This window comes from Dreissena polymorpha, chromosome 2 (assembly GCF_020536995.1).
Source record: "Dreissena polymorpha isolate Duluth1 chromosome 2, UMN_Dpol_1.0, whole genome shotgun sequence".
In the NCBI taxonomy this organism is placed as follows: domain Eukaryota; kingdom Metazoa; phylum Mollusca; class Bivalvia; order Myida; family Dreissenidae; genus Dreissena; species Dreissena polymorpha.
The window spans coordinates 642,872-714,960 of record NC_068356.1 but is presented as its reverse complement, the minus strand read 5'-3'; the positions used below and the strand labels follow the sequence as shown (position 1 = coordinate 714,960).

The window sequence follows — 72,089 nt, the reverse complement described above, 5'->3', positions numbered from 1 at the left end:
TCAACCATACCCGGGGTGTAGAGTTCCCCAGGTACCCGCTAAAAGAACCTTAAATGCACATGTACAAAACTAGGTGACTATTTAATGAAGAGAAACTTATTTAACATGTATTAATAACACCAAATAATAATTCATTAGTAACAGTCTTTCACATAGCGTCTGCACGCTTAAAATGAAATATAATGTTAAAACAGTCGTTCACTGCCTTTGCACGCATATTTGCTATTTAATATATAAGTAACATTTAGAAGATTATAAGAGAAATTGAATAGAACAAATAATAAGTCACCATCCTAAAATGAGCGGGTATTAATTAGTATTTAATAAAGAGATTTTTCAAGGCTATTTTATAATTAAGTTAAATAAAAATATGTCACACACCTAAGTGAAAATATGTATAAGAAAAATAGTAACTTCTGTTTTTACTAAGAAATTATATATATATATATATATATATATATATATATATATATATATATATATATATATATATATATATATATATAAAATAGCTTCCTGTGTGTTCCCTCAGCTCATGCACGGGCACCCACCGAGGGAGCTCACAAGAAACTTCAAAAAATAAATGCAAGTCTACAGCTGCACCGGGGGATAGAGCTGAGGCGCGTTTAAAGTTTTCGGTACCACCACCGACCCGCCTCAGCCCCACCTCCCAGATAAGCCTGAAGAAAGTGTGACAATAAATATAATATATCTGAAGAAAGTGTGACAATAAATATAATATATAAATAAATATATATATATATATATTCTTTTTTATTTGAAGAAAACACAATCTCTTTATTATAAGGAAAGTTAGTACAATGTTCCTATGACCTACATGAGTGAAAATGAGGCAATGGTATGTCGTTTATACATAGTGATGAAACATGAGTTATAATGAAATTCAATGAATGAAATGAGATGAGCCCAAGACCGGGTTACATAGTATATGAAAATATGATTGAAATGATTCATAGGAACATTGATGATAACAGTTATGATACATATATAAATACATCAAAACATAAAACACACATCACTGAAATGACACAACACACAAAACACTGTATCACTCTGATGTTCTCTCTCTGACCCAGGATGACAACCCGAGCACCGGCTCTCTTCGTCCTCGCTGCTGTCATCCTGAAATCAGAGAGAAAACACAAACAGCAGAGAGCTAATATATTACATTAAAAAGTAAGTTACAAAAGTTTATGAATCGAGTTCTTTGTGAAATATAATGTTTTCATTGTCAGTATGGCACATGCCTCACCAAAATAAATAGAATGAGTCGTTTGTTAAACGTTTAAAATCTAAAGCTATTCTGAATTTAATTCTATTTAAAAACTTAACAATCAAATCAAAGGGAGATAATTATATTTTTTCGTGTTTAACAGAATTTCTACATGTCCAAATAATATGTCGTGACTCTGACTAAAATACTAAATATACATATTTTAATTCGGTACTTCCAACATTTTTTACATCAAAAAATGGAACCATTTAGGATTAATATTAGTGTTTTCAATCGTAAGTATATCAATTAAATATGAAGCAGTTTTGTTCAAAGAAGAAGTAAAAAAACAATCTATAAATAAGTTTTTGACAGTTTCGTCGAAACTGCAAAAAGTACATATCTTTCTAGCTTGATTAAACTTTTTATCATATAAATATTTATTCACATATACAACAGAATGAGCTAATTTAAAGCAAGTATTTCTACATATAGGATCAACTGCCGTAGAAAGATATTTTTAAATGTATTTTTGAAATCAATTAATGGAAATTGTTTATTACAGTTTGGTATATACTCATTATTTGGATTAATTAAAAATGCATATATTTCTGTTACAGACCAATGTTTAAAATTTTCAGTTTGGACATCCTTTATAAAGTTATAAAATACTTTCAAACATTCAACATAAAAAGAAGGAACAAATTCACTATGGGGTTCACTGTAAATATGTAATGAAGGATTACATTTTCTAAGTTGCATACCAATCCAATATCTTGTAAAATATACCCAAGGAGATTTATAACCATTTAAAAAAATTAATAAGTGTGATAAATAAAATGCATTAATTCTTTGTTGAACATTAAGTACACGAAGGCCACCTAAAGTAAAGTCTAAAAATAATATTTTTCGAGCTATTGGTTCGTAAACACTGCCCCATATAAACTTTAAACAACTTTTTTGTATCATATTAATATAATGACTCGGAATTGTTTGACATTGAACAAAATACAGAATTTTTGATACAACATATGTATTTAAAACAGAACTTTTACCTTTAAAAGATTTACATTTATTAGACAACAAATTAAATTTATTTGAGAAGTTTCTATAATGTTCATTAAAAATATCATCATCAGTTAGACCACAGCCAAATTTATATCCAAGTAATTTAACATTTTTCACCCACGATATACCAAATTGATGGTCAGACCTGGTTTTCCATTTACCTAAAAACATTCCACAACTTTTATTATAATTTATTTTTGAACCTGAAACTGTTTGAAAATCAGTAACATGATTAAAGAAATGATACATAGATTTGTCATCAGTTAAAACAGAAGTATTATCGCCTGTATATAAGGGCATTTTAATATGAAATTTATTTCCTGGTGTCTGTTACCATTGATATTTTTATCTTCTTGGATGACTTTAGCAAATGGTTCAAGACAGAGTACATATAAAAGAGGTGATAATGAGCAGCCCTGGCGAAATGAACGAAATAATGAGAAAGGATCAGATGTATGACCATTTACTATTACAGACGATTTAATATCTTGATATAAAAGTTTAATCCATGTCATGAATGTATCTGAAAAGCCAAATGAAACAAGTGTATTATATAAGTAGGACCAGGAAACCCTATCGAACGCCTTTTCCTGATCTAGACAATAAAACAAGCATTAATACTCTTTTGTTCAACATGATCAATAATATTTCTAATTAAATGTACATTATCAAAAAAAGTGCGACCTGGAATGGAACATGTTTGGGAAATGCCAATGATTGAGTCTAAAACCTTACCTAATCTATTTGCTAATATTTTTAAAAAAATTCTATCAATATTTAAAAGAGAAAAAGGTCTATAATTTTTAACTGATGTTTTATTATTTGAATCTTTGCATAATAATGTAATATAAGATAATTTTTGTGATTCAGACAAAGGGCCTAAATCAAAACACGTATTGTATAATTGTGATAAAATATTGCCAAATAAATGATAGAATTTAATATAAATAAAGGAAGTTAAACCATCACTACCTGTACTTTTAGTGTGATCCATATCTTTTAAAGCTAATTTAACTTCGTCTAATGATAAGGGGCTATTTAACATATTTTTATCATCATTTGATACTTGAGGTGAATTATTTAAAAATTTATCATTTAAGGATGCATCTACTTGCTCTTCTGTACACAGTTCCTCATAAAATGTTTTAAAAGAATTTAAAATGTCTTCAGTTGATTTTTCATCAAATCCACCATCAATAATATGGTGTATAATTTTGTTATTACCATTTTCAAATTCCTTGTTCTGATAAAATGTACTAGAGTTTTCATTATTATTTAAAATATGTATTTTACTTCTTATATATGTCCCTTTATATAAATTGTCTTGATGTTTATTTAATTTATCTTTACTATATACATTTTCAGAAATATCAATAAAATGTTTATATTGTTAAACTAGCTTTTTGATTTCATCAAAAGATTTTTTATTTTTAGACTTACTATAATCAATACAGAAATCTTTAATAAGTGTTTTCAAATTATCCCACCACTCTAACGTTATAGATTCAGTTCTACTAACAATTTGAAAATAAAATTCAAAAGCAAAAACAAAATCTTTGTTTTCAAAAATGGAATTGTTAAATTTCCAATATGAATTTCCTATGTTAATATAATTTGTGTTATTGATATTATCAAAATTCAAAATTAAACTAAAAAAATCATGATCTGAATATGGGCATGGAATAATATCTACACTTTTACAGATTTCAATGAGTGATTTTGGAATATAAATTCTATCCAAACGACATGATATTGTTTCATTTGAGCATTTTCTACTCCCAAGTAGTAATTATTTTTTCAGGATTCGTGTATCTGTAAATATCTGTTACTTAAAATGTATTAATTATTTGCTTAAAAACTTTACAACCTTTTATTGCATCTGTTAATGTTCCTCCTATTTTATCTAAATTTTGGTTTAAAATGAAATTTAAATTTCCTAAGATAATTATTTGTTTTTGATGATACTAAATATTGTTTTATTGATTCGAAAAAAATCATCTCTGTCACCAGGTTTATTCGGTGAATAAATGTTACAAATTTTAAAATCATAATTCAAGTATTCTATATCTGAAGAAATAAAACGGCCATCAAAATCAATTTGAAATTTAGAACATTTAATATTCGTATCAGTAACGATTATACAACATCCGCATGAACGGTTATTAGAAAAATTCCAAACATAAAAGTATTCTGTTGATAGTAAATTTTCTATTTGTTTCGACATTTTGTAATTATCTACATGCGTTTCTTGTTTGCATAATATGTTTATTTTGTTAGTTGAAATAATTATAATCTTTAATAAAAGTTTGTTTTTGTTTGGAGCGAAATCCGTTTATATTTATTGTTTCTATTTTTAACTCCATGTTCTAGTTTATAACTCATATTGTGAGGTTAAAGAAAAGATGGCGGCGTCCATGATATAGTGTTAGACTAGAAAAACCGATAATATTTATAAATTAATTTAAAGCGGGTATATACGATTTTTTTTATATGTGTTTAATTGTAATATATTGATAAAATATGTTACAATAACACAAAATAGGCAAGAAAAATTATACATTAAAGCCGAATTTCATAAAATGCAGCAAAGACAAATTAGCGCCCCGAGCCGATAGTGACGTACATATTTTCCTACAATAACCGAAGCATTCGTCTTTGTATTATAAACCGTAAAACTACGAGGGGTTTTCCAGAAGTTCGTGGATTTTCGCTATAACTTATTAGTTTGCTGGTAAAAGTCAATGAAATGTACATATTATACAAACCAATCATCACGGACTTTATATATAAGCTAAAAATGCATGAATTCCATAAAGCGCGTTTGAAACGCGTTGCCATAGAGACCTCAGTAACGACATGCGGCGCACGCGTGTATTTTATTATAAGTATGAGCGTTACGCGAATTTAAATTTGGTTTAAATGTCGTTGATAAACAGAATTTACGGCAAATTTCACGTTACAGCGCCTAAGTCCTCCTTACAGCCCGGATTTGGCCCCTATGGACTTCCGCGTCTTCCCGGAAGTTAAATCACAGTTGCGCGGTATTCGCTTTGCAAGTAAACAGGAACTTACAGTTGCAGCAAAGCGAATCGTGTCGTCTTTTGACGCTGACTGCTATAGAGACACTTTTGACAAGTGGATTTCCCGACACATAAAGTGCATTCGCGTTGGAGGCGATTATGTGGAAAAGATTTGACAGTTGTTAACTTCATAACGTCATTGACGTTGGACAGAAACGTTACACGTGCGTCGGTGTGCGCATTGTGCACATGTTTAAATCTCTGATATATATTTATTGTTTTATGTATTTCCATGATATTTGGAGAGTAGATTTGGAAAGAAAGAAATATTCTTAACATGCTATTTGTTTGTCCATTTATGTTACCAAATGAAAGTTATAGCGAAAATCCACGAACTTCTGGAACACCCCTCGTAAGTTTAGACGCACATCGTACATGTATGGTATACATGCTGGCGAATTCGGCTGTACAGCCGTTTTCAATTTCAGAATTAAATATCTGGCTTATTTCGCATTTTTCGACACATGTTCTTCTTAACTTTTATTTTAATTTATATTGAAATATATATATAATAAGGTTTTTACACAGTTTATATAAATTCATAAATATTTGACAAAATCGTATATACCCGCTTTAAACCAGGTAGAGAGGAGACTAAGCTATCGGGTTTTTAACCCCGCTGTAAAGAATAAATAGAGAATACTAGGTTAGCGTTGAATACAGAGTTTATGTTGCGAGGCTTAGAACGCCGGGAGCGCGAGCCTTTGCGAGCGCTTTCGGTGTTCGAGCCGAGCAACATAAACTTCTCTGTATTCAACGCTAATCCTAGTATTCTATTTATCCCATTTGGTTTTTTTCAACGTGACATTTAACATAAATAGATTTAACAACCTTAACAATAATTTTAATTCAGTCTTAAAAGCGCTTAAAATCTAACGAATGTAACCATGCGTAGTGATATAAATGTATTTGTTCTGGTACGGAAAATAGTCGTTAAAAAATTCACACACAAACTGTGAAACAAGTAAAAATATCACCATATGCCTCGATTCAATTTTACGCAGTATCCGAATTGTAACACATTACGACCGCAAAAAGAAGATTTTACTTTACTATAATTCATTTTATTTTCGAAAGAAAATGATCAAAATCCAATATGGCGGCGATTGCTTCCTAACAAAATGATGTCGATGTCAACATACATGTACACCGTCGACGACCTTGACAATTTCGACGAGTAAACAGACAATTGCAGCGACTGACACTTTATTTGACCTAATATACAGGGCAATACGTTTTCCGACTTCGGAAGACGAATTTAAGTACGCGCAGAACGTGTATTTTATATAATGTTATGGGTATGCCGTGTGTGATCAGATGCATCAATGGCGTCCATGCTAAAATCATTTTCCCGAGAATAGGGAACGACAAAAGTACAAAAAAAGCAAAACACGTTTGAAATAGTATCTTACCTTTAATTATCCTTTAAAATCCATCTAATAATCCGTTTAACTCAATAATTGACGATTTTGCATCTAGGGTCTTTAATAATTATTTTAGCATAGTTAAACAAAGACCCTTATGCCATCCTTATGCCATCCTATCACTATATTCAAATGAGTTTACGAACTCAATAAACTTCTTCGTTACACGCTACGTCATGTACTCTACATTACTGCTGTTAAAATGAACCGGAGCAGTTTATCAAAAAATAGCCGTTGGTACACTCGGTTGCATTTGCAGATTTCTGCATACAAACATAATTATGTTTAAACTTGCACACTTTTTTATTTGTCTATGGTAAATGCGCTTATTTTACAAGAAAATAATTTAATATATAAATACACAAAGAATGAAAACATTCAATTACACAACAAATAAATGAGTGGATAATTACCGTGTACAAAATGGGACGTTCCGAATTCCAGTGTGGTGCTATTTTTACCATCTTATACTTTACACAGCTCTATGCCCAGCGTGAATTGAATCGGAAAGCAAATATTGCAGATTATTTATGAATTGTGCGATATTTGTATGGCTTGTTGTACATTCGTTAATCTCAAAAGTATATGCATGGGTTATAAACAATGCACATTACACGAAATAAGGAAAATGTGATAAATTGACAATTCAAATATGTCGATATACAGTACATGTACATGTGAAATAAGTTGCGTTTATAATAAATCGTCAATTTTTTTTTTTTTAGGGGGGGGGGAATGTTGCAATAAGTGTCATTTTCAGCTGATTCATCATTATACGGATGGCGAAAAATTATGTCATATGACTAGATTTAAAGGTTTAAGGTCGTATAATTTTTAAGCTAAAGTTTTCTCGACTTTATTTCTTATGAAAAATCATTCAGTGGTAAGTAAAAAATAGTCTGTGCACGCGACAGGTATATTTCACAGTGTTGAATACAGTCTAGTATATTTCATAAGGTGTTATACCGTCAATGTCGCGTTAAAAATGGGATAAACTACGTACCGCAATGTTATTGGATATAGGTATAAAAGGCGATATTTACAGCGAGGATTTTGAAGAAAGATTAAAGGTGTACTATTGAAGAAAAGAGCGTTTATAAAGGGTGTTATAAAATAGATAGATATTGAGCATATATAACAGTAAAAAGTGTATACACATAATGACATATGAACGTAATTTATACGTTTACACAAAATAAGAAATGCATTTATGTTGAATAAGATTTGTAAATGATGGTTTTTAAATGTACCTATATACATACTGCTATTTACACATATTTTATATATACATATGTTTTGTTTCATAACAAAAAGTATACTATATAATTTATAAATAATGTATAAACTTATGAGTAATGTTTAAACACAATCAGTTTTATAAGAGATATAAACTGCGTTTACACACACTAATATAGTTGTGTTACTTTTATGCTACACAAATAAAAAACCTGAGGAAATGATAACCTATAAATTGTGTTATATATATGAAAAAAAGAATTTGCAAACATGCTAATATACCTTTCACATAAAATATGTATGTGATCAGTATTTATCCTGTCACATGCCTTTAAATCAGGTAACCTAATATCCAAAAAGATATTAGGCTAGATGATCATGTGACCTCGAATATCCGTCAGTTGCTGTCCGCGCATGCGCACGCCTGTACAATTTTCTATTTATAAAATATACTTGTTTTCAATTAAAAAAATTACAACATACGTGTAAAGTACTGTTTGTTTAAAAATTATTATTTTAACAGCATAATTTCGTCTTTGTGTATTGAATTAATAACGATTGACTCGATTTCTGTGTTGTTTTGCATGACGTGACGTCACAATGTTTTTGCTGCGGCGTTTTTTCCCATATTAAATATTTAAACACAAAATACTGGAAAACTTTATATATAACTGCACCACCTTTTCTATGACGAACAGTATACACAATCATACCTTAAAAACGTGTTTCACGAACCATTTATGACACATCGGCGATGAGTAAATCCTTTTCAAAACAGACTGTCGAATCATTTCGTCTTAAGCTTATTTGTAATTAAGATGTGTTCGGTATTAATCATGCTTATAGCAATCTCACTATATCATTTGCATCTGTTTTCTTCTTTCTCGTGAGATTTGTGTAAGCTCTTATCGAATTATGTCACTCAGAAATGTATTCTCTCGCAGTCAGTGCGATATTTCCTGATATAAACATGATACACATTTTGCAATTATACAAAGTAAACATATTAATTGGTACATAAGAAGAATTGTGTAAGCTCTTATTGAACTATATAATTCAGAAATGTATTCTCTCGAACAATAACATGCACATCTGTCATCAAAATGTCTCTGGCCACAAACATAAATACACATTTTATCGTTATATACTTAATCTCGACTAAATTGTAATGCTCAGCTACCTTTCACTTCCGTCTGTTTGTATTCTTATAATGTACCCGTATGCAAGCTCATACGCACTTATTACACATCTAAAATCTTCGTAAGAAGTTATCATTCTGTTAAGCATATACAGCACATGTGAATCGTATCATATGACCGACCTTCTCGCATAATGCCCTACCTATTTATCTACCTACTCATAATGCTTTGTTTTGTTTTCTTTGCTTCCATTGTTTATTTTTTTGTTGTATTTCCTTGTAACTATCTACCCATAACCCTTTCTTTGTAACCTTTATTTGCATTGTTTACTTTTCTGTGTTATTTCATGATGAAGGATTTGTTGATGCCCATAGGACTGTAGCAATTTGTGACAAAGAGCACTCACAGCTTGTATTGTGTAGTGATGAATACTTATAATATTTTATCAAGATACACGTCAGTCGGATTGTTCTTTGCATCTTTAAATGTGCTAGTTCTTATGTCTATACATAATAATGAAATTGCTCTAGAGTCGTCTCTACGAAACATCAAAGGCCAATCTCAACTTTGCCGGTGTATCCGATGGCCATATACACGCGCCATAGTTGGTAAACGTTACATTTCTAATTAACTGTTCCTAATTAGTTCTATTTTTGTCTTAATTACAGTCGTTTTAGTTACATGGATTAATGCTATCATGTTTCTTTCTGGGGATATCGAATTGAACCCAGGCCCTGTATCGATTAACTCGCTTGATTCCAATATAACGGAGTACAATTCACTAAACTGCTTATTAGCAATGCCCAATAACCTTTCCTTCTTGCAATACAATGTTCATAGTATACGGAACAAAACAGAAATTCTTACAGCAGAACTCTCAAATTCGATATATAATCCTTTTATGAGACGTGGCTTAACAACTCTAATGAAACTGATGAACTCCTTATCCCTTCTTACCAATGTCCCGCACGGAAATATCGAATACATGATAGCCATGGTGGGGTTATGCTTTATGTTAAAGATTTTATCCATTATAAACGCAGAGTTGACCTCGAACCGATTACGTTAGAGTGCATTTGGATTGAGCTCCACTTGCTGAGTATTTTATTTGGAATATTTTATAGACCACCAAACGCAGATGCATCATATACACATTTGATTGACGACTCTTTTGGTTTGGCAATCAAAACTGGTATATCTGACATCATTATAACCGGTGACTTCAATATGAATAATAGTCAACCGATACTAGTAAGAAAGCTTGACTCCTAGTGCCTAGAATACAATCTTGTTCAAGTTATTAATAAACCTACGCATTTTACGGAAAGATCCTCGTCAATTATTGACCTATTGCTATTAACAAACCCCAACAGCTTGGTATTGTCAGGTGTTGGTGATCCCTTTCTTGATCAACAACAACGCTATCATTGTCCTGTATATGGTCTTTTTAAATATAAAAAGCCAAATGCGAACGTATACGAGCGTCATATATGGAGCTATGAGGATGGTAACTACGATTTGCTACGTGAAACGTTTTCTTCACTTAATTGGAATACAATTTCAAGTATGGATACTGATACATATTGTACTAATATCACCGACACTTTTATTCGTAATGCCAAACTTTGTATCCCAAACAGGGTAATAAATATCAAACCGCGTGATGGTCCATGGCTAAATACACATATACGTCGAATGATTAGAAAACGCAAACGGGCTTACCGTATTGCAAAAACTAAAAAAAAGTAATTATCATTGGTCCAAGTCTCGAACAATTAGAAACCAGACAATATCTTTTATTCGCCAAGCGAAAAATCAGTACTACGACAGTCTAAGCGATAAACTTAAAGAACATAATGACACACCTAAGAACTGGTTGAAAATACTTATGTCCTTTATCAATAAACCTAATAATAACATGAACTCTCATATTATAAATCCATTGGACAACTCCACTGTTACTGATTGTTTTGAAAAGGCGAACATTTTAAATACATTCTTTCAAAGTCAATCCATTATTAACATTGATAACGTAGGTACACCAGAGCTCACTTATGTACCAATTACTTACTCTTTAGAAACTTTTATTATTTCATAATTTGATGTCCATGACATCCTTAAGTCTCTTTCAGTTGACAAAGCATCAGGACCTGACGGCATAAGTAACCATATTTTAAAGGAATGTCGAGCTGAATTGTCCACTCCTTTTTGTGATTTTTTTAACTTCTCACTTAACAAATGTATAATGCCAAGCTGTTGGAAAGAAGCTAATGTCACTGCAGTACTTAAAAAAGGTGATCCTAAAGAAGTGAGTAACTACCGATTATTTTCTCTACTTAACACGATGGAAAAAGTCTTTGAAAAAATAATTTTTAAACATGTGTACAATCATCTTGTAAGTAACAAAATTCTTACCCCATTCCAGTCCGGATTTTTGCCGAAGGGCTCAACCACCAACCAACTCACTTATATATATGATACGTTTTGCAAAGCCCTTGACAATGGATTAGAGGTCAAAGCTGTCTTCTTCGACATAAGCAAAGCCTTTGATAAAGTATGGCACCAGGGTCTCTTACTTAAACTCCATGCCATTGGTATCCGCGGAAAGCATCTATCTTGGAATCAAAATAATCTTAATGGTAGACGCCAACGAGTATTCATTCCAGGTGCCGTCTCTATCTGGGCTTTACCAGAGGCCGGGGTTCCCCAGGGCTATATACTTGGGCCCCTCCTATTCTTAATCTTCATAAACGATATTGTAAATGATATACAAAGTAGTATTCGCCGACGACACATCCATGTACATTATTATAGAAAGCCCAACCATTCAAATGCAATATTACAAAATGATATCAATAAAATTTCTAATTGGGCTTTAAAATGGCATGTTCTATTTAACCCATATACATCAGAATCACTTACATTCTCCAGAAAGCAACAACCTAATCAATACAACTTCACAATGCTCGCTACACAAATACCTGATGTTAGTTCCCACAAGCATCTCGGAGTCTTCCTGTCGAAGGATTGTAAATGGCACATACATCTTAAATATATAACTGATAAAGCATGGGGTAGAATTAATATTATGCGCAAACCAAAATTTAAGCTTGACCGAAAATCTTTAGAAATCATTTATACGCCCTTTATTCGCCCACTTATCGAATATTCAGATGTTATCTGAGATAATTGCACACAAGAAGAAAAATATGAACTTGATAAAATTCAAAACGAAGCAGCGCGAGCGAATTGCCTGTGGAGCAACCAAATTAGTGTCCCTAAATGATTTGCAACAAGAAATTAACTGGGAACCGCTGCAAGATCGTCGCGATAAACATAAACTCATATTATTTTACATAATGCAAAACTCTCTAAGTCCTCAATACTTATCCGATCTGGTACCCCAACATGAAGGATCTATTGCGAGGTATAATCTTCGAAATGCAAATGATTTACGCACTACCGAATGTAGATCAACCCTTTACTATAATTTATTCGTTCCCGCAGTAATACGAAAATGGAACATATTACCAGACGACGTTAAAAATAGTGAATCGCTAAACATCTTTAAATCCAAGTTAAACAGAACCTTAGTTAAAACTCCGGCGTATTATTATGTAGGTAAACGCTATCTGCAACTAACTCACACGCGGTTAAGAACCAAATCAAGTGCGCTAAATTATCACCTTTTTGCGAAAAACATTATCTCGTCGCCTCTTTGCGCTTGTGGTGTCATTGAAACTACTAACCACTTTTTTTCTTATGTCCGAAATATAACCAAATTCGCACTGAACTTATTAACATCATAACTGGTATAACTAGTGATGTGGAACTCGATACACTTCTCTTTGGATGTTCGCACCTCGACGAAAAGGAAAATTCCAAAATATTTATATGTGTTCAACAATATTTTAAAGAATCCAGGCGCTTTTCATAATAATCCGATACTAACCCAGTCACAAATTGCTGCAACCTCATGTACAATCTCTTGCATAAAAAGTCCTTCATCCCCATATTTCTCTTTGAACACTTTTTATTTTTCAGATTTATCGCGTATAGCTCTTATTTCTGGCATATCCATTGCTAACTAGACTTATTATACACCAATGTATTGCGTAACTATTACTGCAAAGAGAAACTATATAAGATTTATTTCTTTCGTTTCAATCCTTTTCTTATACTGATTGCATTGTAAATTACTTGATGTAAGCTGTGTTTGCCAAAAGAAATAAATATGTTTAAACTAAAACTATATATTTTAGAAACATTTCAACGAATGTTGTAAATGTGACAGGATAAATAGAATAATAGATTGGTGACGTGAATCGGTTCCGTTATCGGCTCGACCGATAACTTCCTCCGACTTGCCAGATAACCATTCTCCATCCACGTCACCAACCTATTATTCTCTATATATGCAGACATTATATTTCAATAATGAAGATATAATGATAAATTTATGCACAAATATACTTTGTAAAAACAATAATGATTGAATAAAAAATATAGAAAATGTCAAAGCAATAAATGTGTAAGGGATTGAGCAATTTCATAGTCCATAATAGTTTCAAGTGGGGGTCATTTAACTAGATACTATCTATCGGGCTCAAATCAATTATCAATCTATCATCATCAGACGAATCATAATTTGTATCTGGGTCAAGTGCTGCAAATTTATTTCTAGGCATAGGGGTGAAGTCTTGTGACATTTTCATGCTAAGACTTCGTTTTGACACCCTTACCTCTGATTTCTGTGTGTCCATCTCCTCTGTACTCTTGCTATCTTTGGTCTTTTCCGCTTTTCCTTGATTCTTCTTTCTTATCTTTACTGTTTTGAACCCTTTCTCGTCTTCTTGTGACGGTGGCTCTTCCTCTGTCATCTCTGCGGCCTCAACTTCCGCTTGCTTCTGAGCAGGGGTAAAGGCTTGGGCAGAGGCTGTGGCCTTTCCTACATCTGTCTCTTTTTCTATGGTGTTTGTTGTTCCTGAAACACTTGTCTTAGAATTGTCTGTGTGTTTGTCTTTGAAAATGGCATTTACATTATGTGGACATATGGTTCTGACAGGTCCCACCTCCTGACAGTAAAGGCACAAGGGCTGTCTCTTCCTTTCATGGTAATGAGGGCCTGTGTACCACATCGAAATGCAAGAATATGAGGAATACACTTTTGTTGGTTTTTGTTGCACTCTACAGTGACAAATCTAACACCTGAATGTGTCTGAAAGTCTCCAACTTTAAGGGTATCATGCTCTATGGAAACCACTTTTCCAAAATCCTTAAAAATATGTCCAATGGTCCCATCAGTCACAAATGCTGGTAACCAGTGCACTTTGCACTGCACTAGTTGTTTGCCATATTTTATGAATCTATATTTCATTCCCTGATATGTAACTGATGCCTGCATTTGAATTTTTGACAAAAACGAAATACACTTATCTTTCGAGACGAATGTTACATCATATTGTGACGACCCAGGTGGTCCGGAGGCCAGCCACTCTACATCTTTGTCCAATATCCAGTTTTTCGCGAGGATGTTTACCACTCCCATCATACTGCAACCTCTTTGCCCTTGGACTTTCATCGTTCTCTCTACCGCTTCATCTATCAATGCATCTTCAGCTAGAGCTGGTAATTTCAGTACCGTTAACATACTTGTATCTGTCGCGAACACAAATTAGTCACGAGTTGATCGTGTATCTATGGACATAAGTCCATTATAGCATTAAATAATATATATATATATATATATATATATATATATATATATATATATATTAATTATATCATTAAAAAAACCTTGACAAATCAATCATTTGGGTTATAAATAATCAAAAAAAATAAATCTGTACTGTAACTGTGAAAAGAATTCTTGGTAAGGAAATATACAATATGAGATTTATAATTATATAAATTACTTCCCTTGAAAATAATTGTCTGTAACAAATCTCTTTTTTTAGTAGCAAATAATTAAAAGCCACTGACTGTAGATTCACCACTCAAAATGTGCAGCTCCATGAGATACAATTGCATGCCAAATATATAAAGTGGCTATGTTCAATATTGAATAATTTTCTCCCTTTTTAAAGCTTATTACTTCCCTAAAATCTGTATTTTTTACCGTAGACCGTTAAGAATGACCTTGACCTTTTACCACAATGTGTTTGTCAGAAACACAATGCCGCCTACTGCGCCGCTTTGATTTATTTAACAAAAATATATACGTGGGCTGGTCAGATAACTATGTCCATATAAAGCTTATTACTTCCCTTTACTTTGTTTTTTGCACCCTAGACCTTGAAGGATGATGTTCACCTTGAAATTTTACCACTTAAAATGTGCAGCTTCATGAGATACACATGCATGCCAAATATTAAGGTGCTATCTTCAATATTTAAAAGTTATGGCCATGTTAAGGTTTTGGCACGACGCCTACGGCGGACGCAAGACGGCGGACGGCGGACGACGAGCTGGCTATGACAATAGCTCGGGTTTTCTCCGAAAACAGCCTCGCTAATAAATAAGCATCCATTTAAGTTAATCTACATCACCGCAATTGTGTAATTTTTATTGCTTGTCATGTATCCGCAGGTCAATAGTTAATGGTTGTGGTGTAATCGTTTTCGTTCTTGGACACTGCACTCCCTTCAATGAGATTTGTTTACCTAAATATATCATATTTGAACTTACAATTCTTTTGGGAGTAATGTTCCAGACAACTGGATAAAACAGCAACAATATGCTAACCCATTATTTTTCGAGGAACCTAATTGAAAATTCCTGTGCTAGCCCCCAATCACAGTATGTTGGGGTATAATAATATCAAATTTTGTTTTTCTTCTCAAAAGATTGTCGTAGATTATAAGTTGAGGAATATATCATCCAAAACTACAACTTTTATAAAGCCATTTTTTTTATTGATAAACAAGGTTTTGTAACAATCTATACTATACATAGATAGCTTTAACACCATAATGTGGCTCACCTGAAACTTGATTGTTTACTAGTGGTGTTAACTAATTTTTCATGAAGATCTAGAAAAAAAGGCATTGTGAGTATGAACAAACTATTTGCGTCTATCCGATCTAGTTCAGCCATGTTACCGAGTTCCTACCTTTATTTTTTTGAACATTCTGATCAACTGCCATGACGATCAGGTAAAAATTGTAAGTGTAAACATAGATTTTAATGATTTTAGTTATTGATTGAAGCACATGACCCACTTTGGAACGTGACCTGTTAATCACTGAGACTAGACCTTGTGACCTTAATGTTAAATATGCTACTTTCAAGCTTGACTTTGAAATCATTTAAAATAATGTTCAAACCAATTTACAAGTGGATCAGAGAGGAAATGTGACCACTAAAGTATTAACAGACCTTTTCTTATATTTGACCTAGTGCCCTAATTTTTTATAGAATATGAAACCCAAAATGACATAGAGGTGAATAGTTTCATAAGAATCTGGCAAAGAGGTGAAACCCAAATTTAAACATTGTAAAATGAAATCTTATGTGTTCACAATAAACTTTGGATAAAATACAACAGACATAGAGTGATAACAAAAGCACACCTTGTCACATCATAACAAGTGAGCAAAATAACCAAAACTAGGACATCATATAATTGCTCAGTTACTTCCAATAGCAATAAAATGTTACTTTTGAAACAAATACAATATCTACCCCTTCTTACTACAGGCTGTTCTAAAACAAGATAGCCCTGTATCGCTCACCCAAAACTCCTTCTATAGTGTCAAAAACTTGTGTATGATTTAACTAAGTTGTAATCTAGCTTTAGCCTGCACATGACCAACTTGCAAATTCAGCTTTTGATTTGATTAAGATAGACATTGTAAGCATTTTTCATGAAAATCAGGAAGATAATGTGACCTGTAGAAAGGTAAAGGAAGTTTGCTATATTTTGACCTAATGACCTAGTTTTTGACAAACTACCAATTTTCAAACTGAAACTTTATATCATCGAAATAACATTCTGTCCAATTTCAATGAAGATCTGGAAGAAAATGTGACCTCTGGAGTGTTCACTAACCTTTTCTGTTATTTGGTTCATTGACCTAGTTTGGACCACGTATGACCTACTTTCAAACTTAACCTAGAATTGAACGAGATGAATATTTACCAACATAAGACAAACAAGGGCTGTTTGTAAAACATGCATGCCCCCCATATGGGCTGTCAGTTGTAGTGGTAGCCATCCGGTGAATACATTTTTTGTCACTGTGACCTTGACCTTTGACCTAGTGACCTGAAAATCAATAGGGATCATCTGCCAGTCATTATCAATTTACCTATGAAGTTTCATGACTTTAGGCCTAACTATTCTTGAGTTATCATCAGGAAACCTTTTAACTGTTATGAGTCACTGTGACCTTGACCTTTGACCGAGTGGCATGAAAATCAATAAGGGTTATATACCAGTCATGATCAATGTACCTATGAAGTGTAATGGTTCTAGGCGTAAGCATTTTCAAGTTACCATCCGGATACTATTTTACTGTTTTGAGTCACTTTGACCTTGACCATTGACCTAGTGACCTAAACATCAATAGGGGTAATCTGCAAGTCATGATCAATGTACCTATGAAGTTTCATGATCCTAGACGTAAGCATCCTTGAGTTATCATCCGGAAATCATTAAACTATTTTGACTCACTGTGATCTTGACCTTTGACCTAATGACCTGAACATCAATAGGGGTCATATGCCAGTCATGATTAATGTACCTATTTAGTTGCATGATCCTAGGCCTAAGCATTCTAGTCACTGTGACCTTACCCTTTTATCTTATGTTGCAAATGTTGACGGCTAACGGCGGCCATAAAGCGATCACAAAAGCTCACCTTGAGCACGTTGTGTGATTACACTCAATGCGTTCAAATTTTTCTCACAGGCTTTGCCATTGACCTTTATAGTATGAATGACTTTGTTATTATTTATTGCTATCATGTACCTGCAATATTGTGTGTATGATAACAATACACAAAGCATATGACATAAATAGACTAATTGAGCTTATAATACTCTGATTACTATAGCCAGGTCAATTAAGGACTTAAAAAACATTTGTGTTGTCCTGATTTCATGAAGACTTGAGATAGTTATGCACATAGAGTTTCAAGATATGGGATTATCCACAAATAAAAAGTATTTTGGTCTGTGTTGTGCAGGCTCTTTTTCCATGACTGTCAAATGAAATTTCCATGTGAAAAGGATGTCAATTTTCTCATTCAACCATTGTGTATAAAGAACGGTTCTGCATATAATTTGCCATTTTGATAGGAGATGACCAGGGTGACAGAGAAAAGGGATATGCATTTGAGATCTGGTCAGGACTCCATATAAATGTGTTTATATTAAAAAATGTTTAATTACCACATGACCACGGACTGTAGATCTCCGTGACATGACTAAGGTTCTAATTTAATCTAGTATGGACATTTGAACTATATCTTTTTAAAACAATTAAAAAATAATATTTGATGTACAAATTTAATCTACCAATGTGAACAGATACTACTTAACATATATTTGACTGTATTGAATGTAGGAACCAGTTAAAATGTCAATTAGAAAAAGAGGTTAGGATATGAAATATTCATTGCCTGAAGCAAGGACCCTGGCTCTATGTTAATATATCTTTAAACACATTAATTAAAGAAGTAAAACAATACATTGATACAACAGATGTAAAAGCATCCCCTCTGAACAATATGATACATAATTATGTATCATATCTTTTTATCTGGATCTGGATAGGTACACAGCAGGATGTTTAGGTGTGCTCGCTGCGGGAGAGATATAGGAGTTACTGATATTTTGGATTTAATTTAATTCACTGAAATTCATCACTGAAGTTACAGTATGATCTCATGTTATATAGATGTACATTATTGTATCAAGCAAAATATATTAAATAATTATCAGTATTAATTCACTGTCATGATTTTAGTATCATTAAAATGATTTCAGTAATGACTATCATTCATATGCATCAATTATGTAAATATCATTATAGGTTTACTACATGAAAACATTTTTGAAACAAGGGCTGTTTGTAAAACATGTATGCCCCTCATATTGGCTGTCAGTTGTAGTGGCAGCCATTGTGTGAATACGTTTTTTGGCATTGAGACCTTGACCTTTGACCTAGTGACCTGAAAATCAGAAGGGGTCATCTGCGAGTCATGATCAGTGTACCTATAAAGTTTCATGATCCTAGGCGTAAGTTTTCTTGTGTTATCATCCGGAAACCATTTTACTGTGTCAAGTCACCGTGATCTTGACCTTTGACCCAATTACCTGAAAATCAATATGGGTCATCTGCGAGTCATGATCAATGTACCTAAGAAGTTTCATGATCATAGGCGTGAGCTTTCTTGAGTTATCATCCGGAAACCATTTTTCAAAGTTGACTCTCTGTGACCTCTGACCTAGTGACCTGAAAATCATTAGGGGTCATCTGCGAGTCATGATCAATGTACCTATGAAATTTCATGATCCTAGGCATAAATGTTGTTGAGTTATCATCCGGAAACCATTTTACTATTTCGGGTCACCGTGACCTTGACCTTTGACCTACTGACCTCAAAGGGGTCATCTGCGAGTCATGATCAACGTATCTATGAAGTTTCATGATCCTAGGCATAAGCGTTCTTGATTTATCATCCAGAAACCATTTTACTATTTCGGGTCACCGTGACCTTGACCTCTGACCTAGTGAACTGAAAATCAATAGGGTTCATCTGCGAAACATGATCAATGAACCTATCAAGTTTCATGATCTTAGGCATAAGCGTTCTTGAGTTATCATCCGGAAACCGTTTTACTATTTCGGGTCACCGTGACCTTGACCTTTGACCTAGTGACCTCAAAATCAATAGTGGTCATCTGCGAGTCATGATCAATGTACTCATGAAGTTTCATGATCCTAGGCATAAGCGTTCTTGAGTTATCATCAGAACACCATTTTACTATTTCGGGTCACCGTAACCTTGCTCTTTGACCTAGTGAACTCAGAATCAATATGGGTCATCTGCGAGTCATGATCAATGTACCTATGAAGTTTCATGATCCTAGGCATTAGCATTCTTGAGTTATCATCCGGAAACCATCTGGTGGACGGACATACGGACATACGGACCGACATGTGCAAAACAATATACCCTCTCTTCTACGAAGGGGGGGGGGGGGCATAATAAAACATTATACTGGTTGATATACTGTAAATAATGTAACTACACAACCAAGTAGTGAGTCCATCAAACAGTTGCAGCCGAAACACCTGTTGTGCCAAGGCACCAGCCGAAGTCAAATGTCTTCTGACTTAGTGCATTTTACTATTTATATTTGAATGCATGTGTTTGTGTTTGAAAAAAATGTATAATCTTAAATGACATCTTCTGACCATACATGTCCTAGATCTCAAAATCCAGGCCTTGGTCTGACACATTGGTAACATTAACGTTAAACTGTTACCAGGCTTCTGAATTTAATTAGCCAGGTCACAGAAAAAGGGCAGTCTAATCAGTATCCAATTAAACTATTTGTCATTGTCAGAAAACCGCTCTTAAGCAAACAGCTTTCAAGCAACTGCAGGCTGAACTGGATTTAAACTGGCCACAATCGCCTTAATGTCTCTTTTACTGGTATACAGTTCATTTAACTTTAAAGGGATCTTTTCACGTTTTAGTAAATTGACAAAAAATGAAAAAAATTGTATCAGATTCGAAAATTTTCGTTTTAGTTATGTTATTTTTAGGAAACAGTATTACTGAACATTTACCATGGTCTAATATAGCCATTATATGCATCTTTTAACGATTTAAAAATTATAAAGCGTTGCAACGCAAAACGATTGAATAATTTGGAGAGTTATGTTGTTGTGTGAAACTACGAAGATTGCTTATATTAGGTATAAAATACGTCACCCATTTATACTTGGCAGAATAGTCGAGCAGGCTAATGCGTTTTTACTCCAGGACTAAGGGGGTCACTGGTTCGAGCCCTGCTGCGGACTCCTTTTTTTAAAGAATTTTATTCTGGATTTTTAACTGGAGCTTTTAAGATCCAATGTTTACATTTATCAATATTAAGCATTTAATGACTAACTTCAAAACATGTCAAAATCTGTGAAAAGGCCTCTTTAACATAATATCTACTCCTATAAATATGAGGTCGATATACATGGACTAAACGATAAATTACGTCTAATTATTTGGACTATAATGATATCAACTACTTAAATAGAAAGAAGAAAGAATTCATACAAACCAGTAGTTTGAGTAAAGAGTTTGTAATCAATGTTGTATTTCAGGACAGCGTGGTGATATGCAAATCCCATATGACATGTTGATATCGGATATCATAACCATTCAATAAGTCGCAAAAAGCTCGAACAAAATTTATACAGCAAAATGTGACTTAAATTGATAACTAAACATACCCGTATCATCAGTATGCCAGTTTTGCCTTGTCAAGCTGTCGAGATCCAGAAAGTGCTTCATTCACATTGAATATATCCTTCGAATTCCATTTAGTATTGCATTACTAAATAGCGCAACAAGCCGACTTAAGCTGTAAGAAAGTTTTGACACGAGTGTTATCAAGTCTCTCATGGGCGAAGCCATTATTGTAGAAAGTGATCCATTCACATCGAATATATATTTCTAATTTCATCGATTGTTGTCATTCGCGGAGATTTAGTGAATAAATAATTCATATATCATAAATGACAGCTTCTAAATAGCGAAACAAGCCAATTTATGCAGTAAGAAAGTTTTGACTCGAGACTCTCATGGGGGCGGCCATTGTTGAATGTTGAAACACGAACGACAAATCTGCTAGCAGAATGTTATCAATGAAAATCAACGAGGTCGAGGTATTTCGATTAGATTAGTTATCTCAATCGGACTTGCTCGATCTTTGACATAGGTCGCCATTGTGAAGAATTTTTTATGGTTATCTACCTTAGACGATGCTGTTCCAGCATCGTCAAAAAACACCTGAGGATCTTACCTCTCGCGCGTGGCTTTTGTTGTTCTCTGTTATCGAAGTGCCATCTGTTATCGAAGTATCCGCATTTCCAGTGTGGATAACGTACGTAAGGATTCCAAGACGTCAATGACGCAAAAGATGCATACAAAATAAACTATTTGTATTTAAGCGTTTTGTTTAAAATTGTTGCACACATTAATTTTTATGTTTACATTAAGCAAATGAATACTTAGCAAAAGATTGCTCAATGGCATTACAGCGTTGTGTGTCAAATGGTTTTACACTGATTGATTCTTTATCAAGAAAACAATAAGTTGAGATAAACGTATTCGTTGTTTGCGATCGTCGTAACAATAAAAGGAAAGAAACTTGAAACGGAATGTGGCAAACAATGCTCTAATTCATCAGATAAATTAGGAAAACATATTCAAGTGTTTTGCTTACATCGTTATTTACGAGCATACATTAAAGTGTGGATGAACCGCGCCTTGGGTAGCATCGTCGATATATAACGCTCAACATTTAACGTTACACACGAACACATCATTCTTCCAAGTGTAATATACAGGATGTTAAAAATCAATCGATCGGCGTCATGCGACAATAGATCTTATATAATATGCGACCAGCGTAACTCCAGAACAGCCTTAATTAGTAAATTACTTAATAAGCGTTACAAGTCCGTATATTTATTAAATATTCCGCACCATTCTTATCACGAACAAAACTATTTAATGACTGCTCTGCTCCCGACGTGTAATATCCGCCGGAGTTATTACAAGTCACACAAAGTTGTTTATCAGAAGGCTGCACTCATTGAATTTAAGACATTGTGTTCGTTTGCAGTACACCTAAAGCTTTGTAACCATGATTAATATTGAAGGATGAGTGCGTGCACATGTTAAACAAAATAATGAACACGCTGCAGGATGTGTTCCTGATAGATTGTTTGTTTAGAAAAAATGAGCTCCCGGTGGTTTGTAATTGTCTGGTGTCTCGCATGGTCGTTCGTGTGAGCGTACGCCGCCACAATGAACGTGTACTTCGTTTTTGCTGAGAATAGACTGATTCTTCTGCATTGGATTTAATCCCTGTAATAAGGTAAACTACGTGTTATGTGCATTTTATCTCAATTTCAATGTCATGCAGTTGAAAATTAAGATGAAACCTGCTAATGGACTGACCATTTAGTAAAATAAGTGTTATTTAGAAAATAATTGTTAAAATCAAAATTATATCATGATTTAATAGAAAGTATGTCATTTGAATTGGGTACGTGGTAACCATCGCAAAGAGGTGGCGTTTCGTTTGGATAACAACTAATAATTGCTGCTATGATTCGGCATTCTACGTAAAAGTAATTAAAACTACGGATAATTCGTCAAATGGGCCTGATGAAATTATGCGGATAGCGTAGCTCCAAAACATCTACGCATTATTGTCTGGAACTTCTCTGTCCATTAATCATACCACAATACCTTGCCTGACTCTAAAGCTGGTTTGGAGATACGCTGACCGCAAATTACGCATGACACGTTTTTATATTATAAACGCGAAAATACGATTATCCAAAATTTCGGCTACAAGTAGGATATGCCTATACGATAATACGCATGTACAGAAAATATTTGAAAACTTAAGTTTAAATCAGAATAGGTTTTGATTAGTTTTGCTTTATTGCACATTATACAATATGCATTAAACCACTAACACTGGAACAGTTCCATAGCTCTAATCACCATTAAGATCTCGGATGAAGATGATCATAAAATCATTCTTATACGTGCAAACTGTATTGCCAATCGTTCATACATCTGGATAGAAGCAAGGGCATTCCTACAATCCTTGTCATATGTAATTTTCGTGTATATTTTCGCATTTCCTGTAAGTAGTATTACACGCTGTCAACAAAACGCCACGTGACTACACGCATTCCACGATAGCCGGGCACAACACCAGGCGAGGTGTTTCCATTCCCGCAGCGGGAACGTCTTCAAACCAGGAAATGCCCCATTGAAACCCCATGAAATGACGTCACCAGATAACGTGTTGGCATTCGTTCCGATGAAACCTGTATAAAGTTTTGGCTATTTTACAAACGGAAAATTCCAAGCATGTGCCATAAACTGTATCGAATAAAGCAAAGAAAATTCTTTTAAGCAAACAGCATCATGCGGCGTCTCATTTGGGTCTAAGCTGTGTGCGGCCTTTTTTTATAGACGCTAGGCATAAATGAGTTAACTTGCTCGTTGTAAACTTCAATGAAGTAAACAGTATTTGATAAATGAAAGCCTTTTACGATTGTAAATTTATTTGACATTCTTATGTTATATTCATCTGTTTATTGAAGTTTAGGAGTATACGATGTTTACATTTAAATCGTATATAATTGCCTTAACCCGAATAATGTACTTTCCCATGTGTTAGTAAAATTCAGTGAAGCTGTGTAATACTGCAGTTTATCATTGAAGATGGTACATATCTATTACAACTATTTATGTGTTTTGCAGTATCAGTGGTCGTCCACAGGCCCATGTCATTGCGGAACGTGTGGTTGGGACTGAGCTTTACGACTCTGGATACATTAATATATATAACATGATAAGTAGTGTATTACACGCAATCGCACTATGTGCTCATCCACAATAGATGCGTATAGAAATACTTTCATATCAGGAATAAACATGTATATCAACATATACAGCGAAAACAAACGGTTTACTTGAAATCAACTCAAATCGTTGCTGCATTGTCCTTTTTCTACAATATTGGGATTGAATGACTTCGTCATGTAAGACTCGTACACAGAATAAACTGTCAGCGGCAATGTTATCACACAACGCCTTTTTTGCAGGAAAATCCATTATTTCATCTATCTTGCTAACAAAGGCACGTGTTTAAGTGATCCTGTGGGTATAATACAATTATTTATTTTTTAACATACATCATGTATTTTTAAATGTCTAATGGTGTACGTTATACATACACAATCATGTATACAACTGTTAACACAAAATACATCGTTGTTTTAGATGTAATTAAATATATATGCGTTATACATAATTGCGTTTTCACCAGATGTTTGTTATCATGCAACATTTTGCAAAAAGAAATCGCCCGCAGTATTTAAAGTAAACATTAGCGTCATGTTGGATTATGTATAATAAAGCCGACGTTAATCAATAACAGGAACGCGACATGTGTATCGGATTTGTGGAAATGGTGAAAAGATATACCAATTTTAGTTAAATACTCTTTATTGCGATGCTATGTAACCGAACTGTTTTATTATTCGGGTCTATCCGTATCTCAAGTTACTGTCTACGTGAGTCTTGTGGTGTGCTGCTAGAAACGTTAGAATTGGGTCTTACAAATAATACACAAAAAAACACATATTGTATGTACTTTTACAAAGCTTGTGGATCTTTGTGGAGAACAAGGAGTCAGTGGGTCGCGTCGTGCAAAAACGGATCTAATGCCATATGAAGCCATCGTACCTCCAGACCAGCTTGCGAATGAAGCGCAGTTTGGTAAACGTCACATATAAAGTCACCCAAGGCTTTGTGTTGTCAATAGTGGGCATGGTTAATTTGATCAGACAGCGCTTAATCTGCACGCTGGTCTGGAGCTACGCTGGTCACATATGATATAAGACCCATTTTCGCATGACACGGCTTATATAGTCCTTTCATAGAAACATACATAGACTTATTGCGTATATGATTGCACATGAAACCGTACGTCGGTTATAAAATTCAAGTTTGAAATAGGACCGCTAAACTTGCAAGAGTTCGCTCTCATTAAATCACTTTTAACATTTAAAAAATGAATCAGTTAATATATTACATATAACATCTTAAAGTATTTCTTTTTATACTTAACAAAGCAAAAAACAACACGATTATTTTAGTTGTTGGGTATTTATATATGGAAGACTATGAAAACCCCTAAATTAGTGCATTAAGGCATCTTTTCGTACATAGCCCACTAACATGATTAAGCTCTCACGCATGACACGGCCAGTGCTCATTGATTACACTTCAACGCCTGTCAAAGCCTTACCGTCAAAACATCAACGAGTCTTAAGTATGCATTTGTGTTCTGTTAACTTTTGCAAACTTCAAATAACCTTAATGCACTGAACTTTTACGGTGATTGCATGGAAAACGCTATGGGCTGTGGACGGTTCAAAATGATATATTTTGATAAATTTGATGACCGTAATTTGTAGTCATTTATTAAGTTGCAAAGTTTTCGTCTATTTCAAAATATTTTAATTTTAAACAGTTTTTTAGTCGTATTTCCGTTAAACGCATATCGTCTATTTCATTGGTAAAAAGTTTTTTATGCAAATCGCCTATCGGTTAGGTCTCTTAAGTGCAAATGCACTGCGCGACATGGAAATTTCTCTCGATATTAACGTTGAAATATAAGCTATATGACAAACAGGGCAAGTGATTAAGAAACTGTTTGTTAAAGTTTTCTATGGTGTATGTTTCGCAATACCAGTTTGTAATTTTATCAGTTTGTAATTTGAGTTTAATGTTCTTAATTCGTTAGCGTGTCAGTATTTGGGTTAGTTTTTCGTTTTACATAAGGCCGTTCACTACAGTAATACTATTGTGATTAAACATTTACATAAAAACGCAAATGATATGATTTCATAAAGCTGATCAATTTCATAGAAAAACTTAACTACAATGTATATACATCTCGGCGTTGATGTGACGAACTTGTTTTATTAATAGCAACATGGTACAATGTCTGGTTGTCCGTTGGGGGGAGGGGTGGGGGCACAAACGCTTACTATTTTATAGCACCACAAGTCCCCATACCTGACTGTCTTAAGCCATAGTAGTTTGCTATTTTAACGAAATATAATCTGATAATGAGCTAGTCTTTGGGTTTACTCGTTGGCCAGAACACAGGGTTTGTAGGTTCGAACCCCTCCTAAACCATGACCTAAGTGGTCTTGCGATAGTCAATAATACATCAAACCGAGGAGTAATGCACTAGGAGCCCCGCATCTGGTGCTGAAGATAACTAGCAAAGGGTCGTTTCTTCTCTGCGTCTCTTTATCTTGCACTACCAACGTAAGCCAACTTAAGTCTTCTGGGGTGATGGTCATATGTTGGAATACCGATGCACTCGATACAAATCGTACACACTCGTATGCAAGGTAACAGAGATGTGGAATCTGCCGGTTTTTTATAATTTCCCATGAATAAGTCGTGAAAACAAGATCAGGGATAAGTAAGTCGTTGGTACGAGTTAGATCGTCGTGGAACGACTTAGCATATCGTAATAACGACATAACTTACTCGAAGGAAGTATGTTAAGTGTGGCAACGACGTAGCTAATTACTTTGTAATTATCTCGTTAATTTGAACGAGAAAACTTTATCAGGATAACGACATTACCAACCAATTAGAAGGCAAAACAAATTGAAAAACTTTAACACATTAAGAATCGCGACTCTCTCTCTCTCTCTCTCTCTTATTAATGTCGTCCGATATTATATAAGTCTCCCTTGTATCAGCCATTTTTTAGTTTTTCGGATAAGCAACTAAGGTAAATTGTGGTGTTTAGAAAATCGGTGTGGAGGGTACTAGGATTCAATAAATCAAACTCAACCAGCACCCGCGTCGAGAAAGTGTTCGCGGCGCGGAAGAGTAAACTTGCACCATGAAAATAGTCCACTGCGTGTAACGTTCACATCACAGGTGCTAGTAAGCCAAGAGATGCAATCGCAAAGACGCAGCGTTGCCTATAAATCAAATCATTATAATGTGCTATCATATCCGATCGCAAAAATCGCAAATGGCGATTGATTCTTTAAGCTGGCGATTAAAAGTCGAAGTGAAAAAAAGGAAAAGGGCAATCTAGAAATTCAAGGTGTCTCTATAAATGTATCAGTATGCCCTAATTTAAAAGAGCACTCGGTACCTACTTCTACGCATAATCGCCATAAACGCACAATGGGATAATGGATAATTCACTAATAAGAGATAGCATGATCTGCGTTTCAAATATTCAAGCCACATTTCAAAGTCATGTGTGCTAACAAAGATGCCTCACAATAAATTTTCAAGTAATTTTCTAGTTGCCAAACTGTGACGTACTTCATACACTAGGTTACGAGAATGCTGATGAGGGCGGAGTTAACTGGCGACTATTATTTTTGCTTTACGTTGTTCTATAAAGTTAGCGTTAACCGCCGATAGATTAACAATGTCCTTGATGACTGAGTCATGATTGTTGATGGTGCTTTCAATTTGTATGTAGGCACATTTTCATTCTGGATGACACTTACATCGTGCCTGATGATGAATGTCTATTTACATTCGACACTATAATTAATGGGTGCATATGCAACATTCTTTTTCGTAAATTTCAAACTGTATGTGTAAGGCGGTTTATGCAGGGAGACTGATGCAATAGGCGCAGTGAATAATTGAATCATACGTTGATGCGCGATGGCAAGATGTAAGTTTCAAAATCATCATAAAAGTAAGACATAGTGCTTTATTCTCGCTTTCAATATTTTATGGTTAATTTCTTATGGAAAATATTAAGGTGAGGTCAGTGGGGGCAATCAAAATTTTATTATGTAATATAGTCTTAAACTGTACTTTGCCATTGTGACTTAGTCTCATAACTCCAACATTGTGCAAAGCTGTTTTAACGGATGATTTAACTGATGTCAAGAGTTAAGTAGAGACTATATAATTTTATGGTATTTGGAAGAGAGGTAACTCTGTAGTTCATGTTGCAGTTTTCTGTAATTTAAATTCGGGGGTTATCTCCCTTTCATTTTACTATAATTATATGATGAGTCTTGTGTTGATATAATACTCTAGTCTCCTATAACTCGCTACTTTCGAGTGGCATCATTTTATTATTATGCTCACGATTTATTGTATGTTGTGATTATATATACATATATGCTGATAAGACTTTTATAAACTAATAAACTACAAGTATGAATGATAAATTGACAGTCGTTTCAACATGCTACGGACGACTTCGGAAATTTACGGCGTAAAACGGAAATTTATTTAATGGCAGAAGTTGCGTCCCTTAAGATGGATTTAAAGGGTCCTAACTTAAAAGGTAGATTATGTATGTAATTTGGGAAATATTTCAGCACTATCGTCTGGCTATGTTTTATTACTTACTATGTTCTGCGTATAATTTACTTTAAGATTTATCCATTTATTATTTATTTCCATCTATATGTATCTACCATCTACATATCTTGTGACAATTTGTTTTCCGGTAGAATGCGGAGGGATATTTTTTTGCGTTTTCCATCAGTCAGCCGTTCGTCCCTCCGTCCGTGTTTGTCGGGTGCTGTTTCTCGCTAACTTGCATTAGATAGTTTGAAACCTGTGTTCGCATGTGAGACTGCCGAGAGAACGCGCGGCGAGCCGGCCGGCCGAACGAATCACCTTCAATTTGGCGAGCTCCCTTGTACGTTCACTGGTCGCCGCTCGGCTTCGGTTGAAGCTGGCAGTACACGTAAAGTCTTTGTGAATTGAAGGCTCGGAAGCCATGTCTGACTGAGCATCTCGGGACCGACTTGTTCTAGCCCCGCTCACACCGCCGATGGCGGGCCTGTGGTTTATCCCCGCTGGTCGGGTGTGTATGCGACCAGGACCACTTTACCAAGCGGTTCATTGGCTGATCGCCCCCGCTGGGGGGGCCCTGGTCTGGCTGGCGCTGTACATACGCCCGATTTCACTTCTCTCGAACACCGGCCATCGACGATCAGCTACTGCCCGAGACTTAGCACGTCAGGAGAAAAAAAGGAACCGCTCCTAATAAAGCAAGTCCCGGCTTCGGGCGCCGTTTACTTGCGCTGTGCAAAAATCAGCCAAGCGCTCAGGCCTTCGAGCAAACCCCTACATGACCTGTTTACATAAAAATTATGTATTTATGTATTTCTAAATTGTTTGAAAATTATGTTCTATGACATTTTACTAGTAGAAGAGTATTGTGTCTCTATGGGAAATTGTAAATCTAGGTAGTTTTCCAAAATCTCACCACTGTGGACAACTCAAAGTAAATTGCATGTGTGCTTGCATGTTTCGTTGCCGTTTGATTGACCTACGTTAAAAAGTTCAACTTCATGTCCTGTGACTGTAATTTATTAAATACATTTCAACAGATAACAACTGAAGTGTCTTCGGCGCTTTGGAAAAACGTTGAACAACGTGTATTTCGATTTGTTTATTCTGTCGTTACCACATGTAAGTTATCTCGTTCCGTCGAGTTACTTTCCTATGAGTAATCGTTGTTTATGTCGTTCCCATGGGCTACGTGTTTTGTTCCCACGACTTAATTTCTCGTTCCCACGACTAAATTCATTATAAGTTATCAGAACAAGTTTCTAAATCGTTGGAGCAAGGTAAACACAAATTGCAAATGTCAGATCCGTGTAGCAGTACGACTTCAATGTTGCCTTAGCGAACGAGTTATAAAACCTTAAGCAGTTTCTGTCATTTTGCTCCCATTGCAATCTTATTTAAAGCAATTACATTCTGACGCTAATATACCGTCATGTATTAGCGAATGTAAGGATTTAAGTTTAAAGATAGTGTAAGCCTTATGTGCCTTATTGTGTTATATACCTTACTCACCGCTGACTCAATTGTGTCTTGTTCTGAGAAAACTGGGCTTAATGCATGTGCGTAAAGTGTCGTCCCAGATTAGCCTGTGCAGTCCGCACAGGCTTATCAGGGACGACACTTTCCGCTTTTATGGTATGTTTAGTTTCAAGAAAGTTTCTCCTTACCAAAATCAAGTTTAGGCGGAAAGTGTCGTCCTTGATTAGCCTGTGCGGACTGCACAGGCTAATCTGGGACGACACTTTACGCACATGCATTATGCCCAGTTTTCTCAGAACAAGACACATTATTGATGATCTGGCGTAGAGAACTATGAAAATGTGTCTTCAGGCTGCAACTGTAATATCGACAATATGCTACTCTATTTGGGAAACTTTATTTATTAAAAGTCGAAAATTAATGTTGTTCAATACTGCGTACAAAGACGAGGGTTTCTTGACCCAAAGCGTTTTCTAATAAAAAGTAATATATCGGCCAATGTGTGCTTAGTATTAAACGCCGACATTATATTAGAAACATACCCGGTAGTTTTATTATTATTATTAAGGCCTTAGCAAACATACATGTAACTCTACGGTTTCATAAGAACCACGACAGTTCACAAGGTTTCTGAGGGGTTCTTTAATGTTGAGTTACAACTCCAATTCAAACCGTGAGTATGATTTATAGGTATTTGAAATGAATAACATAATATACAAAAAGGTATACTAACACAAAATATAAATTACATACACGCTGAAATAACAGAATACATATTAATCACATTACAATTATGACATTCTAGTGGCAAACTTTATATTTAACCTTACAAAGCATCTTAAATTAATACAAACATATAAACCAAGATAAGACATGACAAAACATATACAATGACATAGCATGCAAATTGATCACATACAATACATACACATTACCGATTTAGGAAATCGAGCTCCTCTTTCCGTTCTCACTCACAAACGCATCTTCATGTTCGGCTGCTGTAAATTAATTACATGCAAATATTATTAAGTGCCATTTAGTTCAACTTGTATTAAATGAAGATAAGAAGTATGAACCATTGAGCCGCTATTTCTGCAGTCGCGAAAACATGAAATTTATCTTGGAAACGCGTTACATCATTCCAGAAATACAAAGAAATACAAAACAATACGAATGCAGTACACTACAAACATCAATGATCGACAAAGCAACATACACCATACCTTAAAACCATCGCATATAATTGCAAGCATATGTCATGGAACAAAGACTGAACAAAGACTGAAGACGTTTTTTAACTTTCAAATTTTTCTTCCAACTGACCACCTGACCAATTCATGTGACACAACGAACGTAATATAAACCACACGAGAAAGGGTACACCTCATCGTTAAACAAGAGCTGTGTTTGTGAAACACAATGCCTCCTACTTCGCCGCTTTGAAGCCATGTTTTTGACATTTCACCTCGAAGGATGACATTGACCTTGACCTTTCACCACTCAAAATGTGCAGCTCCATGAGATACACATGCGTGCCAAAAATCAAGTTGCTATCTTCAATATTGCAAAAGTTATGACCAAGGTTAAAGTTTAAAGACAGATACACAGACACACACACACATGCAATGACAGACAGACAGACAGACAGACAGACAGACAGACAGACAGACAGACAGACAGACAGACAGACAGACAGACAGACAGACAGACAGACAGACAGACAGACAGACAGACAGACTGACAGACTGACAGACAGACTGACAGACAGACAGACAGACTGACAGACAGACAGACAGACAGACAGACAGACAGACAGACAGACAGACAGACAGACAGACAGACAGACAGACAGACAGACAGACAGACAGACAGACAGACAGACAGACAGACAGACCAACAACAATATACCCCCGATCATTCGATCCGGGGGCATAAAAACGTAAAATATTGACGGGGCTATACATACACATGTACGTAGGATATGCGATCTCAGAGATTTGTTCACAACATGAAAATGAACGAATTAGGGTTTGTAACATCAAAATGTAAAATGAAAACGTGTAGGAATGTAAAATATGATAGAGGTATTTCATCAAATGTAGCGCACAGTCGGATATAAGTCGTGAATTTTCTTAATGACTAAGAAATCGTTGCATGGAGCAAAAGTTACATCACTATGAATCTTGAACATTTAAGTACGTTATATTCGGCGAGTATTTCATCATAAGGTCCGTTTCAGTAAATAAAATGTTATGGACCGTCAGATTGCTTCACATGTTATTAAATGTAGATCTAACGAAGATATGCAGAAAACGATCGAAGTCATGAATAGCTGAAATACCGATTTCATAAGCTATTCGCTATCTAAGACGCTTTCTGGATTGGACATTGTATACTGAGACCGAAACCGACCTGCAACCCTCTTCTAAGACAATATTTGGCTCAGTTGCCTGGGACTCTAGCAGACCGGCAGATGGAGTTTGGTTGACGTAGCAGACCGGCAGATGGAGTTTGGTTGACGTACTGTGCATGTACATCAATTCGACGCATCGCGGGGTTGTGTGCGCAATGGCGATTCAAGAGCGTCAGGTAATATAATTATGTTATATTTCAGCAAATATTCAGTTCCTTTTTTTGTTTAACGTTATCGGGTTAAATAACTACATGATCGGAAATGAAACTTAATTGCTGTGTCACAAAATGAGCCTTCAAGATTTAACGGGATACCCATGCTTACTAATAACTATGTACAAATAAACTCGTCTCGACTCGGAAGCGTAGCAGCTGCACAGATTTTGGCATGTATTAAAGTTTGTTATTAAAAGCTTTAAATTGATAAATATAAATATTGGAATGAAAAACGCCCAGTAAAACAATTATTTAATAAAATAAAAGAAAGAAACAAGTAATCCTTAACTGGGCTCGAACCATTGACCCTTGAAGTAAATCTTTAGCACTGAAATCACTCGACCATCTGTGCTCACACAGGGTGAAGTGTATTTAATATTTTATATTAGCAAACCTCGAAATGTCCCAACATATAATGATAACAACAGAACTCTCAAAATTTTGTAATCGTTTCGCGTTTGTAACACTTTGTATTTTTCAGGTTTTTAACTGGTCAAAAGATGCATATAATGGATATTTTAGAGAATGGTAAATGTTCAGTAGTACTGTTTCCTCGAAAATATCAAAACAACAACGAAATTGTGCAAATCTCAAACTTTTTGTTTTAAATTGTCTATTTACCAAAACGTGAAAACATAATATCGTAGATAATTGTATGGAATCACCCCTAACAAATGTTGACCATTGTGACTAGGTTTGTTATAATCGCCCGCAGCTCTATTATGTTTTCAGGAGCCGCCTGGAGTGCGTATGGAGCTCTATCCAGCCCTCAGCTGTTTTGTCCGTACCGCACGGTGAACTAACCAGTCACAGGAAGCAGTGCATGCAGCTTTAGGGTGCCAGTACCATTCGTTCTGGAGACTTTTTCATATTGGAACCGGATGTGACGTCACTAAAAGATGGTTCCGCATTTGTAGTCACCCAATATCTGGTACCATAACTGATGTTTCAATTATTAATGAAATTGAAGAATCATATACAGTATTTTTTTTTATGAAAAAAATGTTTTAGTAATTTGCATAAACATTGCATACCCAAGTAAATCCAATTCGACGTTTATATTCACAGTCGATTGGGCTTACAATAGTGTAAAATGCCATGATTTATCTTACTATTTTTTCTAATGAACAAATAAACATTTATTTTATAGAGGCATGTATAATAACTTGGATATGTGTATTAATGAAATTATAAGATAAGTTTTAGCATTTTATTAGTCGATAAACATTTGCTTTTAAAATTCACCACATGCTTATTTTGTTAAATATGTTTTCTTTGTCTTCGTTTCTTCAGAGTAGCGATGAGTATTACTGAGGCGGAACCTCTACAATATCAACAACATCATCAACGTCATCATCAGACATGCCATCAACAGAAACACCATATGTCGCATTAACAACAACGATAGACGCAAACGCTGCTGACAATATCAAAGATTGTTCCATGGGGTAGTACGAATAGTAATGGCAAGTAGTACTAACGCATTTCACACTAATGTCTACGTTTATGGGATCATGTGGGCGAAAACCTTGTAGGATTATCAGCTTTGTTTAATTCAAGCACATTTCAACTCTTTAAAAAATAGATTATTTCAATTTATTGAGATAACAAATCACAACAGCACTGGCGACGATGAGAAAATTCGTAGCGTATAAAGTCGATACATAATGCGATAATAAATACGACATAAACGATTATCACTTTCTTACTGTTTGTCTGGAAACTGAGTGGCATTTACACATTTGACAAAAGTACGTAAGGATATATACGTAGCTCAATGAGTTTTTGTCTTATAGTGTTCGGCTGATGCTGCCTTCAGCATACTATGCCATCCCTATAGGTTGTTTGTTGTTATAGTTATACTGTGTGTGTTGAAATGGTTCCTTTCTTCCTTCTCGAATGCAACCCAATGTTCGGTGACATAGCGCGGTTACATAGTCCTTGTCGAATGTTGGAACTGGAGGAGTTTTTTTTCTGCATCGTTTCCGTATCTTCTGCATCACCCTGTCGGATACTACTTCAAATTGATTTCCTTCATGCGTATGACTCACTTTGCTTCTTACCGACTTATACATTCACTCGTCTTACCCCTCTTCACAACTACTCGAGCTTCGTATTGGATTTCTGAATGTGGGACACCAAACGGCGAAAATATTAGTTTGGGCATGGACGACGCCTTCTTGATCGTAACGTGATTACCCCTTCTGTTAAATGCACGTAGATTAATCGCTGTATAATACACTAGTGGTATAGAAATAATACGTGCATCGTTACAGTGCGATATCACTTCGAAGAGAGACAATCATATGGCTATGGGCGCATATGCGAATGCAAAATATATAAGTTGTCTCTCTTTCCTTTGATGATATTGGCGTTACCCAAAATAAAACACGCACGCGTGCTTTGGTAAGATAGATTTAAACCTTTAAAGCGAGATTATACGATTTTGTCAAATATTTATGAATTTATATAAAATGTGAAAAAAACTGTTTATATTTATTTCATTATAAATAAAAATAAAAGTTTAGAAGAACATGTGTCGAAAAATGCGATATATATATTATATATTTAATTCTGAAATTGAAAACGGCTGTACAGCCGAATTCGCCAGCATGTATACCATACATGTACGATGTGAATCTAAACTTAGTTTAACGGTTTATTTGAATTCCTGCAAGGATATCTATGCATACGACACAAGAACACTAACTCCGATCCTGATACAAAGACGAATGCTTCGGTTTTTGTAGGAAAATATGTACGTCACAATCGGCTCGGGGCGCTAATTTGTCTTTGCTGCATTTTTTGAAATTCGGCTTTAATGTATAATTTTTCCTGTCTATTTTGTGTTATTGTAACATATTTTATCAATAAATTACACTTTAACACAAATAAAAATCGTTCAATCTCGGTTTAATTTTTGTCTGATAGATTTTATACATATTTAGAAAACATACGTTCTTGGCGTCAATTACTGAAGTCATTTAAATCTTAGAGTTCCACTTAGTTTACGTCTCGTTTCATTCACTGCATTATATTGGGAATCAAAAACCATCATAATACCCATTTAATCTGTTGTTTTTATTTGTATGGCAGTAATGAGCGTCTGCTTATTCGGAAATAAAGTTTTATGAATAGATGAATGCATTTAAATTCATGACAGGTATCGTTTACTGAATGTTAATAGCTTTCTATGGTAGCAAGGCATCCCATACCGGTTTCGAAATATCCGGTGTGTCCTCTAACTGTACCTGTTAACCACGTATTTGTTTAGTATTTCCGTCTCCTTCGTTTTAATTTATGTAAATCTATATTAGTGTATGCATTTATTATCACAAACTGAAGGCAATATCATATGACCATGCGTCAAAAATTACGCAAACAAACGAAATAAAACATTATATTTAGTTTTATGTCAGGACGGGGAACCGTTTAAATCAGACTCCTCCTGCACGCCATCTTCCGAGCGGAAGGACCTTATTAATATCGATATACACACACAGACAGTAATAGACTATGCGCGTAAAAAGGGGAAAAAACAAGTTGTCGGATATATCTATTTCTACCATGGAAAGAGACGCGCCATATGAGGTCTTCAACGTTGGAGGAGTAAGGTTTAAAACATCAAAGTAAGGATCTTTCTTATTCCTAATTTGTGACAATAGTTACAAAGGATCCTTAGCGAAATCTGAACCTAGATTATTAGATAATGATATTTATGTTTGTATTTTCAACGTTAATGTCAGTATTACATGTCCACATTAGAATACACAGTTAAAGCACCTGTTCATTTCTTCCGGACTCGAACACATTCGATATGCAACATTTTGGCAATTCAGACTGTCATCCCTTATAAGTGTGACGAACTCTTCGAGTTTGTTTAAAACTTTTATCCTACATTGCCTTGGCAGCTAAGTCAGTTGGTTGAATGCTGAGCTGTGAGTCTAGTGTTCTCGACTTTCATCCTCAGCCTGGACACATAACGCGGTGGGCGTGGTCTAAAATAACTATAATCCTATATACGAGTCAAGTAGGGTAATTTCAGGAAGTGAAATAAACAACATACTGCTTTTCCGCTTATTTCGGCCCTGCTTACTAATAACAAATGTGAGTTTAAGTTAAGTAGCTGCCGTTTTTAATTAAAAATTAAGACATTCATACGAACAAACGAACGAACTCACGTATGACCGAATGAACGAATGATAAAAAATCAAAGAAATCAGTCTTTTTCAGAGAGACAATCTTGAAGGGTGAAGTAGGGATTTTGTGTAACGAAGAGTTCCTATCTAACCATAGAGACTTCAAGAACAATGAATATTTTTTTGACCGGGATCCCGACATGTTCCATGTGAGTTTTCATTTATAGACATATAGTTCTCGCTCTGTGTACGAGTATGGGCGTGGTCTTTTGTTGTGTTCTTCCTTTATTAAGTCATATACTACTTTTTAAATAATGATTTAAGCTTTTGTTAAAGACTTTATTATTATGATATGGTTATTTTCGTGTTGGTTTAATTTATTATTTTCTTAATCAGGCCATATATAACTTATCAAACACCAGCATATTAGCTATTTATTATGAATTAAAAAAATCAAATATTCTTGCTTTGTTAAAGCTTTAATATAAATATACCCGATATTGTATTTGAATAAGTACAGTTTTAAAATATTATAATAACAGCAATATTATTTGTGTGTCCTAACAGCTTTAATATATTTGTATCTTATTTTTATGTTAAGAGTTTTTGTATTCATGTGTATACTAACAGCTTTATCATTTATGTATACTAAACGCTTTTTGATAGTGGTATACTTCCAGCTATATTATATTTGTATATTAACAGCTTCATTGCTGACACATTACGCGTTCTACTAGTATACTGGTAGAACCGACACACGAACGCTTTAACTTTTTGTGTGTATGGTAACCGCTCTCACTAAGGTGTTTTCCGATTAATACGCCACGCGGACACTAAAATAGTATGTAAGTATCCAATCCACGTTACACGATTAAACAAGTTTTCATTGGCAATCGGCACAGGCACCTATGACATGTGTTAAAGATCGGTTAATAATGTCTCATAATGTTATTATGTTATTAATCTCATTAGCGGATAGGGTAGCCCCTTGTAATAGTTCATGTTTGCACACTGTTCTGAAGCTACACTGACAATGGATGACGCTTCTCATATACATGTATTAGATATTAAATACTCGTGTCGTTGTGTACTCGTATACGTTATAGATTAATTATTCTATCAATTGTGTATTTTCACAGATTTTATAATGTTTATCTTTTGTATCGTGTTTTATACATGGTTCTGTATTGCATATGGGATCGATCTCTAGCATTGGATAACCGACTATACAAGGTAACGCGAATTATATCGCGATAATATTTCAGGCGTTTATAGGTAGATCCATTATTATTAATCAGGTCATATATTTTTTCCTTCATCTGGACATATGTGTGTTTCTTTAGAAACGGTCATATTAGCATGGTGTCACTTTTCAATTACTTTCCCGAAATGTTTCAGATCATATTTAACCATCGCTACCTATTCGAGTCCATAATTATATTGTTCGATTTGTTTTGTTTGTAAACACATACATGTATAAAGCGTTCAGGTTTGAAGGTTATTTAATGCGCTTACATACGATATCTTCCATCGCAATAACCATTTCAAATCAAGTATTCATGGTTTCAGTTTCATATTATTTTCCGATCTTTGTAACAACATTTGTTTCTATTTATATATGACAGCTCATACTAAGCATCGTCCAAACATTCTATGTATAGATAATTGATACAGCATATGTTGAGGGACTTAAAATTGTTCCTTGTGATTCATTATTATTACCTGATGCCTTATATAAATGATAAGTTATTTTTGCTATTACCTCGTCGAAAAAGTAATGTTGCAATGTAACTGTAACCGGTGAATATTTTGAACTATTGACCGGTCAATAGTTTGAACTGTTGCCCGCTCAACCTTGATCAGGTAATAAAACAGTTATTTCATAGATGCTTGGTGAACAGTCAAAACTGTTGTCCCTCGGTATCAGGGCTATATACAATATTGTCCACATATTCAATATGTGGACCCAAGTTGTATGTCATAATTAAAATGATAACATGCGTTTCCGAACATATAGGCATGTGTTTCCGATCATAGTCAATATTGTCCACGTATTGCACGTGTTGACACGCGTGTCAAGCCATGTTTATCTAAGCCCAGGTATTTACTTTGTTGACTTGTGTTCCATGGTTTGTCTTGGGTTTCAGGCCATTTTAAACTACATGCGGACGGGCGAACTTCACCTGCCGTCCTACATCTGCGGACCGGCCGCCAAACTCGAGCTGGACTTTTGGGGCGTTCCGGAGCAGATTATTCAGCCCTGCTGCTGGATAAACTATAACGAAGGAAATTCTACAAAGGTTAAGTTTTTTTTGTAAGCCTCTGTCCACTAATGATTTCGCGAGTGCACGTACTTGTCTGGAGCAACACTGGTCGCATATGGCATAAGACCAATTTTCGTATGTATTTGTTTCATCTATTCTCTATTCTCAAGGCTTGGCTTGTATCGTTTTATAGTTAATGAACTACGCAGCCAGCCTAAGTATTCATGAAGCGGGTTTGTTTTCGTTAATTGCCAATGAGCCTTTTTCTATACTATTAAATTGAATCCACTTAGGGGTCTGCAGCGTCCAATCTTATACCAGTCAAGGCACTGTTGTATTTTTTTTACAAATTTAGTTTGCGTATTAAAGGACTTATCACACATATCATAAATGTCGTATCGAATAACGCGGGTATTGTGTGCAATAAACAACATTAATAAACTTTGGCATGCTTGTTCTTGGAAATGATTTAATGATTTTCAAACAACTAAAAGCGTCCAATTCCTTCTAAAACACGAGCTGTTGAAATTGCTGTGTTCATATAACGACTTATAAGCTGTTGATCATTTTTAAATCTTGAAGACACTTTGAAATCATCGTCATCGCAAAATACAGTATTAATGAAACTCCAGAACTATATCAGGAGACAATTTTTGCTCAGATCCATTAATTAAATATCTAACAATCGAATATCAATTCCCATGTAAAGGGGTTAGGTTGGTACGTTATAAGTGTGCATGTACACATCAATATGATCTGACACTGAAAGAGATTAAACTTAATTGCATCCTTAGTGATGCAATATTAAAAATAATCGGAGGAATAATTCCTGATATCATTTCTCACTAAGGACTACATTTTTAAAATCATTTTTTCACATGCATTCAAGTAAATCATCACACAAAAGTAAAGTATGTTTTTTTATGCGCCAAAAAAGCTCTACCTCTACCGTATGCTTGATTTAATAACAAAAACAAATATATAAAGTTAACGTAGTGCTTTTTTATTTTCTGCGTGATATTATTTCAGGATGCGTTAAAACGACTGGACAGTAAACACGAGTTGGCAGTTGGCCTTTTGAAGGCAAATCATACTGCTAATTATAATGTTGAAAATATATATAGTTAACCTAGTGCTTTTTTTATTTTCTGCGTGATATTATTTCAGGATGCATTAAAACGACTGGACAGTAAACACGAGGTGGCAGTTGGCCTTTTGAAGGCAAATCAAACTGCTAATTATAATGTTGAAAACGAAGTCAGATGTCTGCCATCTGCATCAGAGAACTGGCGGGAGAAAGGATGGCGCTTTTTGAACCGGACTAACTCTTCCAAGGCAGCGCGGGTAACTAATAAATCTATAAACTATATAATGTATATAACCATGATTGGATGTATATCATAGATTATTTCATTATTGTTAGCCGAATATCCATGCCACTCGACGTAAGGTTTTTTTATTCGCGCATTATTATTTTCGTATTTCTGGGTAAGATTTAAGCTTCATTGCAAGCGCCAATGCAATCAACTTGTCTAGGTGAATAAATAAAGATCGAATGTTGTTTCCAAATATCAGAGGGGGTAATCACGTGATAGTCAAGATGGCGACGTCCCTGCCGAGACAGTTATATTTCGCCGTTTTATACCCTGTTTTACTTCTGTTTATTTTTTTTTTAAATGGCGCTCACTTTCCAGCCATATCAGTTAAAGGGCGATTACCGTTTATTTCGCATTTTAAATTCGCTTTATTTCTCGACTTTACTGCCCGCACATTTTCTTAGCGGAGCCCTAATAAGGTCATCCCGCTAAGAAATTTCGCACCGCGTAAAGTTGAGATATAGAGCGAATATTATTATGAAATAAAAGCCAGTTACATAAACACAAATAATAAAGGGTATTAAACGACAAAAAATACCTGACTCGGCATTGACGTCGCCATCTTGTTTGTCACATGATTAACACCTCTGAATATATGAATTATTTTAATTGCAAGTATCAACATTGGCTTATTCTGTAAGGTTTGTATTGCACATAAAATATCCAGGTATTTTTGTAAGAAACAACATCTTCAGTGTGAGTAAAAATTATTATATCTATACAATACCAATGGTTTATTTTAGTTGTTTGGATACACAGCAACGTTAATGGCGGTATTGTCCATATTTTCATTCATGGCGGATACAACGAAAGAGTTTGACTACTTTGAGAAGTCAACACATCCGAGTGAAGTTACGAACAACCAATCAAACGCAAACGTCTATGTCAATGAGTCTAACATAACGACATTGGCTACTCAAACTGCAGCTTCGGAACCACATATGATTCGAATGAAACACCCGGTGTTGATAATTATTGACATGATCTGCGTGGTTTACTTTATTCTCGAGTATCTAGCCAGACTAGCTTTTTCACCGGATAAACTTCAGTACGCAAGATCCCCACTGGCTGTGATTGATCTACTTGCAATCGTTACTGACATTATAGATACCGTATTGCGCCATTTACAGCCAGAGCTTCAGGAGAGCGTTTATGCTTTGCGTTTTATCGGAATTTTGCGCCTCTTTCGCATACTGACGATCTTCCGAGTAGTTCGTCACTCGGAGGGACTCTGGATTTTGATCTACATCTTCAAAGCTAGCTTCAAACAGCTGACGTTTCTTGTTTGGTTTATGATCATTGGCATCTTGATCTTCTCCAGTCTTGTTTACTTTGTTGACGACCGTGACAAATTCACGAGCATTCCGGGCGGCTTTTGGTGGGCGGTGATCACCATGACGACCGTTGGCTACGGCGACTATTACCCGGTGACTGTTCTTGGGAAGATAGTGGGTTCGCTTTGCGCAATGGCTGGCGTGTTGATGATCGGTTTGTCCGTGCCAAGTCTTGCAAACCACTTTCAGGCGTACTATCGGCACACACAGTTGGTCATGCATATGGATAAGCTGAAGCTGGTTTCTCAGACGGCTCACATGAAGGTTCCATGTATGAAAACATCGATCAGCCTTATCAAAATGAAAAAAGAGGCGGCTAGATATAGGAAAAAGATTATTCAGCCTTACCCAAATAGAAGACGAGTGAGCTCAATGTAGGGGAAATATTTTATTGTAAATATTGCCCAAATGGAACAACATATTGGATTGCACATATACAAAGGTCAACAAAGGTCCAAACCTTGCTGACAAATGTACGCCGAAAAATGTTTACGTGTTGAATCTAAAAATCTGCATATCAGATTTGTTATGTTATAATAGTGTACATGTATTTTGTACATGACATGAATGAGTTCATTTCGACTATGCAGCATAAAAGCATCTGCGATTGTAAAAAAGTAATTGCGCTGATTTTCTTGTTCCACTTATGTTCAAGTTGTACTCAAGTTTTTGTTATACATTAACCTGTTGTCACGTTTAAAATATGAATATCTCGCAAATACTCGCTTTAAAATGACTTTTTCACCGTTTGACAATTGTAATTTTTATAGATTGACAAAAAAATGTATGTATGATATTAAACAGAAAACCACTCCTGACTTAGAGCAATATAACAAAACTGTGTCTGTTTATTGATTATCACCAATCGCAAACAGAATAGTATCGCTCTACATCGATAGTTTAGAAAAAAATGTGTATTACAGGCAAATAGTTTGAACAAGTTGCTAACTTTTAAAGCCAGTGTGGTGTAGTGACAGATCATTTTATTTTGCTTCTCTAAAGCTCCATTTCAAATCCTAGGGCGTGAACACATGTTATTTTATATTTTTATTATTATTATTATTGTTATTTAAAACTATTTTAAATAATAAAATGTTTGTTAGTTATTTAATTAAATAACAATTTCAAAGAAAATCTGTGAACAAGTTAATGTAAAGTTGGCGATTACCAAATGAATGCCAATTCGAAACAAATATTGTCGTTTGGCATTCAGCCACAAACAACACAGTAAAATTATCGTGCTGTGTAATATGGACCAAAGCCCTGTACGGCCTCTGCCAGGAGTGCTTATTAACATGTCGATCACGTGGGTTTCAAACATTTGTATGATCGACTGTTTAAAAAAAGGAACATAATCGAAATCTTGTTCAATAATCGGAACATGAATCATACATATAGAATATAAAAACGGGTACAGTGATGAACACATTAGAACAGTGCTGATCTAAACAGTCTATTCAATGAAAAAAAAATATCTATAAGGCTAAGGTAAGATCTCTCAGTTGACTTGCGTCTTAATACACTTAAACACTGGCGGGATAAAATGAAAAATGTTTGTACTGTCTTTGAATTCCACGGAATATTTTACTCTTTTTTTATATTATATTTACGTAATTCACGTGGAACGTTTTGTTCGATTTCCATATAGAAGCCTGTATTTATATTTTTCCTCATCGAATTTAAGAATTCACATAAGCGAAGTGTTTCTGAACTGGTTATTGAAATCAGTCAATATTTATATGTTTTGATCTATATACACTTTAAACAATATTCTTTTTTGTTAAAATGCAGCCAATAAATATTGCAAACTTCACACGTAACCACTTTATTCTGCGGCATGAACGAAAATGAGCTGATGTCTCTGTTATTGCGTTTTTGACTTTTCAATACTTAAATCATAATTTCGACTATAGTAAAACCATACCCTCTTTTGTCTCAGAATATTCAAACTTGAAATTTGAACAAACCTCTACACTATGTAAGCGCAGATTGCCATCCTAGGTTTAACATTCCCTAAGATAGATTTCACATAAACAATGGCGGATTAACACAAAACAATATCTTTTTACATGGGTTGTTGCATATAAAACAGATCGATATCTATTTGGATGCCACAATGTGGAGTTTATTCCTAATTACCACATGGTAGGTGATTACAAACATTTTGATACGGATTTATATATTGTTTTTATCTCAATGTATGCGTGGTTTATCTGTTTGATTTAATGATGGATTGCTCGCGTTACGTGTTTGGTCTAATTAATTGATTATCAACATACTTCAAGTCATTAAAAGTAAGACATTTTGAAACGGGAAGAGGACAACGACAACGAGCGAGACATGGTATTAGGGGAGATAAGCCTGGGTTATGATTAGGTTAGGGTAGGGGGGTTAGGGTTAAGGCTAGGGTTAAGGCTAACCCAAACCCGACCCCTCCACCCCCCCCCATGCGCATTACAATACCATGCATCGCTCGTTGTCGTAGTCCTCTTCCCTTTTGAAACACAATAAGTCTGGCTATTTATTTCGACGAGATTATTATCACACTCGTCAATTTTTCGTATATATTATGCGCCGTGCTCTTTCATTTAGTTTAAACCTATTTAATTCAGCTCGAATTCGTATTTGATACACTCTCGAGTCCATTTCCTGAGACTAGAACCAGTACTTTAGGTGTCAATGTGGGAGATCTAGAGAAGGCTGTTTAAAGTTTCGTTAAGAACGCTCTCACAGTGGGGAACGAACCGATAGGCAGACACCAAATCCCCTACGCCACGGTAACCTGCTGTTCTTTTTGCATAAATACAGTATGACACGGGTCCATTTTGTATCAATAATATGAACTTATGAAACCAAATATAAGTGTGTTGTATTGACAGAGAGTGTGGTTTTCGCTGTTTTAATATCTCAAGTTTTCACATAATATATCATTAATTAAGAATATAAATGACCATGAATTAATTTGTCTAAGTGCGTTTTTCCAGTAACATACTTATACGAGACGCGCTCTAAAAAAACGGTTTTAATGCATTTGTGTCAAGTGTCATTTTAAATTAGCCTGTGCAGTCCGCAAGTGCTAATCAGGGACAATACTTTCCGCTGTAATGATTATTCTTAAAGATTTCTCTTCTTAACGAAAATGCAATCTTGGCGGGAAGTGAAGTCACAGATTAACCTGTGCGGGCTGCGTAGGCTAATATGGGACTTCGCTGTACGCGCATGCATTAAGCCCGGTTTTTCAAAAGCGCGACTAAAGTGTAATCAACACACTTATGAAACATAATCTTTCCTACAGCAAAGTTTCTTATTCCTATAACGAAAATGATATAAAAGTATCATCCGCAAACCAATTCAGTTGAGATGTCAACAATATCTTAAATGGAAGTATGATTATTGTAAAGAATTAAACATTTGAAATAATAAACTTAGTGCAAATATTCATGCAAAAATATAAACCGGAACGTGTCTGTGCATTTAAAGAATCATTTATATTAATACTTGAAGATATTTTAATTATTAAGCAAATAACTACTACAAGCAATATTCAAACTTCGACATTCTTAATTTCACAAGGCTTAATACAAACACGTATACATAAAATGAAGCTTCGTTGTTAACGTGACATTTGCGTCATCACATTCTTAAACTGACATTTGCGCCGTTGTTAAAGAGACATTTGGATCATTATGCAAAAGGTTTCAAGCATGTATATTCGATTTCAATGTTAGAACTGTATTCCTTTATCTTCAACCAATCTCATATAAACTGTACTATATATAAAATGTTGCTCACTTCATAACTAACAGCCATGTTTTAACAGATGCCGAGACGTTTATCCGTATTTGTATTTACACATATCGTATAAACACGATAGAACAGAACAGAAAACATGAATGACAGTGTTTAAAGAACAAGCAAAACTTAAGTGTTATGGTACCGCTCCTTCTTACCTTGTTTGCTAGTTTTCGAGTATTTTATTCATCAACCATCTATATGTTGTGATTTTTTTTAAACATTTTATACACTTGGAGACTTTGCTAACGTATAACGTACTCAAATCAACAAAGCTCCCTTATAAAAGAAAGGATTTTGTTGAAATTTGGACTCCGACTAACTCAACACATATATAATACTTCATGTAAATTTACTAGTAATTGAAATTGATCAACATTAAAATATCAAACAGAACAAATTAAAAAAATCACTGAAAAAGTAAAATTCTCAAAATCGTACATCTTTAAATAATAATGTGAAAAGTAAAACGCATTTACTTACAAGTCTTAATGACCAACCGGCTTGCTACATTTCGCTAAAAAATATTCATATTAGCCAAATTGGTTATATAATTATGTTTTCCTGGTGTAAAAACCCACCTTGAATGATGAAATTTAACATAAATTTGAGATATATAGCATTGTACTACACTTGATGACTTTTCGAACGCAGCATTGTTCAAACTTAAATATCTAAATTATGAGTAGTTTGATTTAAAATGGTATATAGATCATTTGACTACAGTATGTGTAAGCAAACGATTATTATTCATCCGTGACGATCGGATGCTTCAGCAACTGGGGAAGGTAGTCTGCATTATGCCGACTGCGCTGTTGCGCTCCTGAAATAGTATACAGGACGTATTGGTTGTTAAATTAATTTTATGTTTTCCTGGTGTATCATCCCGCCTAAAATAAAGAAATTAAAATAAAATAAGAATCATATCGCGTTTCACCATTTTCATGTGCAAAAAGATTAAACCACGCCCACGCCACGTACAAAAGCGCTCAATTGCCATGAATGTATGATTTTATCGTAATCTTGCACAAAATATATTTAAATGATCACATGTGCAATTTTAAATCAAAATCTTAACTCATTACTGATATATTCATGTTTGAAAAGTGTTGCGTTAGAAAAGTCTCCAAATGTATACTCGCATCAAAATAAATCAAAGCGCTTAAGGGACTGAAGATGTTCGCTATTGCATAATCTTAGACGCAACTCAGTGACCAAAATTATGTTATAGCTTTTTATATCGCAAGTTTGAAATGAACACAACCCGTTCAAATGTATAAAGAGTGTGTCTTAAAGCACAGGTCGAGATGTGGGTGCACTATTTATCCTCATAGTTATGTAATAGAGATAACTTAGACAAAATAACAACAATATATCTCTCTTTTTTCGCAATTGGTTTCTGAACTGGCCACCATCTTTAGAATTTTGGATGCCTTGCTAAAGAATAAAAAAAGCCTAGAATCATGTACATGTTGTGTTCTGTGTATCAAATACTTTTTTATTTTCTTTAAATGATTGAACAACAACTTGCCAATATGGCAGACTTTTAATACATTATGAATTGTTGTTAGCCGGAATTGAATCATTTCCTAGACCGCATTGATCCACAGTCGCCAATTTGTATTCTATGTTTAATTGGATTGAGTTGTTTTAAGCTTTGAAAAAGCTAGTTGCCCTGCTTTTTAGCCCAAATGTAACCAACTTTTGAAATTGAGTTTCCTGGGCTTAAATCTGTTGGTCCCAGGCTATCAGGCAACCACTAAACATGTCATGGTGTAAGATCTGACAGTGTATTGAACTTATTCAATTTGCAAGTCTGAAGACATTTAAAGGACCTGTTCACGTTTTGGTACATTGACAAAATTAAACGATTTAATAATTTTGAGAGTTCTGTTGTTGTCGTTATATTTTTTCATACTACGAGGATTGCTTATATAAAGTATAAATATATTTCTCATTGTATGAGCACGGATAACGCATTGGTTGTTTATTTGATTTAAAAGAGATGTTGTTTATTTGCCTTGTCAGCGAGGTCACTTTGAAGTTATTATCACTTTTTTTCAAATCATTAATAGAAAAGATACTTTAAGCTTCATCCCAGTACCAGCGACTAGCTTTTAAACGAAACACACCATAAAATCAGAAAGTGTCGTCCTTGATTAGCGTGTGCGCACTGCACAGGCTAATCAGTGTGCACAGAACACCACTTATTTGACTTCATTAAGCCCTTTTTTTCCTGAACGTAGCCAATATGTACAGATTTCAAACAAACTGGCCAATGTCGTCGCACAAGCTGTTAAACACTATTGATGACATACTGTCTACAGTGTACCAGTGGTGAAGTATAAACAGGCTAATCAGTGTGCAAAGGCATATGCGGTGGTTATCGTTCTTAGCGTAGTTAAGAGCACACCGACTTGCAAAACTTGCTCTTAACCTTACTTGTTCGCAAGCGAACAACTAAAAATGCGTGTTTCGCTCGAACGCAGATTCTGCTAACAACCAAAGAAAGCCGTATGTTTTTCCAATCGTTAACTTCAAGTTGTTTAAAATAATCAATGTGCACAGGCAGATGCGGTGGTTATCGTTCTTGGCGTAGTTAAGAGCAGACCGACTTGCAAAACTTGCTCTTAACCTTACTTGTTTGCAAGCGAAGAACTAAAAATGCGTGTTTCGCTCGAACGCAGATTCTGCTAACAACCGAAGAAAGCCGTATTTTTTCCAATCGTTAACTTCAAGTTGTTTTAACTAATCACTGTGCACAGGCAGATGCGGTGGTTATCGTTCTTAGCGTAGTTAAGAGCAGACCGACTTGCAAAACTTGCTCTTAACCTTACTTGTTCGCAAGCGAACAACTAAAAATGCGTGTTTCGCTCGAACGCAAATTCTGCTAACAACCGAAGAAAGCCGTATTTTTTCCAATCGTTAACTTCAAGTTGTTACAACATCATGTAAATACCGGTGCGTTTATTTTGCGAGTTTTATTATTCTAATCCAGTAGATAAATATGTCAGGCGCAAACTCATTAAATTTTAAACTTGCATGTAACGGGCTTCCACGGATCCTTTTATTTACCAATAAATACTACAGACTGCATTGAAAGTGTAGAAAAAAACAACTTATTTACCGATAATACTGTTGTCAAAACGATTTAATTAAAGTATGTTCACGCTTAAGGTGGGTCGATACATCAGAACACGTGCACAGGACGAGCTTAAACAGAGTTGTTGTTCCTTGCGTTACTTACGTATTGCGTAACAATCAAAACTGTAGTAGGATTGTAGTCAATTCTGTGGTAATATGTACGTACTTTAATGTCATGTAAATATAGCCTTTATATGTAGATATAGTATTCTCTTACATTTGTAATTTAACGAAATGATTATTTTAAAGCCTGTGTGTGGTGCGTATGGTGACAACACTTACAATGCTTTACGACCCTTTTTTCTCAGGTAAATTGATGAAGTAAGCGATATTGCGTCAAGAACTACTCGATCTGACAATAATTGTATTTGCATACTTTTTTATGTGACCCAGTCTATACTGGGTGACATATTGTTTTTGCCCTTTCTGTTTGTTGGTTTGTTGTTTTGTTTGCGTCAAACTTCAACATTGGCCATAACTTTTGCAATATTGAAGATGGCAACTTGATATTTGACATGCACGTGTATCTCATAGAGCTGCACATTTTGAGTGGTTAATGGTCAAGGTCAAGGTCATCCTTCAAGGTCAAAGGTCAAATATGTGGGGGACATAGTGTTTCACAAACACATCTTGTTTATTTAAGGTTTAATGCATTTTGTTTGTAAGCGAGGCTTTGGCCGAAAGTCAAAGAAAACACAGCCAAAAAACAAAAGGTTATCTTAACATTGAAAAGAAACAAATATTCGTTAGCATTAAGGCAATTGTTATAGCGTGCAGAGTTTTTTATAATACAAATAAAACCTAAAGAATACAAACGCCAAACTATACACCAAACAAAGACAAATGATCAACATTCTTATTTGTGCTGATACCCCGTCCTATTGCGAACGCTCCTGTTCAAAAAGTTTAAATAACAACCTAAATGTTCATTATCAGTATTCATACTTTAGCAATACCTCCATCCGAAAAGGTGCTGAACATTATTCAGTGTCTGACGACATCTGAATGTCAACAAATAGCCCCGGAGAGAGCAGCAACACGGGTATTCCTGGGCCCGTATTCACCAACCGATTCGTAGACTTAAGAATAAAGAATAGACTTAGATCCAAGAAAAATGTGTTCAGTGTTTGAGCATATACAGGCCTCCACTGGTGATTATGTCATTAACAAAATGTTCTGTATAAAGAATAATATAGATAGAGATTTCAACTGCAGAGTTCGACTCAAAATTCAAGAAATTCTTGAATATTCTAATTTAAAGAATTTACTTTATTCTTAGACTTAAGTCTAAGAATTGTTTGGTGAATACGGGCCCAGGTTTGTATTGTTCCACAGTGTAAACTGTATAACACTGCCTCGATTTGAAATATTTGCAATATGTTTAGGTCTCGTTACTCGTTGACATCTCGTTATTCTGACATTCGGAAATAAACAAAAAAACATCAAAGCATTATGACTGTACGTGCGAACAATGCCCTAGTGAAAAGTTATCTATGAGTTTAAACATAAGCCTTAATACCACTCGAAGCATTAATACGTTACAAATGAAATCCTCTATTTGTAGCAATGAACATCAAGCGACTAGAGCATTTTGAGTTCTAACATAACCGTCGGATTTCACTGCGACATTGAGCGGATGCGAAGCAAAAATGAGGGGATCTAGACCAACCCCGAGTCAGTCACTCTACCAGGGACACATGTTGACCGGAATTAAAAGGTAACACGTGGTCATCATGTCTTGGCTTTAATTATATAGCTAAGTGCAAATGTTACACTTCGGTAAGGAGGGACTTCCTTTACACTAAAAATACCATAAAAGCGGAAAGTGTCGCCCTAATTAGCCTGTACAAACTGAACAGGCTAATCTGGGATGACACTTTTCGCACAAGCATTAAGCCCATTTTTCACAGAACGCGGCTCATGTTATCCCAGCATGTATGATTTGTTTGGATTGTGTAGTATTTGAACAAATGAGCATCGCTCTGTGAAAAGGCGGTTTACTGAATGAGCGTAAAGTGTCGTCCGATTTAGTGTGTGCAGTCCGCACATGCTAATCAGGGATGACACTTTCCGCTTTTATGGTATTTTCTGTTTAAAGGAAGTATTTTCTTAACAAAAATCCAGTATCGGCGGATAGTGTGGTCACTGATTAGCCTGGTGCGGACTAGACAGGCTAATCTTTGAGGACACTTTACGCACACGCAATTTACCCCATTTCCACAGAGTACGGTCCAAATACTTTTCTGTAGGCCAGTGACAGTGACAGGCTCAAATATGTGACACAATGAGACGCGTTCTGACGAAACTGGCATTAGCATAATGTATGTGCGTAAAGTGTCGTCCAAGATTAGCCTGTGCAGACACTTAACGCTTTTATGATATTTTATGTTTAAAGAAAGTCTCTTCTTAGCAAAAATCTAGTTTAGGCGGAAAGTGTCGTCCCTGATTAGCCTGTGCGGACTGCGCAGGCTAATCTGGGACGACACTTTACGCACATGCATTAACCCCAGTTTTCTCAGAACAAGGCTCAAATGATTCATGAAACTTCTCGAGTTTCATTATTCTTATGTTTAATATAAAAGCATGAGGTATATACCAGTTTGTATTTGCGTATAATATGGCATCGCGATATTTCCTAATTATAAATTCAAGGATCCTGCCTTTCGGTTTACTTCGCGGCATACCCGCGCGCGCGGTGTGTCTATTATGGAGATGCTAATCCTTCATTCATCACAGGAAGCGGTCCAGCCAAGCGCTGTAATACCGCATAGTAGCATGTACTGTACTTGTGCAGTGGAACGAAAGTACCGGTTGCTCGCGTGCAGCCAATCATAGCGCGTGAGACATCGCTAGCTCAGATATCTGTCAAAGTCTCGCAATTCATCTCGCATTTCTAGTATTCGTGTTTATAAAAAAGTTGCTAAATGTTAGGCACATCATTCGAACGCCTTAAACATCTGCAATTTATATAAACATGCCTAGTTTTGGCAACACCAACTTGAATTCATACCTTAATGCCCTAAAGAAAACACTTTCGGAATGTCAGAAAAGTTCAAAGCGCTATCAAACGTGATCAGCGGTAACATTTCGCATTTCATTTATTAATGATCATGAAATGGACGTGTATTATTCACTGCTTGGGAATATTTTTAGGATCGATCTATGTATTTGGCTATTTATAGGTAACTGTTTAAGTATGTTAATAGCTTTTTAATTGCTTGAGTCGTTCTTATAGAGTATCTTCTTATCACACCTTTACTGGTAGAAATCGTGTTTGCTTTTTCAATTACAAATCTTATAACTCCATTCATTCCGAAATTGTGGAAATGTTTAATCATTGATAAAAGGAGCTAATGCTTAAGTCCCTTATAAAGCGCGCGGTTGATAATCTTTGGTTTTTTTTGTTATGCTGTATAATCAGCATTAGCTGATTCCAGAGATTTAAAATGTACTAGCAAAGGTTATCTTCATAACAAGAAAAATGGCCTTAAAACCCCATGATCTTAGTTGAATTTAACAAAAAATGAGTTATAGCCATACATATAACGTAACTTAATTATTAGTTAGTCAGACTGCTATGCGTTAATGGGTAGTTCTGATGGAATAAATAAAGTGATATTTCTCTTAATCTAGTGCGGTATATGAGTGATAATCTTTTAATGGAGTACGTTCAAAAAAGTCATCCGATATTCACCGAGTACTATCAAAGAGTGATCATATATTGACAGAGTACCTTTTAGAAGTGATCAGATAAAAATCAAACACGGTCTAGAAGGGATAATCAAGTACGTCCGAGAAGTAATTATATTTTGTTCTAGTGCGCTCTAGAAATGATGAGATATTGATTTAGTGCGTTGAATAATTCATGAAAATTTTATCAAATGTGCTATGGCAATTATGTTATATTAATCCAATGCAATTAGATAAAATGATATATTGAATTATTGCGTTATAGAAATGATAAGCTATTTATTTATTTATGTCGTTCTAGGACTGCTGAGATTAAAATGTGCGTGCGAAGAATTTAGAGATATCTATCTAGTGCGTTATACCATTGATAAGATATTGATTGAGTCCGTTCTAGAAATGAAACCAGTCATCAAGTGCATCTTTCCCTTAAATATTTAGAGGAGAAGACAAAACAATTCCGTATTTCTTAAAATCCCTATAGAATGCCATGAAACTAAGGTACCCCTATCAGTGACTCATCCCAAGCATCAAAAATTCCGTATTCTTGCAGACGATTCACGTTTTTCAGTGAACATAATGCCTTGATTTCATTTTCAATAACGTTTTTAGTTACAGACGTTTTAAATGAATTAATGACTAGTTCTTTCACACGACCACTGTTTTTTTCACATATGAGATGTACTAGCCGAACTGAAGTCGCACTTACAATGGCTGTTCGGACTTTTTCATGTCATCTATACATTGAATTATAGCAGTGATCATTATTAACCTAATTTTATCTAGGCGTGAGTATATATTGATCTATTATATTCTAGAATTGTGTATTTACTTATCTACTACGTTCTAGAAGTGATCATTTATTCATCTAGCACGTTCTAGATGGGAAGGGATCATATATTAATCAAGTGATTTCTTGAATTTATCAGATATTTATCAACTTTGGTCTTTAAGTTATCAACTATTGAGCAATAGCGTTCTAGAATTGATCAAATATTTAAAAAGTACAAAATAGAAGATGTCCTCTATTGCTCTAGTGCGTTAAAGAAATTATAAGACATTAAGCAAGTGTGATGTCCATGCATATGTGATTATGTGCTGGCAGTTTGGTCTGGAATTGATCTTGATAAGTCATTGATCTAGTGAGTTTTTAACGCAGAGAGGGATTGATCATTTGTTTTCTAGAATATATCAAATGTTTATCTAGTAGGTACTTGTAGTGATCTTATACTGATGAAGTGCGTTCTATTATTATTAAAAACAACCTGATCATCACTTTACCGCTTCTTCAAAACAGTATCGCACTTTTTCGTATTGTGAAGCTACCTCGTCGTTACTTCATCACTGCACCGTAACTTAATAACAGCATCGTTAACTTATTTGGTTACTATATTGAACAATTGTTTACTATATTAAACATCAACGCGTCGCTTCTTTATAGCTGCATCGTTCATGTACATGTAGCACTGGAACATAATTGTATTGCTACTTCATCATTATTTAGATACTTCATAGCACTATCGCAACTTCATCACTGCAAAGCATCAGTCAGATATGTTTCTATTTTAAACATTATAGAAAGGGCTACTCATGACCCTGCTGGATAATATTTTAAAAACAAAACTTGATAAATGGTTTCCAGTCTGGTTTCCGAGCAAAGATTTTCTACAAATACGTGTTCAACAGATCAACTTAACATATCGAATTTAAAGCAAAATGTAAATTAAATGTTACTACTGAATCTAAAAGGGCGTTAGTTACATAACAGGTTTTTTTTTCTGATGAAACTTAAAGCGACCGGCCTTAGTCTAAATAAATTAAGTTGGTTTAGGTCGTTCTAACCGAACAGACAATTGGTTGATGATTCGTGTAATGTTTCTGCAACCGTATACATTTCATGTGTGTTCCTCACTTATCCATTCTTGGATCTGGTCCTCTGTTATTTGTAGTATATGTTAATGATGTGTCTGTAGTGATTAAAAATAAGTTACTGGGGTGTGCATATGGTCTGGCCATCTTGGTTTGAGGCAAGAAAATAAAGCCATCAGTTTCCTAGATGCCAAACTTTGAAATATCCTACAAACCGGTTTACTGCTGATAATAAAATTCAGTCTTAAAGGTGGTCATTAAGAAATCTTTCTTAAAAGCATACATTTTTATCATCCCTAGTTTATTTAAGTACTGTATTGCCCTGAACATTTGTGAAAACACTAGGTACATTTAATTGTGTTTCTAATTTGCTGATGTAATTATCTGTATTATCTGTTAACCCGAATAATTAGTCTGTTTGAAAAAGGCGAGCCAACTTCACGCACCTGATATTATTATATATTTCTCATATTTGATACTGTACAATTTTAATAATTTTGTCCGCGGTATATGTATAATTATTTGATCTCTTAGCATAGCATATATAGTGATCTATTATAACTGATAGTTGTTTATGGAAGTGTAAACGATAGGTTAGCCTGTCGATGTCGCTTCTCAAGGACCACAATGCATATATGGGCTTTTCTCTTGTTTGCATTATCCTTGTTATTGGGAAGCATTTCCCAGTTCTCTAAATACCATAAATACCATTCATCAATTAATTCGTCTCGCTACTTCACCACTGTATGGTTTCTTCATCACTGTCTCATTTCTTCGTCACTGTATCGCTAATATATTAATGTTTCTCTATATTACTATATCCCTCCATGTACACCTTATTAATCATTAAGTAGCAACTTAATGGCGCTTTCACCAGTTCATCTCAGTATCGCTCTTTCTATCATTTTTCGCTTTTACATCGCATTACCTTGCTACTTAGCGTTGAATCAATTCGTGGCCCGAATACATGCTAACATGGTAGCGGTAAAAAAGGCTCTTACGTCGAGCGAGGCTTATCAGCTCTCAATGGTTTCATTTGGATTACTTGATTTTTTTTATATTATGATTGTATTTCGACTTCAAGGTTATTTAATTGTTTGCCTATTGGCTCGTGTTTGAGTTATAACTAAACGTGTCCGAAAAAGAAATCAATGATCGGACGCTCACGTACAGCGTATTTTGGCTTTCAATTAATGTATGAATATCACATCTTCGATATGAATCACCTATAACGATGATATCAAAGGAATGAATGCGCGATTTAAAGTGCGTACATTTGAAACGAAACTATACGTCTTATTCAACTGACGCAAGCATCGGAGCAATCGAAGCGATGTCATTCAAATGCAACATGCAGACGTTGTCAATCAAGCATACTTACGTGTTGATAGAAATCTTTCACAAGAAATTAATTAGATATACGCGAGAAACGTTTGATCGACAGCGTTTTAATGTCATATTGATGTCAGTTTTGAATACTTGTTTTTAAAAAGCTATTAAACTTGCATAAATGATCTACTATGCTGTCATTTCCTATATCTATATTGATCAAATTCATCACTTTAGCCCATGCGTAATCTCAGTTTATTTCCGCTTTCGCTGTTTTAATACTGGTATCATCTTACTGGTTAATAATACATATCATTGGCCAGTTAAAAATAATCAGGACTTCTGATGAATAGGAAATTAAACCACAATCCCGAGTGATTAATACCAAAATAGAAGAAGTACAAACAAAGACAATCCTAAACTTGATGTAGATTCAATATTGTCTTGAAATGCAATTAGAGACAATAGTTTAATGTGTTACAATAAGAATACAACTTCCTAAAAGTGTTTAACTGAGTGAACAAGCAATAATTTGGACCTATGTTAAAACACAATCCGGATGTTTGATATTTATATTTTTTTAGATTATTCAAAGTCTCGTGTAAGACACGTATTCACATAATTATGTGGCATATTTGGAAATGTGGTATTTAATATTCTCACGGTTAAGGACCTTTTCAGCCGCATGCATAATTTGTTAAACAGCTTTTTATCTTACTGGTTGGTGTCAACCGCTAACACATGATCATACCATAGTAAACCTTTACCTTTTATACTTTGCAAATAACCCCTAAAATGACCATACCCGTTCAGTTCGGGTGAATCAATAATAAGCACTAAAACAAGTCCACAAACACAAACAGTCAATATATCAGGTGTACATACATGTACATGCTCACACTTGCTAATTGCTAATATACACAGTTTATAGTACTGTACAACTTTAAATCAGTGCGATCACACGTACAAGGAACTGTACAACTCTCACAATAATTAAATGTGATATTGTTCGTGCAGAAAACTACACAAATTTTATACATAGCACTCTCCGACTTTCACTCTCAATGGCGTATGCCATGTACACTGGACTCTACGACTTTCACTCTCAATGGCGTATGCTATGTACACTGGACTCTATGACTTTCACTCTCAATGGCGTATGCCATGTACACTGGACTCTACGACTTTCACTCTCAATGGCGTATGCCATGTACATTGGACTCTACGACTTTCACACTCAATGGCATATGCCATGTACACTGGACTCTACGACTTTCTTACTCAATGGCGTATGCCATGTACACTGGACTCTACGACTTTCACACTCAATGGAGTATGTCATGTATACTGGACTTTCACACTCACACACTGTGATATACCACTTGCATAGAACTTCGCAAACTTCGCACTCACTTATCGCGATATACCAGGTAAACAGAACTATACGACTTTTGCACTCACTCAATGCGATTGATCATGTGCATACAACTTTCAAACTCTCTCAATACGTTATACAAGGTGTACAGAATTGAACAACTTTCACTCACATTCAATACGATATACCACACAAACAGAACTATTCGACTTTCATACTCTCTCAATACGTTATAAACGTACACAGAGCTTTTAAGCGTTCGCGCTCGATTAATAAGTTATACCAAGTACACAAAAGTGTACAATTTTAACACTCAGTCAATACTTTATACCACATAACAGAGCTTCTGGACTTTCAAACTCACTCAATGCGATATGCTGCGTACAAAGATCTGTAAAACGTCCTCACAAAATAAATGCATTATATATCGCGTACATAAAACTGTACATATTTCACATTTATTCAATTGGTATATACCACGTACATATAACTACACAATTTACACTCACTTGATGGGGTGTACTACGCACATATAACTGTACGACTTGCACTTTTACTCGATGGGGTTTACCACGTACATAAATCTGCACAACGTTCATGATTACGAAAATGGATAAGGTCTGCATAAACAGTTGCACAACTTCCCACTCATTCAATGCCATACAACTTTCAACTGTACAACTTCCACACTAACTTATTGCGATAAGTCACGTACATGGTTTTGTTAAACTTTTATATTCTCTCTATGCGCTTTCACTCTTATATTTTTCTTCAAAATTGGTAAAATGATGAAGAAAGATAAGTTAACCAAGGGTAAAAATTATTGTGTTTCTGGAATTGTAAATTGCAGACCTAGGTTAAAGTTTTTCCGTCTCCAAGATGTATTGCATTAACCCTTTGCATGCTGGGAAATTTGTCGTCTGCTAAAATGTCTTCTGCTGAATTTCTAAAATTAGTATTTTCTTCGATTTTTTTCAAAGAACACTATCAGAATAGCAAACAGTTTGGATCCTGATGAGACGCCACGTTCTGTGGCGTCTCATCTGGATCCAAACTGTTTGCAAAGGCCTTCAAAATCCGGTTCCCGCACTGAAAGGGTTAAAACTTCGCAAGGTATCGGTAATGTTCTCGGTGAAGAATGCCATTTCTTATTTAAAGGAACACTCATAAGAACGACACGTTATCTAATATAAGTATTATTGCAAGGATCCATACATTACACAAAATATTTAACTATTTGTAACTAATGGGGTACACCAAAACAAGGTAAAATCTGCCGTTTGTTTAAAGCCATACAACCGCAATATATTATCAATCGATTACTTCCAAATAAGTTATAAGGGCCGCATTTCTAAGTTGTAACACTTATCAGAGCTTTTAATAACACTAAAAGCAAAATAATACTAGCATGTTTGCTTTGATAATTTGTGTCATATTCTGTGAAAGCTGGTCATAATGCATGTGCGTATAGTTTCGTCCCAGATTAGCCCGTGCAGTAGTTTCACTTCATTGAAACTAAAAATACCATTAAAGCGGAAAGTGTCGTCCCTGCACAAGCTAATCTGGGACGACACTTTACGCACATGAATTTAGCCCAGTTTTCTCAGAACAAGACACATATAGTTGCAAATTGCTTTCGAAGGAAGTAGTTGAACTTTGCTTAAGGTATTGTTCATACATGTACATGTATACTTGAACGCAATTGACCACTTGTGAAAATGTTTTGTTGACAGAAATGTTTTCTCAAGGGCTTAAAGCGTAATGCATTTCGAAATAAGCTCTATATTTTTTTCATACACGCAATCAATGCGACAAATCATGAACATAGAATTGTGCAACGTTCACTCACTAACTAAAATGTCCATTATACGAACATAGAATTCTTAAACGTACCTGCTCACTGGATGCGATTAAAGACGATTAAAGATTGTTGTTTCAATTCAACTTTATTTCGCGTTTTAACATCTTGCAACTATTTTCGGACATCTTTTTTTCGGACGTTGAACTAAAACACATTGTTCACAACAAAGATATCAAAACAGTAGTTCTAACACCATGCAAACATTTGAATTTTAAAACGATTTTCGTTTTAAATTTTATATATATCGATGATGTACATGCATTACGTTGTAAAGAAATATGGTAATGCCTAATTTACAGTCATGAGTGTTGCAGTTTTTTAATACAAAGATATAACATTGATTTAAGAATATATATATATATATATATATATATATATATATATATATATATATATATATATATTATTTCAGCTTAAAAAAGTTAAAAACTGATTATGAACCAAATTCAGTTCCAGAAATGTATAATCCCAATCGGTGTTTTTATCATTATTTTAGCTAATTCACATGTACACTCAATACAGGAAAACTATTGTATTATATTTCACACAATCATAGTTACCACTATCATCATTTATTTAATATGTCAATAAGCTTGATTGGTAATTGTCGGTTCGGCTCGGGTAATGCTTTAAAGTACCCCGTGTACTCTTAAGTATACTTTAATGTACCCCGGGTACGCTAAATATACTTAAACGTACCGTTGGTCTGTCCGTCACTGCAGTCACTCACAAACTTTTCAGTGCTTTATCTCAGAAACTCAATATAAGTTTTCAACATGAAACTTTATGGGTGTATAAATATAGCTGAGGAGAGGTGCCATGCACAAGAACCATAACCCGTCGCTTTCTGAAATAAGAGTTATTGCGCTTTGTTGTTTTTGTATGATGTAACTAGGGCTATATCTCAGATACTATACAAGATTTTAACATGAAACTTCATGGGTGTATAATTATCAATGCACGAGAACCATAACCGTATACTTTCTTACATAACGGTTATTGCCCTTTCTTGTTATTGTTATTTTATGATGTAACTTTTCAGGGCTATATCTCATTTATAGAACCATGCATAAGAACCACAACCCTTCACTTTCTTAAATAAGAGTTATTGCCCTTTGTTGTTTTTATATGATGTAACTTTTCAGGGCTTTATCTCAGAAACTATAAATACAAGATTTCAACATGAAATTTCATGGGTGTATAATTGTCAATGAGAATAAGTGCCATGCACAAGAAACATAACCCTAGTACATATGTACATGTCTGATGCTACTTTACAGGACTATATCACAGGTACTATACACGAATTAAAGATGAAATTTAATGGATGTTAAGATATCAATGAGGAGAGGTGTCATGCACAAAATCTATAACCCTACTTTCTTAAATAAGAGTTATACTTGTATGAAGAGTGGCGTTAGTTTTCTTGTCGGTAGAGTTCCTTTACGTTCCTTATCAAAGGACGGAGTGCGTCGAAATAAATTTCAGGATGGGAGATGTGCAGTAATTTTCATTTACTTCTTCATGGATAACTTTTGTTAAAGATTGGGTATTCTTGATCTCGATTGGAAATCTGTTATTGTATTGATATTAGAATGGGAAAATAAACATAAGAAATGTTACCGTGCTCATGTAGTTTCTCGATGCGGCTTATTCTTTATGCGTCTTAATATTTATAATGCATATTTTTTTCAGATCCAGCACCAAGTCTATAAAATTGCCTGATATAGACTTGTCTGCCATGGGAACGAAAGGCCGGGAATGTTTGACCTTTAACGTTGGAGGTGTGCGATTTCAGACGTTAAGGTAAGTACCTTGAAAGAGTCTCCCGGCAGTTACTTTACATCCATTTTACGTTTTCAAGAAAGCTTTTTAATTTCCATTCAGCAGTGCGTCCTTACCCATTGACCGGCTATTGTTAAAATCTTATCAACGTGCATACAGTATCGTGTAAAAAGTTGTTGCGATCAGTTCACGGAATCGCAGGTGTGACGTTTTTTTGAAGATTGAAAAAATAATTAATAGACCTATTGGAATGTTAGAAAAACAATAATAACACAATTGTTTTGCAACAATATCAACAAAGTCATGAAGTAAGATAAAATTTAGTAAAAAAGAAAAATACTACAGCCATTGTATTAATGCTTATACTTGTCAATATGGCGTGCACGTGCAATAAACCTGTTCCAGACAAACGATGAATGCAGCCGGGTCCCGCACACGCTTGTGTAACGCAGAGTTTCTGCAAGCATTCTATGATGAAGAACGAGGGGAGTACTTCTTTGACCGGGACCCAAACATGTTTCTGGTATGCATAATTTATAATAATAAAATGTAATCTTATGTTGATTTATATTATCAGTAGTTAAAATTATATTGCTGAACTTCTACGTCTCTTTATTATGTCGAATCTCCATAGTGATACCAAATGCGATTTTACGAGTCTTTACTGTATCGGGACACCTGTATAACGGTGAGATTTACCTTTTCTACGATATCAGGTTTGTTAATTCCCACTCTCTGATATTTTATGCTTTTCAACCGTATCGGACCACCTGAATCACACCAACAGGGATTTAACATTTCTGTACTGTAGCAGGTCACATCGTCACACCCAATTGCCATTCTCCTATTCTCTACACTATCGGGTAACATTTTCACACCTATGTAGTTTCTACGTTTCTCTACTGTATGAGACCACTTTTAGAACTCCTAATGAAATTCTACACGTGTCTACCTTGTCACACCATAGTTAGCACATCCGCTTAGAGTGTACGTACTATTCTATACTGTAGCAGGTCACACTAACAAACATTCTACCCTTCTCATCTGTTCAAGACCACATTAATCACTCTCAGTGTATCACACTATTCCCTACTGTGACATACCACATTGCCACAGCCTCTGAGATTCTACAATACTCTACGATGCCAGGTCACATTTATCACACCCAATGCGTTTCTCACCTATCTACTATCAGGCCACCCTAAACTACCTGCGGACGGGCGAGTTGCACCTACCGTCGTTCGTCTGCGGCCCAGCGGCCAAAATAGAGCTGGAGTTTTGGGGAGTGCAGCAGTACAAGATAGAACAGTGCTGCTGGATAAACTACAACGAATGGAACTCCGCGCAGGTTTAACTAGATAGTCGTCCATTTACCATAAAATAAATATTGGTTTTTACATGTTTACGTATCTTTCTTGTCGCGTATATATCACTGTTGTATTGAATTTGTTTTTGTTTCTTTTGGGGAATACAACTTATACTCACCAATTAGATTTTATTTTATTTATGCCTGTTTATTTGACCCTCATAGTTGTATATTGCGTGTCTGTTTACGTGTTAGCAATAAATAGTGCATGTCTTTTTCTATCCGTTCCGCCCATTTATACTATGCCAAAATGTGTGTGTCATGCTCTTCAGTTCATACCATGTCCGCATGTTTATTCGTGGCCAGAATGTTTATACCCTGTCCGCATACATGACCTTATTTATTATTATAAGTCCACGCTTTTATAATCTACCATTACGTGTTTTGTTTGCCACTTCCCTTTTTAATGCCCATCCAGAGCGTTTTTATCCTTCCAGACTGTGTATACGATGTCCGCCTGTTTAAATCAGGTCCGCCTGTTTAAATCTGGTCCGCCTGTTTAAATCAGGTCCGCCTGTTTATACCATGTCCGCCTGTTTAAATCAGGTGCACCTGCTATTATTAGTTCACCTGCTTCTTTCTCTCCCATCAATATAATAACATTATAACTGGACTCTTTAGATAAATTACCTAAAACATAATATACTGAATTAGTTTAATCATATTGGCCTTTTTTAGCGCTGTTAGCATCAGTTGTTGTTCATTTAAATTAATTTATGATAATCTTACCAATGGCCTATACGTATGGCGCATATTTAAGTGAACTTAACATCTTATAATTATTTAAATATAAATAAACATATTTTGAACAGCTTGCAGCTAACAATGCATTCAAGGTTCTGTAAAATGAATATTAAGCTCATTATTTTCTATGAAAGTTAACAACAACTATGCCATTAACGCTGAATAAAATTAAAAGCTAAAAAAATTATCAAAAAACGGTGCTAGTCTTCAGACCTACATTACTTTTTAAAGTTGCGTCATGTTTCATTCGAATCTTTTCTTGTCAGTGTGAAGATGGACACAGCGAGCTGAAGGAGCATTTTCTAAGCTTTATCGATTCGTCGATTACGTTTCTTTCCCACGTGCATTATAATCTTTTTATGCAAATTAAAAGAATAATTCCTACAAATTAATTGCGTCAATAACCTAAACATACATAAAGTTAAATAATATTTAAAGTGAAGAAATGACTGTCATTTTATGTTTTCTAGGTCGTTATCGCCAGGTCTTTTCGTCAATTGGTAATCTCAAATATTTGTGAACAACAACATTTCGTTGTTCTTTATGAAAAACGTTTCATTTTAATATTTTTTCCTACTTGACGTCACTTTACTTATTTTATATGAACTCCTGCAGGCCAAATGCAAAAGTGAATGCGACCTTGCTTGCCAACGAAAAACACGTAATTTGTACGAGGAAATGGCAATTCTTATATACCCGGAGCGCATGATATACTTTGCTAATTTGTTATACCCTGCTCGCCAGTTATACCCTGCTCGCCCGATATTCTCTGCTCACATGCTTTACTCTCTCGCCGCATATGCGCTGCTCGCATGACAAACTCTGCTCGCCCGATATGTGTACTCTGCTCGCATGCTATACTTTGCTATTATGTTTTACCCTACTCGCATGATATACCCTGCTCGCCCAATATACTCTTCTCGCATAATATACTCTGCTCGCCCTATATACTCTGCTCTCATGTTATACTTTGCTCTTCAGATATACTCTGCACGCATGCTATACTTTGCTCGCCCGATATACTCTGTACGCATGCTATACTTTGCTCGCCCGATATACTTTGCTAACATGCTATACCCTGCTCGCCCGATTTACTCTGCTCGCACGCTATACTTTACTCGCCCGATATACAGTCAAACCTGAGAACAGCGGTCAGTCAAGGGAAATGACCAAAGTGACCGTTGTCCACAGGTGACCGTTGTTTTCGGATCACAATTTTTAGATTGTAAGTTAGTTGGTAGTATTGCTTTGTCGTTACCACACCTAGTCGTTTGCATACAGTTCGAACCAAAGGCTCATTGCCGATAACTAAGCATAATAACATAATTAACTTACTTTGAATAATACAGAATGATATCTTATAAATTGATTTAATTTCATATTGTTGAACTAAATCAATGACTTTATCAACGCTAGTATAATTGTTTTTTTCATGCATCTCGTTCATTTGTAAATAAAGCTTGTCACTAGCTATCAACGTCACGACCGAACAAGTCTAAAACGCGGATTCGCTGTCATAAACCGATAGTACGTTCATGTAGTAAATCCAACAGTTCGTATTACATTCATTTGATTGTATTTAAAAAAAAAATTGTCGCGTGTTATTGACGTCACGTCCGAAAAATAATAAAAGCGGATTCGCTGTCATAAATGAACAGTACGGTATAAATGTATTGTTCTAATTCAATGAAAAAGAAGCCAAAATCTTGTTATAAGCATTATGTTTGTTATAAAACCTTATCAGCTATAAAGACTTATTGACTTCGTCACGCGCTTATGCTTTGTCGTTATGAATGCAGCCGATAATTGCTACTTATACACATTCTCATTGTTACGTGCACCTGATTCGGTTTTGTTCTTAATTTTTGCGACTCGAAACGACTGACGCGTTGTTGTTGTTTTCAGTTCAAACATGACTTTCGGTCATAGAACTATCAAAGGCAATATCCAATATCAGATGATTTACGCGCAAAATAGACGGACAAATGATGTGCTGTGTTTTTAATTTTCGCGACTGGAGACAACTTACGCGTGACCGTTGTTTTCCGTTTAAACATGAATTTCATGGTGGAGTAAAGTGGCCGTTGGCCGTAATGGACAGGTGACCGTTATTCTCAAGTGTAATAAAGAGTGTTTTTTGTCGAAGGAAATCCAGACTGACCGTTGTCAGCAGCTGACCGTTATTCTCAGGTGGCAATTAGGTCAGTTTCGACTGTACTCTGCTCGCATGATATACTCTGCTCGCCCGATATACTTTGCTCGCATGCTATACGTTGCTGGTACTAGCAAGATATACTCTACACGCATGCTATACTTTGCTCGCCCGATATACTGTGCACCCATGATTTACCATGCTCGCCCAATATATTCTGCTCGCATGCTATTCTTTACTCGCCCGATAAACTCTACTCACATGGTATACTCTGCTCGCCGTATATACCCTGCTCGCATGATAAACTCTGCTCGCCCGATATAATCTGCTCGCCCGATATACTCTGCTCGCATGATATAATCTGCTAGTCCGATATACTCTGCTCGCATGCTATACTTTGCTCGTCCGATATACTCTGCACGCCCGATATAATTTGATCGCACGCTTTACTTTGCTAGTAAGATATACTCTACAGGCATGCTAATATTTGCTCATCCGATAAACTTTGCTCCCATTGTATACCCTGCTTGCCCGATATACTCTATTCCCATGTTATACTTTGCTCTCCCGATATAATCTGCTCGCATGATATACTTTGCTCGGCCGATATCCTCTGCTTGCATGATATGCTCTGCTCGCCCGATATACTCTGCTCGCATTATAACATCTGCCCGTATGCCTAACTTTGCTTGCATGTTATACTTTTCTATCATGCTTTACTTTTCTCGCATGCTATACTTTTATCGCATGCTATACTTTGCTTGCATGCTATACTCTGCTCGCATGCTATACTTTGCTCGCATGATATACTCTGCTCACATGATATACTTTGCTCACATGATATACTCTGCTAACATGATATAGTCTGCTCGCATAATTTACTTTGCTTGCATGATATCCTCTGCTCGCACGATATACTCTGCGCGCCGCATATGATCTGCTCGCATGCTTTACTTTGTTTGTCCGAAAAACTCCTCTCGCATGCTATACCCTCCCTACTCGCCGGATATACTCGGCTCTCATGCTATATACTCTGCTTACCCGATATACTCTGCTCGCCCGATATACTCTGCTCGCCCGCTCGCCCAATATACTCTGCTCGCATGATATACTCCGCTTGCACGATATTCTCTGCTCGCCCGACAAACTCTGCTCGCCCGATATACTCTGCTCGCACGATATTCTCTTCCGTCCGACATACTCTGCTCGCCCGATATACCCTGCTCGCCCGATATACTCTGCTCGCATGATATACTCTGCTCGCCCAATATACTCTGCTCGCACGACATTTTCGCTGCTCGCCCAATATGCTCTGCTCGCCCGATATACTCTGCTTACCCGATATACTCTGCTTACCCGATATACTCTGCTTACCCGATATACTCTGCTTACCCGATATACTCTGATCGCCCGATATTCTCTGCTCGCACGATATACTCTGCTCGCCCGATATAATCTGCTCGCCCGATATTCTCTGCTCGCCCGATATACTCTGCTCGCCCGATATACTCTGCTCGCCTGATATACTCTGCTTACCCGATATACTCTGCTTACCCGATATACTCTGCTCGCCCAATATACTCTGCTTGCATGATATTCTCTGCTCGCCCGATATACTCTGCTCGCCCGATATACTCTGCTCGCCCGATATACTCTGCTCGCCCTATATACTCTGCTCGCATGATATACTTTGCTCGCACGATATACTCTTCTCGCCCGATATACTCCGCTCGCATGCTATACTTTACCCTGCTCGCCTGATACACTATGCTCGTCTGCAAGCCGATTTATACCCTCCCCGCATGTTTACATATCCGTCCAGCCTGTACAACCCCTTCCCAACTGTTCATTTATTGCCCGACCGTTTCAGGACGCCCTTAAGCGACTCGAGCACGACCGGAAGGTTAACCTGCTACCTTGTGACACCCGAGCCTCTAGTGGTCTCACATTCTGGCAGCGATGGCGACCCAGGGTCTGGAGGTTCATGAACAGAACTAACTCCTCAACGGGTGCCAAGGTAACACTCATTAATCATTTACTTGCATTCACACAAAAATCACAGTTTATTATTGGCAAATGTGATGTTTTTATTAACCCGTTTTCCTCGCTGAAACGCGCGTGAATGAGGTTTTCCATTATTACTGTCGAGTTACGTGTACACAGTTACGAAGTTTGTCTACATCTTTAAGCTTTATTACTTTCTAGTTTGTTTTACCATTATTAAATAAACAAATCTCTTAGCATTTTTCAGAATTATTGTTTGTATTAGTTTGTATATATCTTCCTTTCCGGAGATAGAATACAAAAATGCACTCTATAAGTCTGTTTTATTGATACGTCTTTTTATTACTAGTGGTATCCACGTTTTACAAATCATAATTCTTCTTAAATGTGGTGAGTTGCTGTACGTATTTACTATATTTTATAGGTCTTTGGTTACATGTCTTTGCTCTTCGTGGTGTTGTCAATATTCTCATTTATGGCGGAAACCACGCACCCATTTGAATACTACACGCAGCATCAAGTGCAAATAACCGCCAACCAATCAAACAACAGCGATGAAATCAACGTGATTACGTCATCCAACACATCATCGACTAGTCAAGGTGACGAAACGGATACACAGCTTACCAGAACCAAACACCCAGCTTTGAAAATCATCGACATAATTTGTCTTTCTTATTTTATTATCGAGTACGTTGCTAGGCTGACGTTTTCACCTAAGAAACTTAAGCACGCCACCTCCTTGCTAGCGGTGATTGACTTACTCGCAATATTGCCTGACCTAATAGAAACAATAATATACAACGCAAAGCCTGAACTCAAAGAGAGTGTGGAAGCAGTAGGCTACATCACAATAATTCGTGTTGTTCGAGTTCTCCGTATTTTCAGACTGGTTCGCCACTCGGCAGGACTCTGGATTCTCATTTACACCCTTAAGGCCAGTTTTAGCGAGTTCATGTTACTATTCTGGTTTATGACTTTGGGAATCCTCGTCTTCTCGAGCCTTGTCTATTTCGTGGATGATCAGACGACATTCGTCAGCATTCCCGCGGGCTTCTGGTGGGCGCTCATCACCATGACAACAGTCGGCTATGGTGACATGTACCCGGTGACGGTCCTGGGTAAGATTGTGGGCTCGTTTTGCGCGATGGCTGGGGTATTGATGATCGGTTTTACCGTGCCCAGTCTCGTGAACAATTTCATGCTCTACTACAGACACATCCAGTTCGCAATGCACATGGATAAGTTTGAAAAGGAATACAAGGCTGCACAGGAAGATAAAAGGAAGTTCGCCGAAACCAATGGACAATGTAATAGTGAAAATATTGACAGTGTGAATTACATGGGGAACGTTTTCTTGAAAGAGAATGCACAGGCAACGGATCATGACAAAATTAAAGGGAATGATATAAACCATGTGAAAACCACGACGAAATCCAAGGAAGAGGAGGCGTTACTTCAGACAGGAGTAAATACTGAACTTAATGTGTTAACAGAGTAAGTGCACCCGATATAGCGGTATTGCAACATGCTATTGAGTGGTTATTTGTTTGACACGGAAAGAGTCCGTCAAATGGGAGGGATATTATGAATAAATGCACGAACTGAGAACAAAAGAGCGGTCGGTACTCTAAAGAAGATGACTAACTTATTTCTTTACTGGCACGCTGAGTGTCAATATTAACGGCCGGTTAGGTTGTAAGTCTGTTTGATTTCGACATCATGAATATTTAAATTATTAGAAGTTTGCTTATACAACCTTTGCGAAGTATGTGATTGCACACATAATGTTATTCTTACAATAAACAAATTGTTTTGAGTATTACCATTCAATTTGAACAAATAACTGGATCAAAAGTTACTATTCGTTAACTTTATTTTGTGTTCGATGTTTCATCAAACTAAACCCTGTGCTATTTAACAGTAAATGTGTGATATTGACAATAGATGTAATACATAACAAATAGAAATGTTCCTAACGAATTTTGTATCGACATTTAGTTTATAGAGCGCGATATTGAAACCAAAAGCTCAATACTCCGGATATAGACCATACAACACTGGAACATTTGTTAAATTCTGTATTTTTTTAAAATAAGTATATGTACTGGATAGTATCTTTTTACGATAGTTTCGTTTTGTAAATGTCTTCGTTTCGATACATTGACACAATTAAACAAATGATTCAGATTTTCACATTTTCGTTGAAGTTATGTTTTTTACCATGCTCTGAAATGTCCGTTATTTTCATCTTGTAACGATTTAGTCATCTGAAAATTATACAGCATTACAATTGTTTAATTTTGGAAAAGTCTTTTGTAATTGTTATATTTTGTTACATTACGAAGATTGCGTATATTATGAATAAAATATTTATATTCGTCTGTGAGCAAGGATGGTCGACTGATTTGAGCGCTACACGTTTACTCCATGGGTCAGTGGTTCGATTCCAGGTGTATTGTTTTTTTTTCTTTATTTATTATTTAGTTGCTGTTTGTTTACTTCAACGCTTTAGTTCAGATGTTTGGATTTATCAATGTAAACTCGTGATGCAAGAGATTAACCGGTTGATCTACTAAAATACGGTTATGCGGTTACATTTTCTGGAAATGGTTATCCAGAAAAAATGATGACATACATCCAACTTGCGCTGGCGACTAGTTAGAACAACATGCCGCACCATCGACGATTATGAATTACGTGCCAACAAACAAAGTAATAAAGCAATAAACCATTACATTTGTGGTTACAAACATGGGATACATTTTGATAGTTGGCACTATTGTTTCGTTTAAATCGCGAAACTTAAACAAGCGAACTGCGTGAGTGGGGGCTATAGGCGAAGACATAAGACAACTTTATCGAACTCGCAATAAAAGTCAGTTGAGATATTGGGCGTCTTATTTTGATATTTTGTTAACCAATATCGAACACTACTTGCTCGCGAAAATAATGTGTATACGTAACAATTTATCAAGACTTGTATTCGTAGTTAAACTCTTGTCGAGTTAAATTTGTATTTGTTTTATCAGAAATTACCTTCTGATGCAAGTTTATTATTAAGCTTATTTAAAGCTTATTTAATTAATGAACACGGGTATTGCAACCGACTATAAACCAGGTTTTTGGCCAGTGATTATTGTCCAGCGAGGCGATCAACCAGCCCTTATATACCTCCAGGCATACTTGCCCATGAAGATTTTTTTCCTGCACCTGAATCAACTTGCGAGGCGCCGTCTCGATTGACAAACAGTACGATAGCGCAAAGAAGTCTCAGCAGTCCAGTATTCAGGTATGCACGTCAGTCCACGACCATACCAGGAACATGGACTTGACCGGCAGTCTGTGTCCGCACTGGCAGGACCGCCCGTGTTTCGCGCACAACCTTTATACATATTTGATGTATAATGAACAGGAAACGATCACAATTAGGCTACAGACGCTATAATGCATACAACAATACGTAATTATCGAACAAGAAGCTCTGCGGATTTGTTGAAAACACATGACCCTCTTTATATTAGTGTATATACTTTAATTTGAGTTAAAAAAACAACATTCAAACATAATGAACAAACAAGCACGCAATTTTTGTGAGCGATACGACGAGAACGTAATATAATCAGCCCAACCAAAAGTAAACTAATGACACTTAAAAATGAACATTGTGTAGTTCTTATAACGTTTTACCCGTTTGCTTTTACGCAGGAAAAATAAATACAAAATATGGCATGCATTTACAAAATTATCAAAATTTATGTTATAGTTTTTTAATAAGCAACTGACATGTTATGAGCGCAATTACTTTCTTTTTTTTTTTTGAGAGTACATGTTCAAGGTATGACGCTTCAGTGTATAGTTAAACATTTGTACTACTTAAGGTGTTTCGCTGTTTTAAGGATTTCATTACATACTTTAAAAAAAACACCGTCTGTGAAAAAGGTCCTTTAAAGGTGCGTGGTGCGAGGTGTTCGGCGTCACACAATTAGAAGGACTGCACTGGATAGATTTGAATTATTTTGCATTCGATTTATTCGAATCTATGTTCATGTGTCAAAATAAACATACTTTGTTTCTATTTATTTTGCAAGTCATTCACACTGATTATATCTCATCTTCAGACTAAAATTAATGAAATAATACCCCAAGGGTTATACACATAGTTGTTATACTTCAGCATTTCTCGGATATAGCTGACACGAGGAATGCACACCAAACACTTCGGCAGTTTCGTTATTATGACACAATATTCTGACTTATGTGATGTTTATTGTGTCATATAGTGTTGTTATATGCTTGAATTAAAACAAAATCACAATAAGAGTACATGAAAACATCCACTCACCAAGATTTTGAAGTCTCAATGAATAAAACGACCAATATTAAAACTAGCATAGTATTATGATCGCATTTTCATAAGTTTTAATTTATTTCAT

General features: G+C 35.5%; 2 protein-coding genes and 1 long non-coding RNA gene across 5 annotated transcripts in view; 2 read left to right on the top strand and 1 right to left on the bottom strand.

Moving 5' to 3' along the window:
- Window positions 1-21,981, bottom strand: part of LOC127865565 (uncharacterized) — a 26,306-nt gene extending 4,325 nt beyond the window's left edge. For both annotated transcript variants that reach the window (XR_008042686.1, XR_008042687.1), the window contains exon 1: window positions 21,645-21,981. This is a non-coding gene — a long non-coding RNA (uncharacterized LOC127865565). The remainder of the gene's footprint in view (window positions 1-21,644) is intronic.
- A 14,241-nt stretch (window positions 21,982-36,222) lies between these two features.
- On the top strand, window positions 36,223-43,166 carry LOC127870226 (potassium voltage-gated channel protein Shaw-like). Its single transcript, XM_052412873.1, has 4 exons — window positions 36,223-37,780; window positions 39,719-39,871; window positions 41,003-41,179; window positions 41,955-43,166. The coding sequence occupies exons 1-4, from the start codon at window positions 37,772-37,774 to the stop codon at window positions 42,921-42,923; spliced, it is 1,308 nt and encodes a 435-aa protein (XP_052268833.1). The 5' UTR covers window positions 36,223-37,771; the 3' UTR covers window positions 42,924-43,166.
- Window positions 43,167-44,558: 1,392 nt separating this feature from the next.
- LOC127865564 (potassium voltage-gated channel protein Shaw-like) lies at window positions 44,559-69,849 on the top strand. Of its 2 annotated transcripts, XM_052405410.1 has the most exons (7): window positions 44,559-44,690; window positions 51,046-51,198; window positions 61,298-61,408; window positions 61,793-61,910; window positions 62,583-62,735; window positions 67,520-67,666; window positions 68,078-69,849. In XM_052405410.1, exons 2-7 carry the CDS (start codon window positions 51,131-51,133, stop codon window positions 69,152-69,154), a joined length of 1,674 nt encoding a protein of 557 aa, XP_052261370.1. In that variant the 5' UTR covers window positions 44,559-44,690; window positions 51,046-51,130; the 3' UTR covers window positions 69,155-69,849. The 2 variants fall into 2 exon arrangements, with proteins under 2 accessions (XP_052261370.1, XP_052261371.1); XM_052405411.1 differs by lacking the exons at window positions 44,559-44,690; window positions 51,046-51,198 and adding an exon at window positions 52,561-52,663.
- The last annotated feature ends 2,240 nt before the right edge of the window (window positions 69,850-72,089 follow it).

What these genes read in the sequence shown, in the direction of transcription:
- LOC127870226 (XM_052412873.1), top strand. An exon ending in ACGAAGGAAATTCTACAAAG is followed by an intron (nt 39,872 to 41,002) that starts GTTAAGTTTTTT and finishes ATATTATTTCAG; the next exon opens with GATGCATTAAAACGACTGGA. An exon ending in ACTCTTCCAAGGCAGCGCGG is followed by an intron (nt 41,180 to 41,954) that starts GTAACTAATAAA and finishes GGTTTATTTTAG; the next exon opens with TTGTTTGGATACACAGCAAC.
- LOC127865564 (XM_052405410.1), top strand. Translation starts at nt 51,131, where the DNA reads ATGAGGGGATCTAGACCAACCCCGAGTCAGTCACTCTACCAGGGACAC. An exon ending in ATGTTGACCGGAATTAAAAG is followed by an intron (nt 51,199 to 61,297) that starts GTAACACGTGGT and finishes TATTTTTTTCAG; the next exon opens with ATCCAGCACCAAGTCTATAA. An exon ending in ACTCCTCAACGGGTGCCAAG is followed by an intron (nt 67,667 to 68,077) that starts GTAACACTCATT and finishes TATATTTTATAG; the next exon opens with GTCTTTGGTTACATGTCTTT.